The sequence below is a fragment of the Theobroma cacao genome, chromosome 2, assembly GCF_053813885.1.
Source record: "Theobroma cacao isolate CCN51 chromosome 2, ASM5381388v1, whole genome shotgun sequence".
Lineage (NCBI taxonomy): Eukaryota > Viridiplantae > Streptophyta > Magnoliopsida > Malvales > Malvaceae > Theobroma > Theobroma cacao.
The window spans coordinates 30,220,134-30,292,222 of record NC_142640.1 but is presented as its reverse complement, the minus strand read 5'-3'; the positions used below and the strand labels follow the sequence as shown (position 1 = coordinate 30,292,222).

Below are 72,089 nucleotides of genomic sequence, written 5' to 3'. Positions count from 1 at the left end.
CTCCCGCGAGTAGGTAAAGGGGGACCTGAAGCCCTGATTTATATATGATGGCGTGGGCAGTTCCAACGAGTAGGTGATGATGTCTAAGAGAGTAAGCCTAAAGGCTATACTAAACCTACCCGAGGATGATGCTCACTTGTGGATTTTTATTACATAATGCATGGCATTAACACTTGAAATTTACTATTAAATGGCAAGTGAAATTTACATATTTATTGGTGATTAGTTATTTCACATTTTTATGTTTGAGACTCTTCATTCTACACTTGCCATTGGATTTACTGTTGACTGAATATCAAAATTGAATGATTTTTTTTAGTACCTTAAATATAACCGTTTTCATATATGTTTACTTATGATTTATTATTTTTAAGACTTGCAAGGTATAAAAACAAAATCTCTCAGTTTAATGGAGTGTGTTTTCTACGCTTACTCTTGAATTTATAAACATTCCATCTATATGTTTGTTTCCCCTCCTCGCCTACTCACAGGGCCGATGATCACTAAGTTTGTGAGACTCACACCCCTCTTATTTCCCCTTTTTACAGATAAGGATCAGCCTAGCAGGTATTCATCGATGCATACGGTCCACCGCAGATTAAGTAAAGGCATCTCCTAACCCGCTCTGAGTCGCTCCGCTGCCTAGGGTTATGTCATAAAGAAATTGTTAGATGTTATAAAATGTTGTAAACTCATGGACATGAATGGTTTAAGACCTTATGATTGATATTTAATTGTTATTATTTTGAATGGAGTAAACAGTTGTACAATTAATAATATTCACTTACGCACGTGAATGTATATTTAAGGAATCTAATGAAAATCTCAAATGAGGCTTGTTCGTCACTTGACGAAATTCCTCAAAAGTCTCGGATGCCGGCAGCGATCTAGGAGGGGTCATTACAATATATATATTAGATACAGAGTGTCAAAGCCCAAATTTCGGGCTATGACCAGTGCATGGGTCTAATAGGCATAGCCCGCTAAGCCCAAGCAAGCCTATTTATGCAATCCCGATCATTAATTCCAACCATTATTTCTAAAACCACATATTACAATTCTCAATTATAAATATTTCCATAATGTTTTATAGCAATCCAATATTCACATTTGTATTATGCTAACATAGTATCACTCATTTGCCACCTTACAGTGGTATCAGTAATCAAATATACATATTTGATTTTTAACATGAATCTTAGTGGTCTTCATTACTTATACATATACACAAGCATAAGACTCTTGACCATTAGCGGAGTGACCTTAGGTGAAGGTACAGCTACTGAGATGCCATAGTACCTACCAAGAGGGCGAGCATATGTCTGCGACTCAATCTAGGTCCCAACTTGCCTTCGAATCTGAAAACATGAAGTTTAAAAACATGAGTATAAAACTCAGTGAGTGAACATAAAAAGGGAACAAGCAATCAATAGGAAGAATTTGGAAATCATGATGCACTTGTTTCAAAAACAATGCAATTGATTTAGTTTCTTACCAAAAACCCCTCATTTCAAACTTTAATTAATAACCTCATGGTGTTGTAAAAACCCAAGATCAATCCATGAAGTTAAATGGGTGAAAAACATGTCAAAATTAAGCAAGATAGCAAGCATGGCAGCAAGTTTCTCACTGCAGCAAAGTTCATTCTCGTTGCAGTGAGATCAGGCAGCCAAAACAAAAAGTTTCTCGTTGTAGAGAGAAACAGTGTTACTTTGCATGTATTTCAGCTTTTCTAGCATATCTCCTGCTACAGAAGTCCAATTGACCTGATTTTTTGACCATTAGAAAGATAAGGGATAGGGATACAACTTTTCTGTTTACACTTTTCCCAGTTCGAACGAGAAGGTGGTCAAAATCTTCACCGGAGTAAAAGCTATGCATTAGAACTTGAGAGTTTCTCACTACAGCGAGTTAGCAACCAAAACAGAATGTTTCTCGCTGCAACGAGAATGCTTTCTTGCTGCAGTGAGAAGCAGGGCAGCTAAGCGTAGAAAGGACCTCTTTTGCACTAAAAATCCATTTGGTGTTGCAATAAAAATCAATTTGCAAGAAAATGGGAAATTCTCAAGATTCATCATGCCAAATTTCACATGCATTACAACCATATACCATATTCATGAACTTTTATTCCACAAATATATGTATACTTATATACATAAATAAACGCCAATACCACCATCATCTCACCCAGCTCATGTGCATCCCCCCACATCATGCACATAGCCGGAGTCATCATGCGTATCCCCCCACATAGTGCACAGTCAGTGCCATCGTGTACTTCCCCCCACATCGTGCACACGGGCACTATCATCATCCATCTCCCTCACCACAGTCATCACTAGCATGTGCATCCCCCTACATCATGCACACGCACGGTTATAATTATCACACAATATCAAGTATCAATGCACAACATATATATATATATATATCAACATAATGTAGTAGTGCATGAATCCATAACAGCCACATGTCACAACATAGAGACAGTATCTCAAAAGGGCTTATTCCCAAGGCACACGTTTTAAAGAAAAATTGGTTAAAATCATTCAAATGTTTTGTGCAAATACATTCACATTCCCAAAACAATTTTGAAATGCAAGTTCACTCACTAGTCTTGTTGATTCTTTTGCTTGACTATAACCTCAACTAATGCTCCAAATGGACATGTGAGGCCTTGTTGGAACTTAGACACACACAATATCACAACCAACCCAAATTGGCATTAATATTGTCACGACCCAAATTTCGGGCCATGGACCCAATGGATGTAATCCACTAAGCCCAAGCAAGCCTATTAATCTAACGTACTCATCATTCCATGATAACTACTAAGTCCTATTTTATAACTTAGAATCATAATAAAATTAAACATTCGCCAACTCATATTGGCATATCAATTAAGTGTACATTGCCTAGAACATGTATCTTAATAATATACATCAACGTTGTCTATACATCTCAAAAAAAAAAAAACTTGACTTCCAGCGGAGGGACTCGGACGAATGTACAGCTACTGAATACCAAGACACCTACCAAAAGATGGATATAAGTCTACAAGGACACCTCGTCCTAGTTACCTGTTGCCTCATGATCTGAAAACATGAAGTTAAAAATGGTGAATATAAACCCAATGAGTGAACAAGGAAGGGAACAAGCATACCAAAAGGAATCTTTAATGAAATTATGATGCATTCTTTTTCAAAACAATGCAATTTGTTTCTATTCTTATTAAAAACCCCTCATCAAGCCTTTAAACGATTAATCCTTTGAAAATCATGAATCCATACATAAGGAACCATTTGAAGAATGAGAGCTTCAATATTACACAAGCAAGTCAAATACGACAACGAATCTTCACTGCAGCGAGAATGCCTTTCTGCTGCAACGACGTTAGGATTTAGTTATTAGCCGAACGAGGGTTTCTCAACTAGCCAAGAGTTTCTCACTAAACCTCCCCATTTTAAACTTAACTCATCTAATCCATAATGTTGGAAGTCCATGCTCCAATATGGTAGCAAAATAGTGAAAGATAGGGCAGCAATTGGAGAAGACAAGAGACAAAAACAGAAGGTTTTTCGCTGCAACGAAATTGTAACCTAGAAACAGAAGGTTTCTCGTTGCAGCGAAATTCTTTCTCGCTACAGCGAAATTCAGCTGATGAAACGAAGAGTTTTTCATTGCAACGAGATTCCTTTTCGCTACAGCGAGAAGCTACAGTGACTATCTTGCTAAAGCGAGAACCAGTTTTGGTAAAGGTTCTCAAACCCGAGAGTTTCTTGCTGCAGTGAAATACGGAGCACCAAACAAAAATTTTCCTTTCTCCCAAAGAAAAACCACGTTGCTTGAAATGTTCAAAACCAATAAGAAATACACAACAACTTCCCAAAGTTTAACATACCGAGTTTCACATACCTTACATCCATATACATAACTCATAAACGTATTATAACACACATGTTTACGTATGTATACATATACATATACCCATCACCATCATGCACACCATCCCATCATCATCATCACCAGCTCATGCGCACTCCCTACTCGCACATGGCTGGGTCATCACCGGGCTATGCGCATTCCCTACTAGCACATAATCGGGTCATCCTCGGCTTATGCGCACTCCCTACTCGCACATAACCGAGTCAATATAATTACACAACATTATATTCAAGCATATATGTATATCAACATAATGCAGCCACATAGAAATCCATAATAACCACATATCATAACCTAAACCATTTCACAAGAGCTTGTTCCCAAGGGATTCATTTTTTAGAAAAGTTGTATAAAATCATTCAAACACTTTGTTCAAAATAGTCATATTCCCAAAACAATTTTGATAGGCAGTCCACTCACCAATTGATTGTAAAGCCTTTAGATGACTCCAATTCCTCTAATTGTCCAAATGGGATGATGGGGCTTCCTTATAACCTAGGATCACATTAGCATAAGTAATAGGTCAATTTACACAGTATGAACCCTAAAAGCTATCTCTTAGCTAGTTTTCAATTACCACATTAAATGGCCATCTATGTTCACTATCTTAATCACTAAAAGTAACGAACATACTCAACAATAAACAGCTCATAAATCCCAATTACTACCCATTTTCTGCAGCTAAAAACTAAGCTTAATTCATCACTTACCCTAGGGCTCCTTTATAGTCAAATTCTCTCTCAATAGCTTTGAAATAAATGGTGTAATTCTCTCTTTCTCTCTCTAAAACGTCCAACTAGTGAGAGAAAGTATGAAAACTAGATTTTTGAAGGGTTTTAAAGTGAGAGGATGAAAGAGCATAAGGGTTTATGGAGGAGTACACCAAAAGCATGAAAATTGGAGCTAGAGAAAGAAAGTCATGGAAGCTTGAAGAAATCTCCCATGGAGAAATTGAAGAAACGTGAGAGAGGAGAAGGGAAGAAGAAGACCAACTGCTGAAAATTCAAGAAGGTATTGGAAATTTCAAGATATTTATAGCCAATCTTATCATTTCCCTTAAAATTACGAAAATACCCCTCCACCAATTTACTTATTCTCCTTCAATCTTTTATGCAATCTTTTTGCTCTTTTAACACTAGGACGAGGTCCATAATGGTCTAGACATGTTTGGGTTCATAAAAACTTGAAATTTTAACCAGAGGTGAAAAATGACCATTTTGCCCCTGTTATGAAAATTGTTGAAACTTCTAGTTTTCTTCTTGTTTTCACTAGCACACATCATTTATGCAGTCTTATACCCATTTTGACCTTAAAATATGACAAAACTTTCTTCTGGAAGCTTATTAGAGAAAATGATGAAATTACCCTTAGCTCGTATTATTACATCTATGCTTAGTTACAAGCCTATAGAGGTTGAGGGTCTCACAAATATAATTCCACAAGCTCTTTCTTAAATCAAGTTCCACTAATTACTCATAACTAGCTTCCAATTGCCATTAAATGGCTATCTATTCTTTATACTCTAGTAACTCTAGAAATAAATAAACAAACCTCAATAATTAAACAACTCACAACTCCAATTACTGGCCATTATCAACAACCTAAAATCAATCCTCATTCATCACTCACCTTGGTGGATTTGTAGTTGAATTCCTTCTCAAGAATACTCAAGCTATCATGGAAAGTCTCTCTATCTCTCTCTCTAAAATTTTCAACTAGTGAGAGAAAGTGTTGAGCAAAGACTTTTTAAGGGTTTTAAGGTGAGAGAATGAGAGAGAACAAAAGGTTCCATGAAGAAGTGCTCAAAAGCATGAAAATTGAAGCTAGAGAAAGAAAGTTATGGAAGTTGCAAAGCAAGCTTCCATGGAGGATAAAATGAACGTGAAAGGGGAGGAAGAAGAAGAAGGAGAAGTTGCTGGAAGCTGTTGGAGCTCAAATATTTATGCTTCAAGTTAATCCAAATTTCAACTGAAATTACCAAAATGCCCTTAACATGGTGGTTTTGTCTTCCTCCCATCCTTTGTGCAACCTTTTTGCTCTTTTGACACCGAAACAAAGTCTATAATAGTCTAAAAATACTTAGGTTCACGAAACTTAAAAATTTAGATTCAAGATGCAAAATGACCATTTTGCCCCTACCATGGAAATTATCATTATTTTTATCTTCTTCATTTATTTACCATCATAAACATCATTTATTCATTCCTTAGGCCTATTTAGATCTTAACAGCATAAAAAAAACCCACTTGTAGGAGCTCACTAAGAGAAATTATGAAATTACCCCTAGTCTGCATTATCGCGTCTACTTCTAGTTACGTGTCTATAGAGGTTAAGATTTCGTAGGTTCACTTCTGAATTACCCTTTTAACTAGGTACTTAACCTCAATTGGCATCTGTAAACTTTATTAGCCATCGTATCAAAATACGAGGTACTATAGTCTCCCCCACTTAAAATGAATTCGTCCTCAAATTCAAATCGGCGTAGGGTGAATAATCAAAGTTCTAAAGTTCTACCACATCACTTTCATCGGGCATTCTTAACATAGAGCCTTGGTTTATGCATCATATCGATTTTCAATCTCATAGAAAACTCGACAATGTCATAGTATATAGTTACGTGTACTACTCTTGTTGGATCAAAATAATATCATTCTTTATCTTACGAAGAGAATTCAAATATGCTATTAATTCTGGTCACACCTTAATCAAATCATCCTTAAATCATCAATCATGCATGTTTACCTAACCATCCACAATTCCTCTACCTTGATCTTTTATCAAACCTTCCAACATTCTAGCATTTATTCCACCATTAACTATGGGTCTAAATGGTCAACCAACCTCTATTCCGTTTTACATACCTCCATACAAATTCCATTCAAGCATTTCATAATATATAAGGATCAAACACTCTTTATTTATTCATATATATTTAACATCACGGATGATTCAAATCTGGTAACCATAAGTAACCATATTCCCAAAAACAAACTCCGATACTTTCATGATCGAGTGCTCACTAGATAAATCTCAACTTATACCACAAGGCATTTAAATAAATTATGACATTCCACATACCCCCTTATAATCTTAACCAATCTCTTTAATCAATAACTCAACCTGTGAGACTTCAACCCTTATAGGCTCATAAGGAGGCATAGGCGTAATAACTCGAGCTAGGGGTAGTTTCGTCATTTCCTCTAATAAGTTCCCAAAAGGAAGTTTTATGATATTTAAGGTCTAAATAAGCATAAAGACCAAATAAATGATGTATAATGATGAAAACACGAAGAAAACTAGATGTGGCAATAATTTTCGTAACAGGGGCAAAATGGTCATTTTGCACCCCGGGTCAAAATTTTTAAGTTTTCACAAACCCAAACATGTTTAGACTATTATGGACCTTGTCTTGGTATAAAAAGAATAAAATGATTGCACCAAGGATTGAAGGAGAACAAGTTAATGTGCTAAGGGCATTTTCATAATTTCAAGTGGAATGGATAAGCTTGAGCTATAAATATCTTTTTCTTCCAGCAGCTTCTTCATTCTCTAGCAGCTTTTTCTCCTTCTTCTTCTTCCATCTTACGTTGCTTCAATCCTCCATGGAAGCTTGCTTTGCAACTTCCATAACTTTCTATCTTGAGCTCTTAATTTCATGCTTTTGCCCACTCTTTCATACGGTTTTTCATGCTCTTCCATTTTTACACCTTAAAACCCTCAAAAAGTCTTTGTTCAGCACTTTCTCTCACTAGCTGAAAGTTTTAGACAAAGAAAGAGAGACTTGCCATAGTAGCTTGGAAGCTTTTGAAAAGGAATTCGACTACAAAAAACAAAACCACTAAGGTGAGAAATGAGTTAGAATTTGATTTTAAGGTGTTAGAGATGGCTAGAAATTTGATTTGTGGGTTGTTATATTTTTTATAGTTATATTGTGGGTGATGGGTTCCAACAAGGCCTCACATGTTCGTTTGAAGTAATAATCGAAGTTAGAGTCGATTAGAGGTTCTACAATCCCAGTGAGTGAACTTGCATTAAAAGGTTTTGGGATGTGTATACAAGTATGTTTGATTGAATCCCTAAAGTATTTTATTTGTTTTATCTTCAAAACTGGTGTCTTGGGAACAAGCCTTTGATAAATTGTTTCTATATGTGACATGTTGCTGTTATGGATTGTTGTACTACTACATTATGTTGATATATATAAATACGAATAATGTTGTGTAATGATATTGACCCGGCTATGTGCGAGTAGGAGTGCGCATAAGCCGTTGCTGACCTGGCTATTTGCAAGTAGGAGTACACATAAGCCGTTGCATATGAGTTGATGATGATGGGAGGGTGTGCATGATGATTGATATATATATATATATACATATATGGTATATGGTTGTAATGCATGTGAAATTTTGGCATGTTGAACTTTGGAAATTTTTGAGCATTTCATGTTGAAATTAGCATGATGAATCTTGAGAATGTCCCATTTTCTTGCAAATTAAGTTCATTGCAACACCAAATGGATTTTTAGTGCAAAGGAGGTCCTTTTTACACTTAGGTGCCCTACTTTTTGCAGCAGCAAGAAAGCATTCTCGCTGCAATGAGAAACATTCTGTTTTGGCAGCCAGAAACTCGCTGTAGCGAGAAACTCTCGGGTTCTAATACAGTGACTTTATTTTGATGAAGATTTTTACTACCTTCCCGTCCGAACTAGGAAAAGTGGTAAACATCAAAGTTGTAGCCCTACCTCTAAGATATCTAATGGTCTAAAAATCAGGTCAGTTGGACTTCTATAGCTGAATATATGCTAGAAAAGATGAAACACATGCAAACTGATACTGTTTCTCATTGCAGCGAGAATGAACTTCGCTACAACGAGAAACATTATATCCTGCATGATACCCTATTCAGTTTTTGACATATTTTTCACCCATTTAACTTCGTGGATTGATCATGGGTTGTTGCAACACTATGAGGTTATTAATCAAATTTTGAAATGAGAGGTTTTTAGTAAGAAATTAAATCAATTGCATTGTTTTTGAAACAAGTGCATCATGATTTCCAAATTCTTCCAATTGATTGCTTTTTCCCTTCTTATGTTCACTCACTGAGTTTTATACTCACATTTTTAAAATTCATGTTTTCAGATTTGGAGGCAGTTGGGTCCTAGATTAAGTTGCACACATATGCTTGCTTTCTTGGTTGGTACTATGGCATCTTAGTAGCTGCATTTTCATTTGGTCGCTCCACTGGAAGTCAAGAGTTATTTTGTTTTTATGAGTACGTTCATGTGATGTAAAATACTAAGATACATGTCTTAGACAAAATATGTATATTTTAAATGTTAATGCCACCATGAGTTGAAATGTTAACATCATTTTGGGTTTATATTAATGAAATTCTTGATTGCTATAGCCCATTATTAAAGTGATTATAAGTTGGAATTATGAAAAGTGACTTGAGAATAGTTTAACGGATGTTAAGCAAGATTACATAATTGGCTTGCTTGGGCTTAGTGGGCTATACCCATTAGGCCCATGCGCCAGTCATGGCCCGGGAATTTGGGTTGTGACACAACCTCTCAAGACTAAATTTGCTCAAAATTTTCCCTTTAAAGTTCCTTTCCAAGTCCCATTTTGATTACTAATCATTTCTAGATTTCCGATGTCATAGCTAATTTGCTCGTCATCAATCACCCATAACATATCTAACTTGATATTTCTCAAATTTACTCCAAACATCAGATCTCATGGCCTCATTATTTCATCAATCTGAAGATCAAATTAAACATTTATCTCTCCTTAAGTGCACTTTAAAATTTAAGAATTATCTATTAAGACCTTTCTGATATTAACTTTTTTTGTCCATTTTACCTTAGAAAATTAAATCCATAATCATTCATTTTGAATCATGAGCTTTATACCAACCAAGGCAGATTTTTACACTTATAATTATATGAATTCAAATGCACACCTTTACACATAAGTTATAGACTTTTCCCCACATCTTTATATATCAAAACTATATATATTGAAGCTATACCAAAACTGATTCATCATTTTCCATTGCCCCTTAGGATATTAAATTCATGTCATACTTCTCTATTTGTGTACTTCATAATAACCTAATAATTTCTCGCTCACAGTTAAGCTAGTTTATATGCCAAGCCTCTCAGGCTATATTAAAACACCAAATTTTATCACGATATAATAGAATTTGATGAACTCATACCAAAAGTATAAACACTTACTTTTAAGCTAACAACATTATAGTCCACTTGTTCACTGCCAAAATCAGTGATAAATTATCTTAATCATCTATAAAACCAAAATAACCAACAATCAAGCTTAGAATCATTTCTTTTCTTGGTTGGTTAGATCATGCTCATCATTTGTGGTGAATACACAAAGCTGATTTTAATATTTCATTCTCATACAAGAGTCAACCACTAATTGGCACCATCTCCAAACACCACGTGTTTTATAAGTCTATTTTTTTAGTCAAAATTCATATTGTAGTAGTCCAACTTTAGGTCATGTCTCATTACCAAATCTTTACTCGTATACGAGTACTTGAATTCTCAAATCATCATCTCTTTTCTAAGTAGATCTCTGCCATTCCCCGTAGTGTATTTCTTTCCCCTCACCAGTAGTAGTATCATTTAATCAACCCGTGTCACCTTCATTCTCTAAACATTTGAAACATAATTCAACCTTTTCCTACCGTTACCAAGCACTTTACCTTAATAATTACTCAAGATAAATTAAAACTTGTGGGGGAAGCACATTTCACAATTTATGCCTTGCGTCTACAATTATGTCAAGACCAGAACCTCATCAGGTCCACAAAACAATAGGATAATCATTGCCTCAAACCAGCATTTCCAAGCATACTTATGCTTGCATCATATCTTCATACTTATGAGACATATCAGTCACGAGCCCAACTTGACTATATAGCCATTTGCTTTTTGAGCTTTAATGTTGTCTCACTGTGAAAAATCTTTTGAATTTATCTCATCAAGGTATCCACAAGGTGGATACATGTCCATAACTTACAAATCAAGGCCTAAAGCATTGAACACTATCTCATCATTAAAGTTTTACACTATATCATATAATACAAAATATAATCTAATAACTATGACAATGAAATTCTAAAGTTCCACCTTTATCTACCAATCATAGCTCCCTTTATGAGCACATACTTTACATTGCTTGATTGTTTGCAAGCCACTCATGGCCATCCAAATTCAACCTCTTATAGCAAGTCAAACTAGTATATTATTCTTATGTTTTCTAATACACTTCCAAAATGCTTAAATACATCCTTTAATAGAATACTGTTGAGGACTCAGACAATCAAAAGCTTATCTTCAAAGCCACACATAGCTTTAACAATTTAATGTATATTTGATAACATTTAGCTCATTAACCCTATTAAACATTATTTTAAGATCTTTCAAGATGTCCTTACTCTTATTTCAAACTGAACCAAACTAACTTAATATAATTGCATTAATTACCCTTGAGCTTTTTATGCTCATCATAACAACATCTATGTTTCACCCATCATTCGTCTTAATGACTTTCAACCTTTCACAACACACTTTTCATAAATGTTAGAGCATTCTCAATTAGGCCAAATCCTTTTATGGAATATCTCCTTCCATATGATGAATGCGAATCACAAGATATACAACTCCGAGTGTATGCTTACATATTAGTAACCTCCATATATTTCATGGTCATGGAAACCACAATTTGCAAAACTAGCTTCCTATCACAAGTTTACGATCGGAACATTAGTCTCCACATATCTCACTTTGGACATACTTCACTATTAACATTCATATACCTTTACCACAACATTTAGTGCAAATTGATTAACAATGATCTCCAAATTTACTCTTAAGTACACATATATCAACTTGTACACCACTTAGTGTTAAGATCTTGACTTTACTCATCAATTCTTAACCAATTACATCAATAAAATAGACAATTCACTAAATTTTTGTATATTGCTTTTGCAGTTTAAGATCAAAATTTCTTAAACTTAAGATGCAAAAGCTTCCTCTTAGAGCATATCTAAAAATTCACATGTTTTAAGTCCCTTTCCTTTGGAGAAATCACATTCAGGACTCATCATTTACATCATAGGTTGCATATTGAACCAAACAAATTTTTTAAAATGACCTTTAAAGCAATTCATATATCAATCTCAATATAGAACTCCATATGGCACTTAGACTAAATTCATCATTTCTAAGTCATTTAACTTCAAACTGCTAAATCCACAACTAGTCTTTTAATCCTTTGGCTCCACACTAAGCATAGCAAAATTCAAGCTCATCCTTAAAGTAGATCATTTACTAGCTTTTTACTTCATGACCATAAGTCAATTATAATAATCAGCGATTTTCACCCTTGAGCTAATTCATGCAATTATAACCATAAACCACAATAATTCAATTCAAGCCTTGGAATCTCGCAGTTACTTAATTAGAATCAAAACCAACTCCATCTAGGCTACTACACACATATTCAGCACATATCCGCATATAAAATATTTTGGAAGTCCGACGCCATTTATATAGGGTTTGGGCAAGGTTAATCAACATAGTGCACGTGCATCTGTGCACACAAATATTGGTTTACTTTTACCCCAAATGCTTAAATTTATACACTCCAAGTGAATTACAACCATCACTATTCATTCCAATCAAAGTATGTCCCTTATTATCGTTATAACATGTGCTCTTTTATATTAACCTCAAATACCATCCATGGTCATCAAATGTCAAGCCCAGCCTTAAATTATCTCTCAGGTCATACATATAGTTGACATCATGCTTGTGTACTAGAATATCTCAATAAAATAGGTAAAAGTCGGTATTGTACTTAAAAGTACAACTAAGTTCATTTATACCTCGAACTAATTAAAATAGGAATTTTAAGATGAAATTTCAAATTTCACAATCCAGGGATTTCTCAAAACAGTGATTCGGAGTTCGAGGTCCAGTTTAGAGTCAATCGAGAGAATTGACCGATTAGGGATAAAACGGTCATTTTGTTATTTAAGGACAAAACGGGAATTTTTAAAAAAAATTTTGGTAACAATTGATCAAGATTAATTATTTAGATTATTTAGAACATAATTGGAGTTTGAGGAGTGAGAAATTTTCAATTCTCAATATTTCTAGAGTATAAGGGCAAAACAGTAATTTTGCCATATCGGGGGTAAAATGGTAATTTTTCACCAACAACACTTGTCAAATTTGTGGAATTTAATTATGGTGGGAATGGATAAAGATGGAATAAAGGTGTGGTGGAAAAGTAAAATGAAAAGTCAAAATTTAAAAAAAACGGGCTAATGACATGATGCCACGTGTCATGTCTTTATTAATTTATTATTTTTCCTTTTTAAAAGGCACAAAAACCAGCCCATCTTCCACCCCATGGTCAGCCAAACCAGCAAGAAGAGAGAGAAAATAAAAACCAAACCCTAGAGAGAGAAAATCAAAGAAAAAGTGTGAATTTTCAAGAAAATTAAGTGAAAAAGGTAAGATTTTTTCTATTAAGCTTGAGTTTTCTTATTCCCAAGTTTTTCTCCTTATTTTTGATGATTGAATCGCATGTTTTCATGGTGATTTCATGGCTGGTCATATGGGTCTAGAGAGAGAAAATTGTTGGATTGATTTGATTTTGATATACGTTAGTGTTTAGTGTTAGTTTAGCATGTTAGTAAAAACAATATGTAGAAAAACATTCATTTTTTCCATTACCTAGCCTTAGCTGAATTTTCAAGTCAATGGTGAGGAAGAATGTGATGTTATTTTAGGTTATTTGATTATGAAATCATGGTTTTTGATATGAAAATTAATGAATTATGGAAAGAAAATCAAGTAGGATAAATTGTGACAATGATGCACCATTTTGGCCGAATTTTTCCAAGGAATATGAATGTGGCTTTGCTGATTTTTGGGTTATTTGGTTGGACATTAGTGATTTGAAGCATTAGAAAAAGAAATGGGATCAATTGGAGCCAAATTGGATGTGTATTTCAATTTATCGGGTAAAAGACCGAAATAGGTCAATACGGTGTTTAGGCAAAATTTAGACCTTTTGCATTTCATACCATGCATTAGTGATCTAAATTAGTTATTTCAATTTAAAGGCAACGTAGTAAATTCCTTGATTTTATATTGTGTCAAGGTGGTGTGCCCTTCGACAAAGGCAAGGAAATTACGCTCGGGGATCACTAACCTGAGTACACCCGAAATCTGAACTTTTGAAACTTGTGAGTAACCCTATTGTCGTCTGAATTATCTAGAGTAGTTTTTATTCAATTTTGTGATTTGTGAAAATTATTTTAAATGATGAATTTCTTGTTTTATGAGAAAAATATGAATTTATAAAATAAATGAAATTATAAAATAAATTGAATTTTTTATAAATTGATTTGAAAATAGAATGTTGGATTTGAAAATTTGAGTAATTGGAGACCATGTGATTTATTGTAGTTTATGATTTGAATTAAATGGCTTGTGATAAATTGGCATAATTGGCTGAATTTATACTTATGTTGAAAAATATGAACTGTCTGTTTTGCTTTGATAAATTGGTTAGTAATGTAATTGCCATGCTATGCCATTGAGATTTGATCAATTGGTGGATTAAAGATTAGCTAATGCAGTGGCGGGGTTCCGTGGACCAACCTATTAAAGGGGCACGGTAAACTCCTTTATATTCTCACCTCGATCGTAGAAGCGCGTAGGGTATCTCCTGAGGTGGGCTTTTTGAGTGTATTTCACGATAACCACCACGTGAAGTGAGACTTAGTCAACGCCAAGGAACGACTGCTTTTTTTTTAAACTAAAAATAAGTTTTATGATTATATAAAATTTTTCACAACCTTGGCGGACTTGGTTGGATACCCCTGGTCTAGGTGTCCCCGAGTACAGGATTTGGCATGAGCCAACTTTTGAGAAATTAATGAGCCATATTGATTATTTGGTTGAAATGAATATTCGTGTTGTGAAAATTTTACTGAAATGAAATATTTTTAATTGTCTCCCTTTACTCGCCTTTAGATTATTTAGATGGTGTTTGTTTACTCACTGAGATTTTATAATCTCACCCTTTTTTTTATCCCATCATTTCAAGCCGGGTTAGCTTGTAGATAGCAGACATCGTCGAGAACTATAGTTGGCCATACTACTTCAAAAACTGTAGGTTTACTGTCTTTACTACTGTTGTTCATTTGTGGACCCACATAGTATTGTAAATTAAATTTCATACTCTGGTTTTCCATATTATAGTTTGTATAAATATATATAACTTTTACGCTACTAAAAATCATTTTCAAAATACTCTATAAATATTAATTTGTAAGAAAATAAAACATTTTGTCGAATATTTTTATTTTATTTAAATGGTTATAATTCCATTTTAAATTACGTTTTAGACATTCAAATTTAATTTCGATTTTGAAATATGCATTTCTCGCTTAAGTACTACATTTTGGTCGAATTTGAAATTTTTGACAAAAAATGACCAAAATGCCCTTGTGAAGTGAAATTTATTTTTTCACTGTTTTAAATCGAAAAAAGGCTTAAAAGCCTCTAAAAGTATGACATTTGACAACGATTAACCATAGGGGAGATAAGAAACTGATATGAAAGCCTTGTGAGGTCTCGATATGGTATTCGGGGGATAAGTGCCTATTGGGACATAGCGACGGTTGTCACGGACTCAAGGATGCTTCCGGGTCGTGACATCAAATTTCTTCCCATTGACAATCATGGCTCAACAGTTAACTCCACCAAATAAATGAGTTATTTCGAACCTATTAGTCCAACTCCAATTTCCTCCATCTTTAATCGGAGGGATTTGTTATTACATTAACCTTTCATTTAGGAGCATTTGCTTAAAATCTTTCCAACAACAGCTCGTGTCTTGGGTGGCATCTCAAGCCCAAACAACAACATCACTTATGACCTTTGCATAACATTAGGAAGAGGGTAGATTACTTGGAATACAAGTTCATATAGCCTCTTGTCTATGAATTGTGCTGTAGTCACAAACCATAAACAAGACTCTACATTAACTTCGATAACTCCGTTGACTGACACGAAAATTTCTAAGACTTGACTAAACCTAGAGCTCTGATACCACCGTTGTCACTAGGGGCAGGAGATCACGGGGCACCTTTTCCTCTTCGCTACGACAGCAACAAATGGTACCTATCAAAGCACTCATAGGGTGGGAGATCACAAAGTACCCTCCCCTATAAGCCCCTGGACGGAGAGTCATGCTTCGTCACTGTTCACATGCAAGAGTTCCTAAGGATTAGGTTACAACCTTTTGCTCTGATACCACCTTTGTCACTAGGGGTGGCAGATCACAGAGCACCCTTTCCCCTTCGCTACGATGGCAACAAATGGTACCTATCAAAACACTCATAGGGTGGGAGATCACGAACCACCCACCCCTATAAGCCCTTGGGTGGAGAGTCATGTTTCACCACTATTCACATGCGAAAGTTTTCAGGGATCGGATTACAACCCTTTGCTCTAATACCACCTTTGTTGCAGCCCAAATTTTGAGCTATGACTGGCGCATGGGCCTAATGGGCATAGCCCACTAAGCCCAAGCAAGCCTATTGATGCAATCTCGTTCATTAATCCCAACCATCATTTTTAAAACCACATATTGCAATTCTCAATTATAAATATTTTCGTAACGTTTTATAGCAATCCAATATACACATTTGTGTTATGCTAACATAGTATCACTCATTTGCCACCTTATAGTGGCATCAGTAATCAAATATACATATTTGATTTTTAACATTAATCTTAGTGGTCTTCATTACTTATACATGTACACAAGCATAAGACTCTAGACCGTCAGCGGAGTGACCGTGGGTGAAGGTATAGCTATTGAGATGTCATAGCACCTACCAAGAAGGCAAGCATATGTGTGCGACTCAATCTAGGTCCTAACTTGCCTTCGAATCTGAAAACATGAAGTTTATAAACGTGACTATAAAACTTAGTGAGTGAACATAAGAACAGAACAAGAAATCAATATGAAGCATTTGAAAATCATGATGCAGTTGTTTCAAAAACAATGCAATTGATTTAGTTTTTTACTAAAAACCCCTCATTTCAAACTTTGATTAATAACCTCATGGTGTTACAAAAACCCAAGATCAATCCATGAAGTTCAATGGGTGAAAATTATGTCAAAATCAAGCAAGCTAGCAAGCATGGCAGCAAGTTTCTTGCTATAGCAAAGCTCATTCTCATTGCAGCGATATTCAGGTGGCCAAAATAGAAAGTTTCTCGCTGCAGCGAGAAATAGTGTTAGTTTGCATGTGTTTTATTTTTTCTATTATATCTCCAAGTACAAAAGTCCAATTGACTTGATTTTTAAACCATTACAAAGATAGGAGATAGGGCTACAACTTTTATGTTTACTAGTTTTCCCAGTTCAAACAGGAAAGTGGTCAAAATCTTGATCGAAATAAAAGTAATGCATTAGAACCTGAGAGTTTCTTGCTGCAACGAGATTTATTCTCGTTGTAGTGGGTTGTTGGCTGCAAAAACAGAATGTTTCTCACTACAGCGAGAAGTAGGGCAGCTTAGTGTAAAAGGGACCTCTTTTGCTCTAAAAATCCATTTGGTGTTGCAATAAAAATTAATTTGCAAGAAAATGAAAAATTCTCAAGATTCATCATGCCAAATTTCACATGCATTACAACCATATACCATATTCATGAACTTTTACTTCACAAACATATATATACTTATAAACATAAATAAACACCAATACCACCATCATCTCACCCAGCTCATGTGCATCCCCCCACATCGTGCACATAGCCGGTGTCATCGTGTGCATCCCCCCACATCGTGCATAGTCAGTGCAATCGTGTACATCCCCCCCACATCATGCACACGGGCACTATCATCATCCATCTCCCTCACCACAGTCATCACAAGCATGTGCATCCCCCCACATCGTGCACACGCACGGTTATAATTATCACACAATATCAACTATCATTGCACAACATATATATAGATATATATCAACATAATGTAGTAGGGCATGAATCCATAACAGCCACATGTCACAATATAGAGACAATATCTCAAAAGGGCTTGTTCCCAAGGCACACGTTTTTAAGAAAAATTGATTAAAATCATTCAAATGTTTTGTGCAAATACATTCACATTCCCAAAATAATTTTGAAATGCAAGTTCACTCACCGGTCTTGTTGATTCTTTTGCATTCACATGTGAGGCCTTGTTGGAACCTACACACACACAACATCACAACCAACCCAAATTGGCATTAATATAATTCCAAAAGCTCTTTCTTAAATCAAGTTCCACTATTTATTCCTAACTAGCTTCCAATTGCCATTAAATGGCTATCTATTCTTTCTACTCTAGTAACTCTAGAAATAAATAAACAAACCTCAATAATAAAACAACTCACAACTCCAATTACTAGCCATTATCAACACCTAAAATCAATCCTCATTCATCACTCACCTTGGTGGATTTGTAGTTGAATTCCTTCTGAAAAATACTCAAGCTATCATGGAAAGTCTCTCTCTCTCCCTCTAAAATTTTTAGCTAGTGAGACAAAGTACTGAGCAAAGACTTTTTAAGGGTTTTAAGGTGAAAGAGAACAAAAGGTTCCATGAAGAATTGCTCAAAAGCATGAAAATTGAAGCTAGAGAGAGAAAGTTATGGAAGTTGCAAAGCAAACTTCTATGGAGGATAAGAGGAACGTGAAAAGGGAGGAAAAAGAAGAAGGAGAAGTTGTTGGAGCTCAGATATTTATGCTTCAAGTTAATCCAAATTTTCATCGAACTTACCAAAATGCCCTTAACATGGTGGTTTTGTCTTCCTCCCATCCTTTGTGCAGCCTTTTTGCTCTTTGGACACTGAAACATAGTCCATAATAGTCTAAAGGAACTCAGGTTCACAAAACTTAAAAATTTAGACTCGATATGCAAAATCACCATTTTGCCCCTATTGTGAAAATTATCATTATTTTTATCTTTTTCATTTATTTACCATCATAAACATCATTTATTCATTCCTTAGGCCTATTTAGATCTTAATATAAAAAAAAACACACTCGTAGGAGCTCACTAAGAGAAATTACAAAATTACCCCTAGTTTACATTATCGCGTCTACTTCTAGTTACGTGTCTATAAAGGTTGAGATTTCACAGGTTCACTTCTGAATTACCCTTTTAACTAGGTACTTATCCTCAATTGGCATTCGTAAACTTTATTAGCCACCGTATCAAAATACGGGGTACTACACAGAGACTCCTTAGAGATGATTGATGTGCCCTTAATATGGGAGATGTAGAATCAAAATATGGTTGAAACTTGATGAAATGCTTCAAGGTAAGGGAATCATATATTAAGTGTTGTGATTATGCTCAACTACTAGGGTGAGCCAAGAAAGCTTAACTGATGATGGCTTTGTAATGTGAGCCTAAATTGATACATGTGTCATGGAGATATGGATATGAGTAACCATGAATGTGGATAATGCCGTTGAGATGTTGTCACTGCCAAGCATAGCGTGATGAGATATGCATATAAGATATTAGGATGGTCCTTGCACTTTTGAATTGGAGATGTTTGATTATGATTGTCTTATAGGAAGAGATGCTAAATATATTTGTATATGAATTATTATGCTATGTTAGTCTTTCCCCTCACTGATTATTAGACAACTTACTCCTTTATTGTACCATGTGCAAAGAAGTGAAGCTACGAGACTGCATGGCCGACTTCGCCCTGGATAGATTCTTTTGGCATCGAGTAGGTTCCTTATTCTATGAGTCTACTCTGCTATGTCCAAACTATGTTAGCTTCTATTGGTGGTATGCTTTACCAACCATATGTATTTGGGATTTGTGTACACACATTGTTGTTGTTTATATTGTATAAGAGTTGTGTGATACGAACCTACTATGATGGCTAGTGTATGGCCTTGTAAGTAATGTATTAAATATTGTGTATTATTATGTGCCAAAAGGCCATGTTTATGTAATTAAATCCAATTATATATGAAAATATGAGTTTGGAAGTCCTTAGCAATTTGTTAACAATTTGAAATTTTGAGGCTTGCTCAGCTCTTACGGGCTTCACCAGTCAAGCTCCTGAGCTGATCACGAACCCCTAGGTTAGGGTCGTGACATTTAGTATCAAACAAAAACTCTGGGCTTGTAAATCATATTTCTAAAAACTAAAAATCAAGATTTAGAGGTTTTAAAGCTTAAAAACGTCATCGTTTTCATAAAAACCCAAAACCAAACAATTTAATCCTCAAAATGAAGATTGGCATAAAAAATGGGTTGAGAGAGCTTAGGGTTTGAGGAAAATACCTTAGGAAAAACAGCTAAAAATTGAAAACCCTCATTCCATAAGATATATTATAGTATGTGGTGTAAGAATATGCTTTTTCCCTTTTATTTTTCTGAAAACTACGTCATTGATCGATACATGGGATCCATTTATTGATAGATAGGCTCTAGAATGTTTGAAAAAGCTCTTGGGTTGCTATCTTTTAACAGAGGTGACAAATCTATCGATAGATAGACTCTAGTAAGCAAAAACATACTTAAAAACTTGCCTAGCTTGTTTAAATTAAATACCATTTAAGTAAATGTCCACATTTTTACTTCTCTCCTTTTTACTCTTCATTTACTTAATATATTTCATGTAAATAAGCAAACAACCCTCATTTCGATTCAATAAAAATATAAAAAAATCAAAATCCAAAAGAATAAAAATCTAAATTTTGATTTCATGAACTAAATCAAAAAAGTTTGATTCAAATTAAATTTGCAGCTCTCATTTTCCATAGCAAACATACTCCAAAAATTATGAAAAAATCATTTCTAGTTATTTAACTATCAAGGTAACCATTATCGCCATTTTCTATTTCTAAAAGATTGTTTTATAAAAATCACATTTTTTGACCCTTTCCAAACTTAGAAAATTTCTACATCAACAATGATAGCCAAACCTAGGTGACAGTGAATTCTTTTTCTTTTAAAGGTTCAAACTTAATTTGATGTTCAAAACATGAAATCTATGTGCTCATCTAATGATTTCTTAATCTATCCTTTTATTTAAGGTGGGATTTTGCATTCCTTCCTTTTATGAAAATTCATTCTCTAATTTAAATAACGTACTTACCTTTTTCAAATTAGTGCGGGTACTTCGCTTGCATGTCATCTTCATTTCCCAAATTATCTCTTCACTCGGGTGATTGTGTCATTGCACCTTAACCAATGCAACCTCCTTGGAGCGTAATTTTTTCACTTGTCTATCAAAAATAGCTATCGATATCTCTTCATAGCTCAATTCATCTCCCAGATATAAGCACTTGTGCTGAATCATGTGAGAAAGATCCAGTTGGTACTTTCGTAGTACTAAAACATGAAACATAGGATGAACGTTAGCAAGATCCAACGGAAGTGCCAATCGATAAGCCATTGCACCAACTCTCACAATAATCTTGAAAGGTCCAATATACCTTGAGCTTAGCTCGCTTTTCGTGCCAAAACTTATAATGCCTTTGGTTAACGAAACCTTCAATAACACATGATCACCAACCTCAAACTCTAACTCTCAACACCTATGGTCGGCATATAACTTTTGTCGACTCTACATTGTCAACATCCTCCATCTAATCAACTATATCTCATCAGTGGTTTCTTGAACTATTTCATATCTAAGTAATTTCCTCTCACCGACCTCAAGCCAACATATTGAGGATCTACATCTACACTCATATCAAGCCTCATAAGGTGCCATTTGAATGATAGCTTGAAAACTGTTATTGCAGGCAAACTCCATCATTGGCAAGTGTTTGTCACAACCCAATTTCTTCGCCATGACCGACGCATGGGCCTAATGGACACAACCCACTAAGCCTAAGCAAGCCTCTTATGTAACCCTATTCACCATTACGTCTATCATATTAAATGCCATATTTCGTAGTTCTCAACTATAATTATTTCAACAATATAACATGGCAACCAACTACGTATGTTTATATCATCCAAAATACTGTCACCCATTACCAACTCATAGTGGCAACAATAATCAAAATAAACATATATTGTTTATGACATGTATCTTGGTGATTTACATCACGTGTATCTATACACAAGCAAAAAGACTCTTGACTTCCAGCGGAGTGACTTTAGGTAAAGGTATAGCTATTGAATGCCACGATACCTACCAAAAGGCGAATAAAAGAGGACACCTCAATCTAGGTCCCAACTACTTCCGAATATGGAAACATGAAGTTCGAAAGAGTGAGTATAAACCCAATGAGTGAACATAAAAAGGGAACAAGCAAACGATAAGGAAAGCGTAGAAATCATGATGCATTTATGTTAAAGACAATGCAAGTTAGTTTTTTTTTTATTTTCTTGCTAAAACCCCCTGATTTCAAACTTTGATTATTTAATCCCTTAGTGTTGAAGAATCTACGATTAACCATGAAGTTGAAAAGAGTGAAAACTGCAGCAGAATCCAAGCAAGGCAAGTATGGCAGAGTGAATCTCATTGCAGGAAAAAGGCATTCTCGCTGTAGCGAAATTCAGGGAAAAAATTTTGAACCAACCACTTGAGAGTTTCTCGCTGCAGTGAGAATAAAATTTTGCTACAGCGAACTTCAGGGCAAAAATTTTGAACCAACCACCCAAGAGTTTCTCGTTACAGTGAGAATAAAATTTCACTGCAGCGAAATTCAGGGCAAAAATTTTGGACCAACCACCCAAGAGTTTCTCACTACAGTGAGAATTAAATTTTGCTATAGCGAAATTCAGGGCAAAAATTTTGAACCAACCACCTGAGAGTTTCTCGCTGTAGCGAAAATCTAGACTAGGTCAAGCCCCTAGCACCCGAGAGTTCTCGCTGTAAGGAGAATGCAATTTCACTGTAGTGTGAAACAGGGCAATTAAGTTAGAAGGATCTTTAGTACAACGAAAATCCATTTTTGCTGCAATGAAAATCAATTTGGAAGCAATTAACAATTTCAACATTCAACATTCAATGCAATCACATAACATTTTCCTTAACCTCTCTATGGCATGTGTAAACACATATACAACTGCCGTCTCACCAACTTATGTGAACTCCCACACCGCACATAGCTGGAATCAACATGTGCACTCCCACACCACACAAGGCAATATCATCATGTACACTCTATACCACACCATCATCGGCATGTGCACTCTTACACTGCACAGGCTCGATTGTAGTTATAACACAACATTATCATTCAAGGCATAGCATATATATCAATATAATATAGAAACATATGAATTCATCACATTACATATTTGACAACATAAAAACATTTCATCAAGGGCTTGTTCCCATGCATATTTTAAAGAAAGGCCAATAAAATATTTCAAGTGATTCAATTAAACATATATGTAATTATTCCAAAACATCTTAATGCAAGTTCACTAACTTGTCTTTGTGGATTCTTTAATCGACTCCAACTTCCACTAATGCTCCAAGTGGAGATGTGGGGTTTCATTGGAACCTATCACACACAATAGCATCCCACCAACTCAATTTACATGAATATTACTCCAAAAGTTGTTTCCTAAATCAAGTTTTGCTAGTTATTCCTAACTAGCTTCCAATTACCATTTGACTGGCTATTTATTCACACTACTCTAGTCACACTAGAAATAAATAAATAACCTTCAGCAATAAACAGTCTACGATTTAATTATTGACCATCATCCAACTTAAAAATCAACCCTAACTCATTACTCACCTTGGTGAATTTGTAGTTGAATTTCTTTTCAAGAGTTTTCAAGCTATTATGAAAAGTCTCTCTGTTTGTCTAAAACATCCAACTAGTGAGAGAAAGTATTAAGGAAAGACTTTAGAGGGTTCTTGAGGTGTAGAAGTGAAAGGGCATGAAAAATCCTATGACAAGGTATATAAAAACATAAGATTAGGGGTTACCACGAGAAAATCATGGAGGTTTCAAGGGAGGCTTCCATGGAAGATGTAAAACTCGAAATGGGGAGAAGAGATGGAAGGAAGAAGAAGAAGCTGCTAGAAGTGAGGAGAAAGTTGCTGGAGAATTAGATATTTATGCTTAAAATTGACTAAAGTTCCTTTTATTTATAAAAATGCCATTGCATAGTTGACTTTACCTTCTTTCTTTCTTTTGGTTCAACTTTCTTTTTACTCTTTTGACACTGAGAAAAGGTCCATAATAGACTGGAGGTACTTGAGTTCACGAAAACTTAAAAATTTAGACTCGAGATCCAAAATGACCATTTTGCACGTATTTTGGAAATTATCATTATTTCTATTTCCTTCGTTTATTTTATTATTATATGCATCATTCATTTATTCCTTAGGCCTACTTAGACCTTAATAATATTAAAAAAACCCACTTCTAGGAGCTCACTAAGAAAATGACAAAACTACCCTTAACCCACGTCATCTTGTTTGCCTCCGTTACATGTCTTTGAAGGTCGAGGTTTCACAGTGTCGGTCCCAAGCAACTTCAAAGTCTACGACACAAGTCTTTAACATATCCTTTAATGTCTGAATGGTCCTCTTAGACTATCCATCTATTTGTGAGTGCAGAGCAATACTAAAATTCAGCTTGGTTCCCAAAGCCTCCTGTACTTTCCCCTAAAATTGACTAGTAAACTGTCTGCCTCTATCTGACACTATAGTGACTAGAACTCCATGTAATTGCACTACTTCATCAATGTACATTCTAGCATACTTTGCTGCTCCGTAGGTGGTCCTCACTAATAAGAAATTAGCAAACTTAGTCAATTTATCCATAATCACCCAATTAGAATATGCCCCTTACTTGTACGAGGTAGTCTAGTCACAAAATCCATAGAAATGTGCTCCCACTTCCACTCTGGAACAGATAAAGTTTATACTAATTTGGTAGGTCTTTCATGCTCTACCTTAACTTGTTGGCACACTAAACACTTGGCTACAAACTTAGCCACATCCCTTTTAATTCTTTCCCACTAGTACATTTCCCTCAAGTCATGGTACATCATAGTGGTGCTTAGACGAACAATATATGTCATCATGTGGGCCTCCTTTAGAATCTCTAGCCACAAATCATTAATATCCAACACATACCCTCTAGGTCCATATCTAAGTAATCCGTTGATGCCTTTAGTAAATATTTGTCCTTTCCTTCTTTAAAGATTCTCTATAGCTCTAGCTACAAAGTCATCATTTCCTTGGGCTTCCCTTGATGTGATCTATCAACATCGATCCACCTCTAAAATGGGCTAATAATGCACCGATATCATCAACCCCAAATCATATACCTATATCACCTAACTAGTCCATACATTGCACCAATGATCTCCTCTTCATAAACATGTGGGCTAAAACTTCCCATAGATTCCAAACTGAATGCATCTGCCACCACATTGGCTTTACTGAGATGATACAATATCATACAGTCGTAATCCTTAAGCAATTCCATCTATCAACATTGCCTCCGATTAAGATCTCTTTACTGAAAAATATACTTGAGACTTTTATGATCCTTGTAAATCTCACAAGTCTTACCATACAAGTAAAGCCTTAAAATCTTTAAGGCAAGACTATCGAAGCCATCTCTAAATCATGTGTGGGATATTTTTTCTTATGTCTCTAGAGCTGTTTAGAAGCATAGGAAATCATCTTCCTGTGTTGCATCAATATACATCCCAATCTCACTTGTGATGCGTCACAATAAACTATATAAGCCCCTGTACCACAAGGCAAACTCAACACTAGAGCTCTAGTAAAACAAGTCTTAAGCTTCTTAAAGCTCTCCTCACATGCGTCTATCTATATAAGCTTCACACCCTTCTATGTCAACTTAGTCACGAGATCTACGATATGGGAGGAATCCTTAACAAATCTCCTCTAATATCTGGCCAACCTTAGGAAACTCCATATCTCAGTCACCAAGGTAGGCCTTAGCCATTTCTCTACGGCCGCAATCTTCTTTAAGTCCACCATCACACCATCCTTTGATACTATGTGGCTTAAGAAGCTGACACTTTCAAGCCAAACTCACATTTGGAGAAGTTGGCATACAACTCATGCTCTCTCAAAGTTTGGAGCACTATCCTCAAATGCTACTTATGCTCCTCTTTACTCCTCTAGTAAATCAATATATCATCAATAAATATTACCACAAACTTATCCAAGTGTGGCTTGAACACTTGGATCATCATGTCTATAAAAACAGCTGGAGCATTTGTAAGCCCAAATGACATCACCAAGAACTTATAATGCCCATACCTAGTACGAAAGGCGATCTTAGTCATATCCTCTTACATAATCCTTCACCAATGGTAGCCTAACCTCAACTCAATGTTAGAAAAACATTGAGCTCCCTAAAGTTGATCAAACAAATCATCAATGCATGCGTCACAACCCGGTACTCCCCTCAAGCTAGTGACAACCGTCGTAGTGTCTTGATAGACACTCCTCGCTCGGAATGCCAACTGAAATCCCGCAAGGCTTTAATATCAGTTTCTCATTCCCCCTGTGAGTAACCATTACTAAATATCATGTTCTAAAAGATTTTAAGTTATTTCCAACTTAAAACAAATAAAATAATAATTTTCATCTCACAGGGGTATTTTGGTAATTTTTTCCAAAAATTTTGAAACTAGCTAAAAATGCAGTATGCGAGTACAAAACACATAATTCATAATCAAAAATAAGTTTAAACATTTAAAACCTTCATTTAAATTAAAATTATGATTATTTAAATATAATAAAAAAATAAAATAAATATTCAATAAAATATTCTATTTTCTTATAAAACGCTATTTTTAGAGTTATACGTAAATAATTTTCACAGCGTAAAAGAAAAATAAATTCATACATACTGTAATACAGTAAGCCAGAGTATTTAATTTAATTTACAATAACCAATGGGCCCCCTAATAACGAAAAGTAAGGGCGACTGTGAACCTACAGTTCGGAGGATGCAAACCCAATGGTAGCCTCTGTGAAATCAGTAATCTACAGTCTATTCTGAGCTTGAAATGGGTAGAAAGGAGGGTGGTGAGATTATATAATCCCAGTGAGTAAACAAACATCATCCAAAATATCTAAAGTTGAGTAAATGGAGACGATTAAAATATTTCATCTCAATATGTATTTCATAACATAAATATTCATTTCATTTAAACAATCAACATGGCTTATGAGTATCTTAAAAGCTTGGCTCCTGCCAAAATCATTCTCGGAAATACCTTGGCCGAGGCATTTAACCGAGTCCGCCAAGGCTATTAAAAATTTATGCACGCATAATTCATGTTTTTATTTTGAAAACACAGTCGTTCCTTGGCATTAGCTGAGTTCATCATCACGAGGTGGTTCGGCATGACGTGAACTCTAACCATACCTCAGGAGATACCCTACGTGCCTCTCCGACTGAGGTACATATATAACCAGATTTTGTGCCCCTCTAATAGGCTGGTCCACAGAACTCACCCACTGCAGCAAGCTAAACCCACCATACAATAAAATTTAGACAGCATGACATGACTAATATTATACTACCCAGCTTGTAAATGTAAAACAGAACAATTCATACAGTTCACAAACCACAATTCCAACCAGTCATGCCAACACATTATCATAAGCCATCAATTAAAATCATAAATTACAACACATCAAGTGGTCTCCAGTTACTCTATTTTCAAAGCCATCATTCAATTTCAAGACAATTTATAAAATTTTTTCATTTAAACACCTTTTGTTTATAAAACCTAAAAATTAACCATTTAGACTCATTTTCCATAAAATTTACAAAATCAAATAAAAAGATCACTTTAGATAATTAAAATGATGATAAGGTTACTCACTATTTCGGGAGTCGAATTTATAGAGTACTTTGACTACCGATCCTCGAGTCCAATTTCTTTCCTTTAGTAGAGGATTCACCACCTAGACATGATGCAAAATCAAGCAATTTACCACATTGGTGCTAAACCGTTATCAAACTATATGGATGCATGAAATGGAATGTAAATTATTCGGATTATCGTGCAAACACGGTGTTCGCCTAATTCGAGCTATCACTTAATTAATTGGCCAATTCAACTCCAATTAACTCCATTTTTCTTCTTATTCTTCAAACCATCAATCACAACTTCAATAGCATTAAATTTAAGAACATCACCTTCACATTTTCCCTTGGGAATTTCGGCCATGATGGGTGCAGCAATACTATAATTTTTCCTACTTGATTTTCTCATCGAAATTCATCATTTCCTAACCAAATTACTTGAAATAACAATCAAAATCATCATCAATATTCCACATGGAGAATTCGGCCAATGATGGGTAATGGGAGAAAATGAATTTTTCTTGTTGGTTTTGTAAAACCCGACCCTATAAATACATGTCATGACATATATGCATTGAGTAGCATGTTATTACGCTAGAAAAGCACCTAAGAATAAACGAAACCTGATATTGTACCTAACGGTACACTTAAATTTATTTAACCTCGAACTAGTTCAAATAGGAATTGTAGGATGAAATTTAATATTTTATAGTCCATGAATGACTAAAAATGATTGTTCGGAGTTCGAGGGTTCATTTGGGGTAAAATTAGAAATTTTGATATTTAAGGGCAAAATCGTCATTTTGCCACCTAAGATAATAATTTGATCATGGAGTGAAATTTTTGACCAAGATTAACTATTTGGAGTATAATTTAATGATAGGAAGTGAAAAAGTTTAATTCTGGTGATTTTTGGAGTGTAGGGGCAAAATCGTAATTTTGCCACCCATGGACAAAATTTGAGATTTTGAGAGAATTTAGATCAAATTTGACAAATTGGAGAATGGTATGAGTATAAGGGGTGAAAAATATGTCTATGGACAATTTTTCAATTTTTGGGGTAAAAATGTAATTTTTGACTTTTACGGGGGTAAAAGTGTAAATTGCAAAAATTACTCCACCGAGACTTTGGATGAGTCTGAGAATTTTATCTAAGCTATGAATATATGAGACAACTGTATGGTGAAAATTTGGAAACAAATGGATGAAATTTTAAAAATGGGCCAATGGGAAAGTGACACATGGCATTTTTTAATGAAATAATATTATTTTAATGAAAAGTCAGCCATTTAAACCCAAATTTTGAGTGCTGGCCGGCCATAAGGAAGAAAAACAGAGGAAATAGAGAGGAAAGGAAGAAGAAAAGAAAAACCAAAGAGAAACAAGAAAATTCAAAGAGAAATTCGCGGTTTTTGACCGTTTACGCGTCTAACGGTAAGATTTTTCGATTTTAGCTTGATTCCTACCTTTCCTATGCCTTTATTTCCATTTAGCATGCTTGAGGAGAGAGATCAAAAAGTGATATCAAGGGCTGGACGAAATTCTAGGAGAGAGAAATTGAAATTTTTAGGTTTTGATTTTTAGTTAAATTGATAGTTTTAGTTAGTTAAATGTGTTTAGAAATTAAATTGGGCAAGAAATCATTAAATTTTCACAATACCCACTCTTGGCTGGATGCTCAATGCTGTACAATGATGATGAATTGATTTTATTCTAAGGGAAATGAAGAGAAAATGATGAAAAACGATTAAACGTGATAGAAAAACAAAGTAGAAAATTTACCGAGTTAATGTCCCATTTTTGGCCGAATTTTCCAAGGAAGGGAGTGAGCTGATTTTTGTTGTTTTTAGAAGGTTATTGGCTGATATTTGATGGTTAGAAATGTTGGAGAGAGAATGGGATGATTTAGAGCTAAAATGGAGCGCGTTAGCAATTTATCGGGCAAAGTGCCAAAAATAGGTTAATACCGCATTTAAGCCGTTTTAGGCTATTGCATTTCATACCATGCATTAGTATAGGATTTAAGTTAATTATATAGTGATTTAGCATCAATGTGATGAATTGTGTAAATTTTTGTAATGTGTCTAGGAGGAGAGCCTTCCGGAAAAGGCAAAGAAGTCGTACCCGACGAGTAGTGATCGGGGCGCTTAGAAAGCTTTTAGTTTGTACAAACGGTGAGTAAACTTATTATTATTGTAAATTATCTAGAGTTTATTTTAAATGCCCTTTATGTATTTTATGAAATGAGAACGAGATTAAAACGGGATTTTTGATGTTTTAGGAATAAATGTGACAAATAAAAATATATTGTATTGATTATGAAATTGAGTAATTGGAGGCTACAAATTGACTTGAAAAATATATATTTTCCTAGGAATGGCTTATGAGAAATGAGTATATGTGGCTATATTTTGTGAATGCATTGGGAAATTTATGTAAGTTGTTTTACTATGCAGGCTGGATAAATAAATAAAAGCCACGTTATACTGTCGAAATTTTATTAAAATTGGTGGGTTAGTCATTGCAGTGACGGGTTTCCGTGGACTGCCTATTAGAGGGGCACGGTAAACCCAGTTATATAGTTACTCCGGTTGTAGAGGCGAGGAGGGTAACTCCTGGGGTAGTATTAGAGCTCACTTCACGTCGAACCCCCACGTGAATGTGTAACTCGGCCAACGCCAAGGGACGGCTTGTTTTAAAAATAAAAATGTGTTTCACGTGTGAATATTTTAACACCCTTGGCGGACTCGGTTAGATACCTCGGCCAAGGTATCCCCGAGGATTAGTTTTCGCTTGAGCCTTGTTTTAATAAAAGCCATAAGCCTTAACAATTGTTTTGGTAAATTACAAATACTTTGTGGTTTAAGAAATAAATTGAAAACATTATGAAATGAGTTGAAATTTGTTGTTTAAACTTGCCTCCATTTTACTCGCCTTTAGATATTTATGATAATGTCTGTTTACTCATTGGGATTGCAAAATCTCACCCAACTCCTTTCCACCCATTTCAGGTTCAGTATAGACTGTAGATAGCTGATCTCATCGAGGACTACCATTGGATCTGCATTTTCCAAATCGTAGGTTCACAGTCCTCTTTACTTTTGTTTATTCGGGGGCCCTCTTGTTATTGTAAATTAAATTAAATATTTTGGCTTACTGTATTTCAGTATGTATAAATTTATTTAGCTTTTACGCTATAAAAATTTTTCACGTATAACTCTATAAATATTGTTTTATAAGAAAATAGAATATTTCCCTTAATATTTCTTTTATTTTCTTATTATATTCAAATAACCGTAATTTCGTTTTAGATGAAGATTTTTGACTCTTAAACTCATTTTGAATATGAATTATGTATTTTGTACTTGTATATTACGTTTTAGCCAGTTTTGAAATTTTTGAGAAAAAAATGACCAAAATACCCTTGTGTGGCGAAAATTTTATTTTGATTGTTTTTGATCTAAAATAGTAAATATTCTCTAAAAACTCGATATTTAACAATGATTGCTCACAGGAAAGGAAAGAAACTGATATGTAAGCCTTGCGGGGTTCCGGTTGGCATTCCGGATAATGAGTGTCAATTGGGACGTCGCGGCGATTGTCATGGGCCTGAGGGAGGTTCCGGGTTGTGACAGGTTTTTCATGCTACACATCATTAACTAACTAAAAACACTAACATATCTTAAAATCTAACCAAATCAAGCATCAAAACTCCTCCCCCCATGTCCGACCAGCAAGGGATTCATCATGTTTTCATAAGATTCAACCATGGAAAATCAAAAAGAATGCATGGGAAAGGTAGATCTCAAGCTTTATTGAAAAAATCTTACCTTTTTCACTTGTTTCCTTGAATTTTTCACACTTTACCTTTGAATTTTTCCACCTAGGGTTCTTGTTCTTTCTTTTCTTCCTTTGTTCTTCTTTGGCCGGCCATAAGAATGAGAAATAGGCTGATTTTGTGCTGATTTTAAAGCTAAATAATAAATGGATATAAACTTGACAAATGTCACCATTCCATTGGTCCATGTGTTATACTTACCCATTAAGCAATCTCTCTCCACCACTTAAATTTTCTCAATTATCCATGATAATATTGGGTAAAATCCATTTGCTGGACAAGTGTTGGGTGGTGTAAAATTACAATTTTGCCCCTGGGGTGGCAAAATGACTATTTTACCCCTATGCTCAAAAAAATGTCGGAATTAAAATTTTTCACTTCTCAAACTCAAATTATGTTCTAAATAGTCAATCTTGATCAAAAACTTCTTCCAACATTCACATCATAACCTCGGGTAGCAAAATGACCATTTTGCTCCTAGATCATGAAAATTCCAATTTCACTCCAAATCAGTCCTCGAACTTCGAATCACTATTTTAAGTCATTCTAGGGTTTTAAAATTCTCAATTTCATCTGAAAATCTCTATTTGGTCTAGTTCGAGGCTTAATTCAACTTAGTTGCACCACTAGGTACACTACCGACTTTTGATAATTTTTCGGGGCTTTCCAAGTATGCAAGCATATTGTCAATCACATGAATGACATGGCAAGTATTTTATAATGTCGGGCTTGACAGCGTGGTAAACGATACTTGTTCTTTATCGTTGCCTTCTTTAACTATCTATAATCTATACACAACCTTATAGGACCATCCTTTTTATTCATGAAAAGCACCCCATGGGGACACATTAGGATGAATGAAGCCCTTGTCCAATAAGTTCTCCAACTAATCCTTAAGCTCTCTAAGCTTTACTAGTGTCGTTCGGTATGGCGGTATAGATATCAAAGTCGTACCTTGTACCAAGTTGATGCAAAACTCTATGTCTCTATCTGAGGATAATCTTTGTAACTCCTTGAGGTACACATGTATGAAATCCCTTACAATTGGCATGTTGGCCACCTCACTCACCACTATCTAGGTGTCCTTAACTAATGCCAAGAATCCCTAACATCCATGATCAATCAATCTCCTAGCCTTTAAGGCTGAAATCACACTACCCATCACTGCACTACGATCTCCCTAAATACTAAACGGTATCTCTCCTGGATAGTTAAAGTACACCACCTTCTAGTGGCAATCAAGACTACCATAGTTGGGTGATAACCAATCCATACCCAATATCACATCAAACTCTAACATGGCATGCAAAACCAAATTTGCTAAGATGTCCTTACTCCCAATTCGAACAATACAATCTCTATACTAATATACTGCCATGAACACCTCTCTCAAAGGTCTAGTGACTACTAAATCTTGCTCCCCCTTGGAGTGCTCAATACCTAATTTAGATGCACAGTATGGAGACATAAAAGAATGCATAGCACTAAAGTCAAACAATACACATGCACCAATAGAACAAATGGGTAGTATACCCATAACAACTGCATTGGATACTTGTGCATCTTGTGGAGTCAAACCATAAACTCTGGCCTATCCTCAACTAACTATGCCTTGAGTACAAGATCCTTTACCTTGAGATAAACTACCAACATTTCACCCTTAGCTCATTTGCCCTCTCTAACTGGCTATTTAGCAATAAGCGAAGCAAGTAAAGCTGGTTGTGTCTATCCCTGAGTCACTCTTTATGACCTCTAACCATTAGGACAATATCTAGTGTAACACACCCAATTTTCAATGTAAATTAATGAAACTAAGAATGATGTATGAAACATGTGGAGTCTTGTAGACTCTAATGATATGATATGTATGCCAAGTGTTTGAGAGTGTATGTATTGACACTTAGGCAAAATTTTGGAAAAATATGTGATAAATCCCATAATTTAAGGTTTTGATCTAAGTTTGATATTATGCTTGGAGATATATATGTATAGGGTTAAGTTAAGTGAATTATTTGAGGCGTGATATTAACAAGGAATGATTTTAGGGTGCTCAACTTGGATTTTTTTGGAGTTTTTGAGAAACCTAGAATTGCCTGCAAGGGTAAAAGTATTGATACATACCCCAATGTATCAATACATGCTTGACAGGAAGAACAACAAAGGCCCTAAGAAGAATATTCTATAGATACATTTGAGAATGTATAGATAGATTTGGCCAAAGATGAACATGTATCGATACATTGTCCAAATGTATCAATACATTTGACCCAAAAAGTACCCAAGGCCATTCTGCTCGAAGTGTATCGATACATTCATTCAAAATAAAGGCAAATGTATCGATACATTAGAGAGGAAAGGAAAATATAAAAAAGGATTTCGGGCCATTCTGCCCAACTCTTTCTCTTAACTTTTTCTCTCCCTTTCTCTCTCTACGTACTCGAAACCCTAAGGCCTTAAATTGACTTTTGGAGTGATTTAAAGCTAATTGGAGCTTGGGAAACCATTCTAGAGGTAAGATTTAATGTTTTTATCGATTATTTTTCAATTTAATCGATTAATAACTTTGAATATGACTCTTCTCCAGATTTGGTATTTTCCTCTATTTGGCTTGGATTGAAGAATTTGGAGTTAAGACTAGTGCAATCCAGCTTCTAAGGTATGGGTTTTGCCTGCTAATGAAGGATTTCAGCTTGAGTAGTTGGATTGCTAAATTTTAGTTAATTTTGTGAAAAGTTAGCATTTATTGAAAAGCTAGGAATAATTAACATTTTTATGTTCTGATATGTTTGAAGGGAGAAACAGAGTTAAATCATTTGATTGGCAAGCTAAATGATGATTAGAGGCTAATGATCGAAGCTTGGCAGAGAGCACCTCTTATTATCACTATGAATGGGATTTGAGCTAAACGCACATGATGCATAACGCACTATAAATGCACTACACTGGTACTAGATTTTGTACATAAGCCTAGATGAATGAACCTAGGCTAGAGAACAATAAACGTGTATATGTATATATGTGATTATGTGTTCGAATGTGAGCCACAAGGGTGACCTATGCTGTGTAAGCCTAGACTAGGAGTCCTGTAGGCTATGTTGAACACCTAAGAGTGGATTACCCTAGGTGATTGATATGTCGAGACGATTTGATTGAATAAGGCCTTAGTGACTTAGAGGCACTTAGAATCTAATCGAGCTTAAGACGATTAAAGCTCGATAAATGTGAATCAAGGTTTGGTACAAAAAATGTGGATGATAAAGGCATGATAGCCTTAATTATGGATTTGTGTTTCCATTCGATGGGTGAATTTCGAATGTTGATCCAATTTGTTGATGAGTGAAGTCTGATGCCTTGTGACTATGTTTGTGCCTCAGGGATGATGGTAAGCAAGGGCAGTGGTTGATATCCCACCTATGATTCTTGCCCGCAATGTACGATGCCATCAGTTGGGAGATTATTTCAGATGATGTTTGTGATGCCATCCATTAAGAATGCTTCGGGTGATGCCGACTTTAGGAGTTCACTCTAATCGATGATTTGTTTATCGCCCATTGCTTTGGCACGTGTGTGATTTGCTCTTCACCAGCTTTGCCCTGTGCGTGATTTGATGCTCCACCAGTTGTCCATTAAATGTGATCTGACTATGTTCTGGAGAGGACCACTCATTGATTTGATTTGTATATGACGTGAGATAATAACGGAAGGCTCAGATAACTAAGACGTGATTATGATGTGATACTCCGGCGACTAGAGTGTGCCATGGAGAATGATTCGAATGATTGAAACGGCTTCAAGGGTAAGCCTATTGATATATGTGATGATCTTTGGAGAGATTGAGGACATTGATATGCCTTCATACGAGAGATTATAGGGATAATGATATGCCTTACATTTGGAGATGTTTGCTAGAATATCTAGATGCACGAATGGTGCATATATTTTATATATGAGTTTAATATATATATATATATATAATTTTGTTATCTGCACCACTCACTAAGTATTATAGTACTCAGCCATTTGTGTATCATGTGTAGATAAATAGACAACGAAGGAATGTGGCAAAGGTCACCTATAGACAGATTGATTTTGGCATCTGGTAGTTCCTCCATTTTGGTTACTTCGCTGAGTCCGTCGTGAGCTTTTACTTATGGTTGGCTTCAATGTATGTAAGCACAACATGCCATTTGAGCTTATAGGTAAGGGTTGTTATGTACAAACCTAATTTGAATGGCCAATGTGTGGCCTTTTGAATATTTATATGGGTTGTACGCTAGGGATAATGTATTTATGTTTGAATTTGTTATAAATATTTGATTATAAATCCTTTGGCATATGTGTAACATGATTTTGAACTCTAAGGCTTGCTTGGGTCTAGGGGGCTTGCTTGTTGGGCTTATGCACTAGTCATGGCCCTCGGGTTTGAGTCATGACATCTAGCATAATGTCCATTCAACTTGCAAGAATAACATGAAGTAGATACTTGGACACACTGCCCTTAAGGCGTTTTACCACATGAAAAACATAATGGTCAATCTCCTTGTGATTGTCTAGCAGTCTGCTATCTAGGTTGTTTGGCAACCTTTTTTCTTTTCTAAGAACTGCCTTTAAAACCATTCCACTGATGGGATGACTATGAACCTCTCTGTTGGCCTTACAAACCCTTGATCCTAGCCCTCTTAGGCTTATCCTAACCTCCGTAGGTCTCCATATCCTTCATCTTTAGTCTTTGAGCATAGTTCACTACCTTGGAATATTTAGTGAACTCCTAGGGCACTACAGCTCTATATAGAGTTCACACTAATCCATTAACGAACCTTATAACCCTCATTTCCTTGGTAGCCACCAAGTATGGTGCATACTATGATAACTTACTGAACTATATACTGTACTCTAATAATATCATACCCTGAGTTTGTACTAGCATCTTAAACTCACTAGCTCTAGCCTTCCTAACATTGACATGTAGGAAAAGCTAAAGAAAGTTGTATTGAACTCTTGCCAAGTAATTGATGCAGCACCAGGTGCTCTGCCTCTACATAGCTAACTACACCACTAGCGGGTTATGTTACCCAATCTGAATACAGCTAACTTTACCATTGCAGTACTAGTGCAACTTAAAGCATTGCATATGAGCTCAATATCATCCGAAAAATCCTAACCATCCTGTGTTGCATTTGATATAGAAAAAGTAGGAGGTTTCAGTTTCATGAACTTTAACAGTTGAACCTCTGTCAAAAAACTTGGGGAATGCTTGAACAGTAGGACGATCCTTGCCTTGTTGTCTTTGATCTAAGATTTTTTGAGCAAGAAGCTCCATAGTCTAACAAACACTTATAAGTTGACTATTAGATCCTCTAAAGTCATTGCTCTGCTATGGGCATTACAACCTAAAGGGTCTATTGTGAGACCCTGTCAAGCTCGATTAAAAGACGGTATTGTATCGAGTGGTACAACTAAGTTAAATCGAGCCTTGAACTAGTTCAAATAGAAATTCTAAGAGGAATTTGAAAATTTTGAAACCCACAGAATGGCTTAGAATAGTGATTTAGAATTCAAGGTCCAGTTTGGAGTCCATCAGGAAAATTGACCGATTAGGGACAAAAAGGTCATTTTACCATATGATGATAAAATGGAGATTTTTAGCCAAGATTTGATCACATTTGACCAAGAATAATTATATGAAATATAATTATGATTATTGGAGTATAAAATGATGTTTAACAGTGAAAAATTGTGATTCCTGGTATTTTTGGAGCACAAGGGTAAAATGATAATTTTGCCACTAGAGGATTAAACGAGAATTTTTATAAAATTATTTTTGCCCCATTTGGTTAATATTGATCAATATTAGTGTTATTTGAGGTTGAAAAGTAGAAATAATGTGATTTCGATACATTTCGAAGTATAGGGGCAAAATCGTAATTTTTTTGTCCTGGGGCAAATCGGTAAATTTTTCTGCCCAGCACTTGTCAAGACCAAGGGATTTTAATTGTGGTAGGATTGGATAAATAACAGAATATTTGTGGTGGAAAATTAAGAATAAAAAGTCAAAAAGTTAAAAAAAAATTGGGCCAATAAGCATGTGACACGTGGCATGCTTGATTATTTTATTATTTTCTATAAAAATCAGCCCATTAAATCCCCAATTCTCTCACCATATTCGGCCTAGGCAACCAGCAACAAGAACAAAGGAAGAACAAAGGGAAAAACAAGAAAACCTAGGTGAAAATTCAAAGAAAAAGTGAAGAAATCAAGGAAACAAGCTAGGTAAGTTAGAATTTCTTTAATTCTCCTTGATACCTAGCTTACCCATGCTTTTGTTCTTGATTTCCATGGTTGAATATTGAGTTATCATGATGAATTCAATTCTGAAAAATGGGTATGGAAGAGGAATTGTTGTTAGAATAATTTGATTTCAGACTATGTTAGTGTTTAGGGATAGTTAAGCATGGTTATGAACAAAAACACAAAAGAAATATTCAATTTCTCTAGAATTCCTTGTTGGTCGAACCATGAGGGCTGAATATCAATGGGGGATTGTTTTTATTTCAAGGAAAATAGCTTGGAAAATGATGAATTAAGGTGAAACGGTTATGTAGAAAAAATTTCGGTGCTAGTGCACCAAATGACCGAATTTTCTATAAGGAACTGTGAGGAATGCTGAATTTGGCTTTATTTAAATGGTATGTGGTAAATTAAGGTATTAGAGGAGAAATGGATTAATTTGGAGGTGATTTGGACACAATCGCCAATTAATCGGGTGATCGGTCGAATTTAATCGATATCTCGATTAAGCGGTAATCGGACGTATTTTTGCATTTACATATCAAGCATTAGTAATTTAAATTAGTTTATATCAATTTAGGGGCAATATAGTAAATTCCTTGACTTTGTTATTTGTCAAGGTAGTGAGACGTCCGGAAAAGGCAAAGGAATTACGCTTGAAGGCTATTAGTTCGAGTGCACCCGAAATTCGGATTTTCAATATCGGTGAGTGGACTTGCATTTCAAATTTGTTTTGGGGAAATATGAAAGATTCTATCCAACTTGTCTTAGAAAATGTACCTTGGGAACAAGCTTTTGTTAAATGGTTTGATGTTGTGATATGTGATTACTATGGATTCATGCATTATTGCAATATGATGATATATATATATGTGTGTGTTGTGCATGATGAATGATATTGTGTATAATGACTGTAACCATGATTGTGCACAATGTGGGGGGATGCACACGATGGTGCCGGCTATGTGCACGATGTGGGGGGATGTACATGAGCTAGGTGTGATTATGATGATATTGATGATTGCCTATCAAATTATGCATATCTAGACTTATGAAATGAAAGCTCATGAATGTGATATATGGTTGACATATATGTGAAATTTGATACATTGAACTTTGAGAATTTTCATGAGTTTTATGTTGATTTCGTTGGTTTAGTAGGATGGCTCTTTTGTTGAGTGAAGGGAAACTTTTCTTTTGTTGCTCTGTTTCGCGGCAACGAAATTCATTCTCGCTGCAGCGAGAAACTCTCGGGTTTGAAGGCCTTCACCAGAACTGGTTCTCGCTACAGCGAGAAACTTTTTGTCCATTTTGCTAACTTGTGGGTTTTTGCCATATTTCCCATTTCTTTGGTACCATAGTTGAGCATGGATTTTTGTAAAGTGATTTACTCATGTGGGGTTTACATGAGGGGTTTAAAGGAGCTAAAACAATTGTGTGGTTTTAAGAAAATGAATGCATCATGATTTCGATAAACATTCCTTATGGTATGCTTGTTCCCTTCTTGTTCACTCACTGAGTATTGTACTCACGTTTTATAAAAATTCATGTTTTCAGATCAGGTGACTGTTGGACCCTAGATCGAGGAGTCCCCGTAATGCATCTCCTAGGTATGTGTCTGGCATTCGATAGTAATCCCTTTTATTGTAAATGTCTCCGCTGGAAGTCATGGGTCCTTTTGTATTGTGAATACAATCTAACAATGTGAATATGTGTATGCAATGTAAATTGCTAAATACATGACTGGTATAGTGCATGTATATTATTATCGATAATGTCATTGTGTTTTGGCTATGTTCACACCTGAAAAAAGGTGTGTGTGTGTGTGTATGCATGATATGATAAATTTGTTAAGCAAAGGTAAATGGATAGGCTTGCTTGGGCTTAGTGAGCTATGCTTATTGAGCTCATGCGCCGGTCATGGCCCGAAAAATTGGGTCGTGACATCTATCCCTTAACTATAACCTCGGGACCTTGTCCTTCTATTTATGCACTAGTGGTATCAGTCCTCCTTGAACTGGTGGTCTAACCACATTTGCCATTACCTCTAACAGTAGGTATATGTGGTTTGTCCATGGTCTCCACGAAAGCCTCGTGCTCTACTGCATCTCTAACACTAGCCTATTTCCCTAGACAACATATCTCAGTTAGACAAAAGCAATCATGTACTACAAGACTCAACTCTATAGACTTACAATAATTCTAGACATAACTCTTTAGCATAGAGTGGGTAAACAGAAAAGGAATTATATGTGAGTCTTGATGGGTTTGGCTATGGATGGCATGCTCAAATACGTAGCGGAAAGAAAATTAAAAACTTTATAACTAAACAACAAAACATGCCTCCACCCATGGATCACCTTGGTGATATTTAACACATAAAAGCACAAAATAAATTATTGTTTAGAAAGTTACCTTGCCATGTAATTTCGTAATCACAATGGCACTTTCTGAAGAAATCCCGCGAAGACCACAAGGAGCAAAAACCCTAGCCAATCAAGTGCTTGGCCTTCAATGGTAGTACACACGATTACACTTGAACCTTCAACAAATGAAGGAGTTTTTAACTATACTTTTATGCTAGCAAAGAAGGCAACAATTGTCCTTTTCTTCTTTTTCACAATCTTAGCCGAACCTTTCTCAAAAAATTGCTTCATAATCAATTTTCTCTTTCACACAAAGGGAGTGGTGGCAGAGAAAGAAAACGTTTTTCTTTTTCTGACAAAAACTACGTTTTCTTCAATTGTGAACAACTCTCATATGGAAAATAGTTAAAAGGTGACTTATATAGTTAGGTTAAAATAACTTCAATTTTGCAATTAAGCCCTCAATATTATAACACATTATAATATTGGGCCCATCACTTAATTAAACTCTTTTAATTAAGTCCTTGGAAATTAAAATCAAAATTAATGTCCTTTATATTTTGCAATCAAGGCCTTATAATTATAACTATTTATAAGTATGCCAAAAACTTAATTAAACTCTTTTAATTAAGTTTATAGAAGTTAATTACCTAGCATGTGATTTAAGTCTAACTTAAAACGTCACTCTCCCAATTTAATTCAAATGCAATCATTGTGTGTGATCCATTAGGTTCCCAGCATGTTGGCAATGAAATTGATTAATGACTTAATTGATTAATATAAATTTTAATCAATTAACTTATAATCAATTCCATAGAACAAGATTGGCATCTAGCAATGCATCATGGCCACCCAATTGTTGGGAGAGTCAAAGGGTTCTTTGACAACCTTTCAGTGTACAGTCTATCAATGTAATTCATTCTCTCATCATATATCCTAGAGATGATAAGAGCTTGGTACAGTGTCTACTCTTATTGACCTCCATATTCGTTTATGCAATTATAGCATTAGCTTTATAGAGAGTTATGAAACCTTTTTCATAATCTCCATGTCGCCTTAGCCAAGGACTTCAATAAGCTAATGTTAACCAAGAACTGATAGGATATGTCCTTTAAAACACTTAAGGTGATGATTCCTATCTTGACCACTCATTTGCCTTCACATGCTTCACACTATACCTAAAAGCATCCTGTTTTGGCATCCTTGGTTAGGCACCCGTAGAGATGAAATCAAATCATAGCACTCCACACATAAGACAACCTGGTGTCTCAAGTCTAGGGAGTATTTACACAACTGACACATGAGAAGTGTTGCATAGACACTAGAACGTATTACCAAATGCACTTATCATGGCGGGTCATGTTCAGTGAACTTGCTCTCCTAGGCAAGCACCTATATTCGATTCCCAAGTATCTCTATACTTCAATCTATGAAATCGATTGCTTACGTCCAAAGTAAGGAACATAAAATATACTAGTCTCTAAGCATAGTTGATGTCCAATCTCAATGGTACATTGACCAGGAACATTTTGAGATTATGCTTTGATGTATAGGAATCTCATAACTACAACCCATTACAATTTCCTTGCAAGGCATATTAATCTCATGGACTTCATCCAATTAGACTTATAACTCATTATAATTAATGTCTTATTGATGAAGGAAAACCTCTAATCATTCAACATGAATGATACTGTTGCATGATTGGAATCAAGCCTCAACCAATCCCTATTGGCTACAGGGCTCATCCCAACAAGTCTCTCATTCTCGATTTGTGCCTGGATACATAAAAAAAAATAAGATTCATACATATGACTCCAATTCCATAGAGATCCAAAGAAAACCTAGGACTTTTTGAACCGACTTTGATACTGACTTTTGTCACATCCCATTTTGTAGTGGGATTTAACCAACTCATAAATCAAGATGGGTATAGCCCGTTAGGCCCAAGCAAGCCTCTTTAACATACATCATTGAACATTCCTCAATGTAGAAGCATCCATAAACATCTATAAGCATACAATATCAACTCATGCAGACCATCATATGCAATATTACACATATATGGAACTTCTCAACATATTAGTGTAAGTGCAAACATTTCATATATCTTTAGAGCGCTACATTAACATAACATGTTCATAATCCATAAACGTAAACATAATTATAAACATAAATATAAGACTGACTTGTTAGAAGAACATGACCCGATTCGCTAAGCATAAAGAGGCTACTAGACACCTGCTAATGAGGAATGAATAGATCACATCTTTGTGACACTAGTTGCTAGCTAGAGAGTACTATCACTGATTTGTATCAAAACTAGTGAGGGAAAATAATGTGTCAGTCATAAAGACTCCATGAGTGGATACAGGAAAAGGGATAAGCCAAGTGGGAAAGTGTTTTGGAAACATGCATTTGTAATCTCATGCCATTCATGAACCATTTAATCATAAAGTTCATGAAACATGTTATTTAAATACATTTTAAATAACATTTGCATGGAAAACAAGTTTACATAACCTTTGGAAACAATGTCGCCTCTAAAAAACCTTTAATCAGGCATAACAATCCAATTCCATCTTGTATCTATTGATAGATGAGGGTATCTACTGATAAATGGGACACAGAATGCCTCTTGAAGCATTTTGTCTTCTTTCTATCAATAAATATTCTTTAAGCATTGATAGATAGCTTTTAAAACCCTATTTTCTAGGTAAAATCTTTCACTTTACCATACCTTATGTCACGACCCGGAACCTCCCTCGGGCCCATGACAACCGCCGCGACGCCTCGATTGACACTCATTATCCGAAATGCCAACCGGAACCCCGCAAGGCTTACATATAAGTTTCTTTCGTTTCCTGTGAGCAATCGTTGTTAAACATTCCATTTAAAACAATTAGCGGTCGTTTCAGACTCAAATAAATCCAAAGAAATAATTTTTTTTTAAAAGGATTTATAGACAAATATCACTATTCAAAATATTGATTAAAATATAGCTTTTTTATATAAAACAATATTTATAGAAACACATGTAAGAAATCTTTTGTAATGTGTAAGTAAAATAAATTCATACATACAAAAATTTACTAAGTTATAATGTACAATAATGGATACAATGACAAGTGGCCCAAAATACACCCAGTGTTGGTGCTAGAAACCTACTGTCTGTGTGGTAGAGATGTCAACTGGAATCCTCGACAAAATAGGGTATCTACAAGCTACCACAGACCTGAAATGTTTGGAAAGGAGGTGGGTGAGATTTTGCAATCCGTATGAGTAAACAGAGATTATCATAAATATCTAAAGGCGAGTAAAATGGAGGCAAGTTTAAACAACAAATTACGAACCATTTCATAATGTTTTCAATTTATTTCTGAAACTATAAAATTTTTGTAATTTACCAAAACAATTGTTAAGGCTTATGTCTTTTATTAAAAACAAGGCTCAAGCCAAAACTAATCCTCGGGGATACCTTGGCCGAGGCATCTAACCGAGTCCACCAAGGTTGTTATAACATTTACATGTGAAACACATTTTTATTTTTAAAACAAGCCATTCCTTGGTGTTGGCCGAGTTACACATTCACGTGGGGGTTCGACGTGAAGTGAGCTCTAATACTACCCCAAGAGTTACCCTCCTCGCCTCCACAACCGAAGTAACTATATAACCGGGTTTGTTGTGCCCCTCTAATAGGCAATCCACGAAAACCCGTCACTGCAGTGACTAACCCACCAATTTTAATAAAATTTTGACAGTATAACGTGGCTTTTATTTATTTATCCAGCTTGCATAGTAAAAACAGCTTACATAAATTTTCCAATACACTTACAAAATATATCTCATAAGCCATTCATAGGAAAATATATAATTTTCAAGACAGTTAATAGCCTCCAATTACTCAATTTCATAATCAACCCAATATATCTTTGTTTGTCACATGTATTTGTAAAACATCAAAAATCTCGTTTTAATCTCGTTTTCATTTCATAAAATACATAAAGAGCATTTAAAAATAAACTCTAGATAATTTACAATAATAATAAGTTTACTCACCGTTTGTACAAACTAAAAGCTTTCTAGGTGCCCTAATAACTACTCGTCGGGTACAATTTCCTTGCCTTTACCAGAAGGCTCTACTCCTAGACACATTGCAAAAATTTACTCAATTCATCACATTAATGCTAAATCACTATATATTTTACTTAAATCCTATACTAATGCATGGTATGAAATGCAATAGCCAAAAACGGCTTAAATGCAGTATTAACCTATTTTTTGCACTTTACCCGATAAATTGCTAACGCGCTCCATTTTAGCTCTAAATTGTCCCATTTTCTCTCCAACATTTCTAACCATTAAATATCAGCCAATAACCTTCTAAAATCACCAAAATCAGCTCACTTTCCTCCTTGGAAAATTCAGCCAAAAAATGGGACATTAACTCGGTTAATTTTCCACTTTGTTTTTTTATCACATTTAACCATTTTTCTTCATTTTCTCTTCATTTCCCATAGAATAAAAATCAATTCATCATCATTGTACATCATTGAACATTCAGCCAAGAGTGGGTATTGTGGAAATTTCATGTTTTCTTGCCCAATTTAATTTCTATACACATTTAACTAACTAAAACCATCAATTTAACTAAAAATCAAAACCTAAAAATTTCAAATTCTCTCCCCTAGAATTTCGCCCAGCCCTTGGTTTCACTTTTTAATCTCTCTCCTCAAGCATTCTTAATGGAAATAAAGGCATAGGAAAGGTAGAAATCAAGCTAAAGTCAAAAAATCTTACCGTTAGACACGTAAACGGGCGACAAATGCGAATTCCCCTTTGAATTTTTCTAGTTTCCCTTTGTTTTCTTTTTTTCTTCCTCTCCTCTCTATTTCCTCTCTTGTTCTTCCTTATGGCCGGCCATCACTTAAAATGGGGTTTAAATGGGCTGACTTTTATTAAAATAATATTAAATCATTACAAAAATGCCATGTGTCACTTTCCCATTGGCCCATTTTTAAAATTTCATCCATTTGTTTCCAAATTTTCACCATACACTTGTCCCAAATATCCATAGCTTAGATAAAATTCTCAGACTTATCTAAAGTCTCGGTGGAGTCATTTTTGAAATTTACACTTTTGCCCCCGTAAAAGTCAAAAATTACATTTTTGCCCAAAAAACTGAAAAATTGCCCATAGACATATTTTTCATCCCTTATACTCATACCATTCTCCAATTTGTCAAATGTGATCTAAATTTTCTCAAAATCTCAAATTTTATCTACAGGTGGAAAAATTACGATTTTGCCCCTAAACATCAAAATTTTTAATTTTTTCCCAAATGAACCCTTGAACTCCGAACAATCATTTTTAGTCATTCCTTGACTATAAAATGTTAAATTTCATCCTACGATTCCTATTTGAACTAGTTCGAGGTTAAATCAATTCAAGTGTACCGTTAGATATAATATCGGGTTTCGTCTATTCTTAGGGACTTTCCTAGCATAATAACATGCTACTCAGTGCATGTATGTTATGACATGTATTTATAGGGTCGGGTTTTACACGTTAAGTCCTTTTAATTTTATGGCTCATTCCCTAGGTTAAGTGTGAGACCTTGATCTTTATAGATACGTAACTAGAAGTAGACACGATATCACTAACTAGGGGTAATTTCATCATTTCCTTAGTGAGCCCCTAGAAGTATGCTTTCAAACAATATTAAGGCCTAAGTAGGGCGAAGGCATAAATGAATGGTGAAAATAAGGATAAAATGACAAAGGAAATAGAAATAATGATGATTTCCAAGGTAGGGGCAAAATGGTCATTTTTCATCTCGGGTCAAAATTTTAAGTTTTCGTGGACTTGAGTATTTCTAGACTATTATGGACCTTGTCCTAGTGTTAAAATAGTAAAAAAATTGCACCAAGGATTGGAGGAGGACAAGCCAACTTGTTAAGGGCATTTTCGTAATTTAAAAAAAAATTGGAGAAGCTTTAGCTATAAATATCATTTGTTCCAGCGGCTTCGTCATCTCTCCAATAGCTTTTTCTTTCTCCCATCTCACGTTGCTTTCATCCTCCATGGAAGCTTGTTTTGAAACCTCCATAACTTCTCTCAAGTTAGCTCTAATTTTCATGCTTTTGTGCACCCTTTCATAGAACCTTTTGTGATCTTTCACTCTCTCACTTTAAAATCCTTGAAAAGTCTTACTTTCATACTTCCTCTCACTAGCTAGGTTTTTTAGAGAGAGAAAGAGGGAGCTTCTATAATAGTTTGAACTTTTTTTTAAAGAATTTCAATTACAAAGCTATCAAGGTAAGTAGTGAATTAGAGTTGATTTTTAGTTGTTGATAATGTCTAGTAATTTGATTTGTGAGTGTTTTATTGTTGAGATTGTTTAATCATTTTTAGTGTGACTAAAGTAGTGCAAATAATAGCCATTTAATGGTAGTTGGAAGCTAGTTAGGAATGACTAGAAGAACTCAATTTAGAAAATAGCTTTGGAATAGTATTAATGCCAAGTTGGCTTGATGGTAATGTTGTTGTGTGTGATAGGTTCCAACAAAACCCCACACCTCCATTCGGAACCTTAGTTGAAGTTAAAGCCCACCAAAACATCAATAAAGACTGGTGAGTGAACTTGCATTTCAAAATTTCTTTTGGAAATGGAAATGTATTTGGACGAAACATTTGAATGATTTTATCCAACCTTTCTTTAAAAATGTGTGCCGGGGAATAAGCCCTTGATAAAATGTTTTGATGTTGTGGAAATGTGAAATGTGTAAAAGAATGAATCCATATGCTCCTATATTATGTTGGTATGTATATATATATGAATATATGTTGTGCATTGATGAATAATGTTGTGTGATGATGTTGAAGTGTTCGAGTATGGAGTGCACACATGATGATGTTGAAGTGTACGAGTAAGGAGTGCACACATAATGATGATATTGGATTGAGTTGAGTGTGGCGGGATGGTATGCATGATGATGTATTTATATGTATATATATGTGTGTTATAGAAAGTTATGGAAATATTTGTGATTGTGTTGCATGTTGGCATTGTTAATTGCTCCTAAATTGCTCCCAAATTGCTTTTCATTCAATAAGAAAATGGCTTTTGATGTAACAAGACCCCTTTTAACCAAATTGTTCTGTTTCTTGCTACAGTGAGATTCATTTTGGCTGCAGTGATAAACTCTCGGGTTGGGGGGGTCACACTAGTCTGGTTCTCGCTGCAACTAGAAACTCTCAAGTTCTGGTGCAGTGCCTTCACTTCGACAAAGATTTTGAACACCTTCCAATCAGAACAGGGTAAAATAGTAAGCATTAAAATTTAGCCCAGTCTCTTAGCTTTCTAATGGTCTAAAAATCATGTTAATTGAACTTCTGTTGTCACGACCCGGAACCTCCCTTGAGCCCATGACAACTGTCGCGACATCCCGATTGACACTCATTACCCGGAATGCCAACAAGAACCCCGGAAGGCTTACATATCTATTTCTTTCCTTTCTTGTGAGCAATCGTTGTTAAACATTCCATTTAAAAAAATTACCGATCGTTTCCGGCTCAAATAAATCCAAAGAAATTTTTTTTAAAAGGATTTATAAACAAATATCACTATTCAAAATATTGATTAAAATATAGCATTTTTATATAAAATAATATTTATAGAAACACGTGTAAGAAATCTTTTGTAATGTGTAAGTAAAATAAATTCATACATACAAAAATTTACTAAGTTATAATGTACAATAATGGTTACAATGACAAGTGGCCCAAAATACACCCAGTGTTGGTGCTAGAAACCTACTGTTTGTGTGGTAGAGATGTCAACTGGAATCCTCGACAAAATAGGGTATCTACAAGCTACCACAAACCTAAAATGTTTGGAAATGAGGTGGGTGAGATTTTGCAAAGCGAATGAGTAAACAGACATTATCATAAATATCTAAAGGCGAGTAAAATGGAGGCAAGTTTAAACAACAAATTACGAACCATTTCATAATGTTTTCAATTTATTTCTTAAACTATAAAATATTTGTAATTTACCAAAACAGTTGTTAAGGCTTATGTCTTTTATTAAAAACAAGGCTCAAGCCAAAACTAATCCTCGGGGATACTTTGGCCAAGCATCTAACCGAGTCCACCAAGGTTGTTATAACATTACATGTGAAACACATTTTTATTTTTAAAACAAGCCGTTCCTTGGCGTTGGCCGAGTTACACATTCACGTGGGGGTTCGACGTGAAGTGAGCTCTCATACTACCCTGGGAGTTACCCTCCTCGCCTCTACTACCGGAGTAACTATATAACCAGGTTTACCGTGCCCTTCTAATAGGCAGTCCACGAAAACCCATTACTGTAGTGACTAAACCCACCAATTTAATAAAATTTTGACAATATAACGTGGCTTTTATTTATTTACCCAGCCTGCATAGTAAAAGACAACTTACATAAATTCCCAATGCAATTATAAAATATAGCCACATATACTCATATATCATAAGCCATTCATAGGAAAATATATTTTTTCAAGGCAATTGGCAGCCTCCAAATTACTCAATTTTATGGTTAAAAGTTTCTTATTTCAGATAATCAACACAATGAATTTATTTGGTACATTTATTTCTAAAACATCAAAAGTCCCATTTTAATCTCATTTTCATTTCATAAAATCCATGAAGAGCATTTAAAAATAAACTCTAGATAATTTACAATAATAATAGGTTTACTCACTGTTTGTACAAACTAAAAGCTTTCTAAGTGCCCCAATAACTACTCGTCGAGTACGATTTCCTTGCCTTTACTGGAAGGCTCTCCTCCTAGAAACATTCCAAAAATTTATTCAATTCATCACATTAATGCTAAATCACTATATATTTGACTTAAATCCTATACTAATGCATGATATGAAATGCAATAGCCAAAAACGGCTTAAACACGATATTAACCTATTTTTGACACTTTACCCGATAAATTGCTAACGCGCTCCATTTTAGCTCTAAATTGTCCCATTCTCTCTCCAACATTTCTAACCATTAATTATCAGCCAATATTCCTCTAAAATAACCAAAATCAGCTCACTCTCTTCCTTGGAAAATTCGGCCAAAAATGGGACATTAACTCGGTTAATTTTCCACTTTGTTTTTCTATCACATTTAACCATTTTTCACCATTTTCTCTTCATTTCTCTTAGAATAAAAATCAGTTCATCATCATTGTACATCAATGCATATTCAGCCAAGGGTGGGTATTGTGAAAATTTCATGCTTTCTTGCCCAATTTAATTTCTATACACATTTAACTAACTAAAACTACCAATTTAACTAAAAATCAAAACCTAAAAATTCCAAAATCTCTCCCCTAGAATTTCGTCCAGCCCTTGATATCACTTTTTGATCTCTCCCCTCAAGCATGCTTAATGGAAATAAAGGCATAGGAAAGGTAGAAATCAAGCTAAAATCGAAAAATCTTACCGTTAGACGCGTAAACAGGCGAAAAACGCAAATTCCCCTTTGAATTTTCTTGTTTCTCTTTGGTTTTTCATTTTTTCTTCCTTTCCTCTCTATTTCCTCTCTTGTTCTTCCTTATGGCCGGCCATCACTTAAAATGGGGTTTAAATGGGCTGACTTTTCATTAAAATAATATTAAACCATTAAAAAAATGCCATGTGTCACTTTCTCATTGGTCCGTTTTTAAAATTTCATCCATTTGTTTCCAAATTTTCACCATACACTTGTCCCACATATCCATAGCTTAGATAAAATTCTCAGACGTATCCAAAGTCTTGGTGGAGTAATTTTTAAAATTTACACTTTTGCCCCCGTAAAAGTCAAAAATTACATTTTTGCCCCAAAAACTGAAAAATTACCCATAGACATATTTTTCATCCCTTATACTCATACCATTCTCCAATTTGTCAAATTTGATCTAAATTCTCTCAAAATCTCAAATTTTGTCCATGGGTGGAAAAATTACGATTTCACCCCTAAACATCAAAATTTTCAATTTTTCCCCAAATGAACCCTCAAACTCCGAACAATCATTTTTAGTCATTCCTTGACTACAAAATGTTAAATTTCATCCTACGATTCCTATTTGAACTAGTTCGAGGTTAAATCAATTCAAGTGTACCGTTAGGTACAATACCGGGTTTTGTCTATTCTTAGGGACTTTCCTAGCATAATAACATGCTACTCAGTGCATGTATGTTATGACATGTATTTATAGGGTCGGGTTTTACATCTGTAGTGGGAGATATTCTTGAAAAATCGAAACAAATGCAATCTAAGACAGTTTTTCACTATAGCAACAAACTTGCTGTCATGCTTGCTAACTTGCTTGATTTTGACATATTTTTCACCCATTTAACTTCATGGATTAATCATGGGTTTTTGCAACACTATGAAGTTATTAATCAAAGTTTGAAATGAGGGGTTTTTAGTAAGAAATTAAATCAATTACATTGTTTTTGAAACAAATGCATCATGATTTCCAAGTTCTCCTTATCGATTGCTTGTTCCCTTCTTATGTTTACTCACTGAGTTTATACTCACCTTTTTCAAATTCATGTTTTCAGATCAGGAGGTAGTTGGGACCTAGATTGAGGTGTCCACGTTCGTCCATCTTTTGGTAGGTATCAATTGCATTCAGTAGCTGCACCTTCACTATGGTTTCTCCGCTGGAAGTCTATAGTCCTTTTCGTGGAACATAAGTACCCTGATGTAAATTGTTAAGACATATATATCTTAAGTAATAAATGTTTATGTTGATTAATGTTGCCACTACAAGATGGCAGGGATGACATTGTTTTGAATCATATAAATGTGAATATATGGTTTCGATAGAAAAGTATTGAAATACTCGTTGATAAGAAATACAAAATATGGTTGTAAGTACGAATGATGAAATCAATGAATGGAGTCACATAGATAGGCTTGCTTGGGATTAGCGAGCTATGTCCATTGAGTCCATACGCCAGTCATGGCTCGGGATTTGGGTCATGATATTAAGGTTCCATCTAACCAAGCCAAAAATCACCATAACCTAGTGTGAATAACATCATCATTAAACATTACACCATAACATAAACATTAAACATAAAACACATCATTTTCATACTCATTCAATCATAGCTTAGACTCATTAACGTCATTCATCTTGACATCCTTAACTATTAGTGGGTTTGCCCCATTCCAAGGAATAGCCCAAAATATCTTGGGTTCCTAGCACATTCTCATGGATGGCACATCGGTATCACCCTCGAACTAATGAGTGGTCCCTCCCTACTCGAGCAGGTAAGGGACAAGGTCCTCATTACCATCTAATCCACCTCACCTAAACATCCATCATAGTTACGTGAGTGGCACATCGGACCCACTCACAACCATCATAAGATCTCTTAAGCTTACGACCGTTCTCATCCTTAGCTCACATCATAAACATGTGCATTGGCATAAATCAATCTCATACATGTAAACCTTTTCATACTTAGCCTATAGTGTACATGAATTCTTCCTTAACACATATAACTCATGGCTTATTGTCACAGCCTAATTTTCGGGCCATAATTGGTGCATGGGCCCAATGGGCATAGTCCACTAAGCCCAAGCAAGCCTCTTTATGTAATATCGATCGTCATTTCAACAATCATTCCTAAAGTCACATTTCGTAATTCTCAACTATAAAAATATTTAGTGATATAGTATGGCAATCAAATATTTACATTTAGATCATCCAAAATAATATCATCCATTGTCAACTCATAGTGGCATCATCAATCAAAATATAAATATATTATTTATACTATGAATCTTAGTGATTTACATCATGCGTACGCATACACAAGCAAAAAACTCTTGACTACCAACGGAGTGACTTTGGGTGAAGGTACAACTACTGAATGCCATGGTACCTACCAAAAAGATGAATATACGTGGACACATCAATCTAGGTCCCAACTGCCTCTAACTTTGAAAACATGAAGTTTAAAAGAGTGAGTATAAACCCAGTGAGTGAACATAGAAAGGGAACAAGCAAATGATACAAAAAGTTGTAGAAAACATGATGCACTTATGTTAAAAACAATGCAATTTAGCTTAATTTCTTGTAAGGGCCCTTAATTCAAACTTTGGTTATTTAATCCCTTAGAGTGAAGGATCTATGATCAACAACGAAGTTGAAAAGAGTGAAAACTACAGCAAATATCCAAGCAAGAAAAGCAAGACAGAGAGTTTCTCATTGCATTGAAAGTCAATTTGGAAGCAATTAACAATTTCAACATTCAACATTCATTGCAATCACATAATATTTTCTCTAACATTTCTATGGTATGTGTAAACATGTAAACAACCACCAGCTCATCAGCTCATGTGCACTCCCACACCGCACATAGCTAAAATCACTCGTCATCACTGGCATGTGCACTCCCACACCGCACACGCGCGGTTACAATTATCACACAATATTATCATTCAAAGCATAACATATATATCCTTAGAATATAGGAACACATTGGTTCATCACATTACACATTTTACAACATAAAACGTTTCATCAAGGACTTGTTCTCAGGCATGAGAAAAAAATATCAAATAAAATCATTTAAGTGCTTTATCCCAACACATGTGTATTTCCCAAAAAAAATTTAATGCAAGTTCATTCACTTGTCCTTGTTGATTCTTTTGATCGACTCTAACTTCAACTAAACTCCAAATGGACATGTGGGGCCTCGTTGGAACCTATCACACACAGTATAACCATAAACAATATAACAGCCCACAAATCTAATTATTAGCCATCTTTAATAACTTAAAATCAACCCTAACTCATTTCTCACCTTAGTGGACTTGTAGTTGAATTTTCTTAGTGAGGATTAAAAGGGGAAAACTCCTTCAAGAGTGTTCAAGCTAATTTGCAAAGTTTCTCTCTCTAAAAATGTTCAGCTAGTGAGAGAAAGTGCAGAGGAAAAACTTTTTTTTGAAAATTTTTTAGGTGAAAAATTGAAAGAGAACGAAAATCCCTATGAAAAAGTGTGCAAAAACATGAATTTTGTAGTTAGTATGAGAAGGTTATGGAGGTTTTAAGGTTTCTTTCCATGGAGGATGAATTGTTCTGCAAAAAAGAAAGAAGAAATGAGAAGAAGATGAAGAAGGTGCTGGAACTTTACACATCTAACTCTAAAGTCAATCAAAGTTTCACGTAATTTACAAAAATGCCACTTTTTGTTCTTTTAGTGCAGTACTTTCATTTTGATAAAGATTTTGACAACTTTTTGATTAGAATTGGGAAAACTAGTAAACATAAAAGTTGTAGCCCTCCCTCTTAGCTTTCTAATGGTCTAAAAACTATGTCATTTGGACTTATTTAGTGGGAGATATGATTGAGAAACCGAAATATATGCAAATAAAGCAACAGTCCATTATGCACCTTTCTTCACCAATTGAAATTATTTTTGATCCTACTCCTATAAAAACATAATATAATTATAAATAACATAAAACTAACATCATTAACTTAAAATAAACATTTAAACATAAATTAAACTAAAATAATAAAATAAATAAAAATACCTAAATTCGATCCTATATCTAGTCCAACTTAAACTAATTAGGTATTTAATCTACCATTAAATATGTGAATTTGATGCACTCATCAATCTACCTCTAGTTACACATCTATGGAGGTCGAGGTTTCACACTTGTATATCATTTCTTAACTTAAGAGGGAAATCATACATCCTTCAACATATAGACATCATATGCATATATGTCATATCTCTCATTATCACTTAAGCGGAAACTCATAAATCCACAATCATAGCATCATCATGTTCATAAATAGCATCACGAATGATGTAACACCTTGTACCCTGGTATAAAAGTCAATAAGACCTTGTCGACAAGATGAAGGGTCAATTAACGCTAATTTAAGTGACAAAGAGCGATGACGGGTGAAAGGAATATTTTGAAATAAAATATTTCATACAGGAGAATAATATTAAAATAATAAAGTAATAATAATATTTTATCACAAAAGTAATAGCAAGTTAAAAGGCACTTTTGGAAGTGAACTAGGACAAAGTGAAACACTTTAGGATCCGAGGAGACAAGTGGAGAATGTTGAAATAAAATAATATTAAAATATTAATATTTTATCTTTTGTTGAAATTAGTCATGAAGGAGGACTATATGGCTAATCTAAGTGGGGGAGAAGAAGTCAGAAAGAATTTTGAAGAAAAACAACATTAGTGGGGCCTTTATGCCTTCATTAAATAAAGCAAGAGAGGATAAGTGTATATTTAAATATTATGATGACACCTTGGTGAGGCATGAATTTGATATTTTAGTGTAAAGGAAGAAAACTAGAAGGAATTTGCAATTAAAGGAACGATGGGATGACCTAATTGACAAGAATAAGAAGTTAAGGGTGGAATTGCAAATAATGAAAAGTAAAGAGCTGAAGTTGTAACTATGAACAAGTTGAAGGATTAAATTACAATTTATGAGATGTTTGAAGGACCAAATTATAAAAATTGAAAAGTGTCAAGGGTCAAATGGTAAATAAGGAAAAATTAGAGGACTTATGTGCAATTTCACCATTTTAAGTTAAATGAAAATTAACCAACCAAGGAAAATTAGATTATATGGGAGGATGGAATATGCAAGTAACAAATACTATTACATGCAAAGATATGCATGCAAGGATGTACTTGGAGTAAGGAACATGTGGGACCCCCACCATGTGACAAACAAAAAGGCATAAGACAAAATGAATAAGATAACACATGCATGTGGATTTTAAAGTTAAAAGAATGCATGGAAGATTTATGCATGATGGACACTAGGTGACAATTGGACTAAAGGGAAGAAAATGTAATGCATGTGATTTTATTGGCTAAACGGGAGGCCAAATGAGAAATAATATGGAAGGATGCATGTAAGGCCATTAGACAAAAGTATGTGGTGTAAGTAGAAACCTATTAAACTAATGGAAGAATGGGAAAATGGGAGAATAGAAGTGTAAATTGAATGGTCGGCCATGCATGAAGGTGAATGGGATGGATAACGTAAAAAAATTTCCAACCAATGGCCAAAGGGATAGAATTGTTGCATGAAGATTCATAGGTTTGCAAGGTGGCCAAATAGCATGAAAAGATAAAATAATGCATGAATTGTAATTGGCTAAGTGGGTGGCCAAATAGAATAAAAAGATGAAAATGTGCATGCAATTTGATTAGTTGAATGGGTGGCCATATAAATACAAAATTCCAAAGAGTAAAAGAGAACAAACAATTGGCCTTGAGAAGCTTGAAAGAATTGGCCATTAATAGAGGAAAAGAAAGAAGCAATTGTTCTTGAGCTCTCCACCTAAGAGGAAGAAAAGAAAAAAAAGAGAAAGAAAGAGAGAAAATGGAGGAAAGCTAGTGTTTGTGAGGATTCAAGAGAAACCATGGGTTCCTTACTTTTTCTTTGTTGAGTCTTGATGCTCACTTACCATTCAAAGTGTAGATTTGAAGCTTGAAGGAGATTAGTGTTTTGATTTGACTATTCAAGAGAAAGGAAGGTAAGGGTTGTGATTTTGCTTGCATGCATGTTTTGAAAACTGTTTGTAACCATAAGGAACATTTTGTGGCAACAAGATCTTCAAAGAATCAAAGGATCGGATCCATGCATGTTGATTGTACACAAGTATATGGTGATTTGAGACAAAAGAAATGATGGGTAAGTGTTCTTGACCTTGAGTTTCATGAATGGAAAGAAAGATAGAACATTTGTTTATGATTTGTGTTTGTGGCAGCAATGTTGAACAATGTTATGAGGAGATATTGAATTGCATGTAAAGTTCAAGGTGATTTGGAAGGTAAGCATGCTATGTGGGTATGTTATGGAACATTATGTTCGGCTAGTTGAAAATTAGTGGTTGCATGTTAGATTATTTATAAGAATAAAGATGAACAATGTGGATATTGATTAAGGATTCTTGGTTAAGATGCTACCCATGTATAATTGTGTATGTGCTGAAATTGGAAATAATGTATGAGGTCGGTTATGTAAGAAACAAATTATTTGAAATGTGAAGAGTTCTTGAAAATGAAAGGAACTAAGAATGTCGTACATAGGGCAGAAAATGTAAGCTGAATTGGAATGATAAATACTAACTATATTAAGCTTGATCTATTGCTAGGAAGTGAGCAAGTGGAAAAAAATTACTGTGGTAATTACTGGAGGAGGAAATAGGTGACTGGAAGCTAAGTTAATTAGAAGCTTAACCAAATAAGTGGCAAAGTAACATCCCCCTATCATAAGGTGAGTAGGGCGTGCCAATTTTAAAAGATTCTATACTATATCAAAGTATATGTATAGTATTATTCAATGCCTTGGTGGAAAGCATGAGTTGCTAGAAAATGATACGTGATTTGAATACATGGTTTAGAATGATTTATACACTACTTTTGTGAAAAGCATGAGCTGGTAGAAACAATAGGCAATTGTGGATGCAAATTGATTTGGAAGTTGTTTGTGTATACTATATATATACTATATGTAAAGTGTATTAGAAACTGAGAAATAAGCCCTTTCGCAAAGTTTTGCATCAAAACCATGCCTTGAATCTTTATGTAGTGTGCATAGTTGATTATACTGATGAATGGCTTAAATTTGAATTCTTGTGAACCAGTTTAGTCCGAACTTTATGCAAATGTTTACACCATGCATTTTAATGTGAAAAATAATTTTGAAAGGTTGTCGAAACTTGTTTTCAAATGATTTGAAGAAAAATTCTTGAAACCTCGATTTGGTTTGAAAATGGTTTTAACAAACCGAGAGCATTGAGAGTAAGCCGAATGTCACATCAAGATAATGTGACCCTTTTGCACAAGTGAGCTTTAGATAAAGAAACTTTTGGGTCATCGACGAGCTGTTAGATGTGTCTAGGCCATAGTCTGTGATTATGCGTAGGAAGGCCACGGGTTGTTATACGTGGCTAGGTCATGAGTTGATATACATGGTTACAACCTCATGATTTCTTCAATGTCAGCCAACATTGTCGAGATTGCCATGGCTTAGGGAATCTGGTGGAAAGGGGCCTCCCGGATGTTATTACATGGAAGAGGGTCCATGGGTTGATTATTTATGATTACCTACTTTAGAGTATTGAGAGTTTTTAGACTTGTACTCTTTCACATGGTCGAGAGATATTGTTTATCTACAGCTCCCCTTTTTAATTGAATTGATGATGAATTGATGTATATGGATGTACTCGATTATTTTTACATGCCAAATGGTTTGGGAACGTGCATGTTTTTATACGGCCATTTGTATTTATGAAGGAAATAAATGATTTCGAATATTGAAATCTATTTTACTATGCTTTGATTTCGACATTGCTTGCCAAGGAAAGTATTGCACTATGATTTTCACGGCATTATTTTTACAAGGCACGAATACCTTATTTGTTTTTATAAAGTTATCATTTTATACTCTAGTTTTGTCCATCAAATAATCTACTCTAAAGTTTGTTTCCCATCTACGCCCTACTCACACAACCGATGATCACTGAGTTTGTGAGACTCACCTCTCCTTATCTCCCTTTTTGCAGATAAGTGATCGGCCTAGCATGTAGTCATTGGCACATATTGTCCACCGTGGATAGGTACAGACATCTCTTAGCACGTACTCCAAGTCGTTTCGCTACTAGATATCGAGTCGTTCATAGTGTATTTTGTTTTGTAAATAGACACTAGTGTTAATGCAAATGTACGTTTAGAGATTATAAAATTAAATGTATTTATACAATAATGTGGAATAAAAATTTTGTCATGACCCGAAACTCCCATCGAGCTCGTAACAATAGCCGCGAAGTCTCAATAGACATTCATTACTTGGAATGTCAATCGAAACCTCACAAGGCTTAACATTAGTTTTTCTCACTTCCCCTGTGAGTATTAGTTACTAAAATCATGTTTTGAGAGATTATAAACTATTTCCAAATCAAAACAATAGAAACATAATTTTTTTTCTCACAGGGGCATTTTGGTCATTTTTCCTCAAAAATTTCGAAACTAGCTAAAAATGTAGTATGCGAGTATAAAACACATAATTCATAATCAAAAATAAGTTTAAACGTCTATAACCTTCATTTAAAATGAAATTATGATTATTTGGCTATAATAAAAAAATAAAAAAAAATTCAATAAAATATTCTATTTTCTTATAAAACAATATTTTTAGAGTTATATGAAAATAATTTTTTTGCAGCGTAAAACCAAAATAAATTCATACATACTATAATACAGTAAGTCAGAGTATTTAATTTAATTTACAATAACCAGTGGGCCTCCGAATAACCAAAAGTAAGGAAGACTATGAACCTACAGTTTGGAGGATGCAAATCCAATGGTAGCCTCGATGAAATCAGCTATCTACAGCCTATTCTAAGCCTGAAATGGGTGGAAATGAGGGTGGTGAGATTATATAATCCCAGTGAGTAAACAAATACCATCTAAAATATCTAAAGCCGAGTAAATGAGACAGATAAAATAGTTTAACCTACTGTAATTCATCACCTTTCAACTTGTTTCAATCAAACAAAATCAATTCATATAAATCGAGTTATCAACATGGCTTATAAATTTTCTAAAACTTTGGCTCGTGCCAAAATCATTCTCATACTCAGTTATCAGGGATACTTTGATCGAGGCCTATCCCAACCGAGTCCGTCAAGGCTGTTAAAAAGTTATGTATGCATAAATCATGTTTTTATTTTGAAAACATAGTCATTCCTTGGCATTGGCTGAGTTCACCTTCACGTGGTGGTTTAGTGTGAAGTGAACTCTAAAGTGTTAACCTCAGGAGTTATCCATCCACACCTCTCATACTGAGGTATGAATATAATAGGGTTACCTTGCCCCTCTAATAGGCTAGTCCACGAAACCCGTCCACTGCAGCGACTAATTTATAACCCACCATATAATAAAATTTGCAATAGCATGACATGGCAACTATTTTATTTTACAGCCTCTCAAGGAAAATTAACAATTCATACATTTTCAACACAAATACCAATTCAGCCATTCATGCAAATATTATCATAAGCCATTCAATTCACACCATGATTTATAACACAACAATTAGTCTCCAATTACTCCATTTTCAAAACCATCATTCAATTTCAAGACAATTTTATAAAATCATTTCATTTAAACACATTTTGTTTATAAAACCTAAAGATTTACCATTTAAACTCATTTTGTATAAATCACAAAATTGGATAAAAACCACTTTAGATAATTAAGATGATAGTAAGGTTACTCACTATTTCGGGAGTCGAATTTCGAGTACTCCGATTCTTGATCCTCGGGTACTATCTCTTTACTTTTGTCAGAATGCTCACTAACTAGACATAATGCACAATAAGCCATTTACTACATTTGTGCTAAATTGTTATAAAACCAATTTAGGCTCAATACTAATGCATGAAATGGGATGTGAAATACTCGGATAACTATCTAAATACGGTGTTCAATATAAATTCAATTATGTACCTAAATAAAACGGTATTGGCCTAATTCGATCTATCACCTGATTAATTGGCCAATATGTCCAATTCAACTCTAATTAACTCCATTTTTCTTCCAATTCTCCAAACCATCAAACACAAGTTAAATAACTTGAAATATGGCAAAATCATCCTCACATTTTCTCTTGAAAAATTCGGCCATGGTGGGTGCATCAACACTATAATTTTTCCTACTTGATTCTCACACCATAAATCACTAATTCTTACCTAAATCACTAAAAAAAATAAATCAAAATCATCCTCAATATTCCACATGGAGAATTCGGCCAATGATGGGTGATGGAAGAACAAGAATTTTTCTTGCTTGATTTTCATGCTACACATCACCAATCAACTAAAAACACTAAAATACATTGAAATCTAACCAAATCAAGCATCAAAACCTCTCCATAAGTGTTCAGCCAGCAAGATACCTATCATGAAATCATGTGATTCAATCATGGGAAATGCAAAAGAATGTATGGGAAAGGTAGATCATAAGCTAGAATTGAAAAATCTTACCTTTTGTCACTTGTTTCCTTGAATTTTCAAACTTTTCCCTTGAATTTTTTCACCTAGGGTTTTTGTTCTTCTTTTCTTCCTTTGTTCTTCCTTTGGCCGGCCATATGAAGAGAAATACGCTGATTTTGTGCTAATTTATAAGGAAAATAATAAATGGTTAAGAATTTGACACATGTCACCATTCCATTGGTCCATGTGTCATACTAACCCATTAAGCAATCTCTCTCCACCACTTAAATTTCCTCAATTATCCACGATAATATTGGGTAAAATCCATGTGCTAGACAAGTGTTGGGTGGTGTAAAATTACAATTTTGCCTTTAGGGTGGCAAAATGACTATTTTACCCCTATGCTCGAAAAAATGTTGAAATTAAAATTTTTCACTTCTCAAACTCAAATTATGTTCTAAATAGTCAATCTTGATCAAAAACTTCTTTCAACATTCCAATTTTAACCTTGGGTGACAAAATGACCATTTTGCCCCTAGGTCATGAAAATTCCAATTTGACTCCAAATCGGTCCTCGAACTCTGAATCACCATTTTAAGTCATTTTGGGGTTTTCAAATTCTCAATTTCATCTTAAAATCTCTATTTGGTCTAGTTCGAGGCTTAATTCAGCTTAATTGTACCATTTGGTACATTGCCCGATTTTCGAGGTACCCAAGTAAGCAAACATGCATTCTTATGTAAGAATGGCATAATAAACATATTGTAGAGCTGGGCTTGATAGCACTACCCCCCTTAAAATAAAATTTTGACCTCAAAATTTCATTTACTAAACTTAAAGAAAAGGTGAAAGTATTATTTTTTCATCTAATCCTCGATTTCTTATGTCTTCCCTATGAGACCTTAACCTTTATAGACTCATAGTTAGTAGAATACGCGATATCCCTGATCAGGGGTAATTTCGTTATTTCCTAAGTAAGCCCATAAAAGAAAGATTTTTAAACAATATTGTGGCCTAAGTAGGCCTAAGGCATAAATGGATGATGAAATTATGGGTAAAATGAAAAGGGAATAAAAATTTTGATGATTTTCACGATAGGGGCAAAATGGTCATTTTTCACCTTGAGTTAAAATTTTAAGTTTTCATGAACCCGAGTATGTCTAGACCATTATGGACCTTGTCCTAGTGTCAAAGGAGTAAAAAGATTTCATAAAGGGTTGGAGGAGAGTAAGTTAATTGGTGGATGGGCATTTTGGTAATTTAAGTGGAATGGATAAGATTGGCTATAAATATTTTTCTTCCAGCAGCTTCTTCTCCCATTTTCCAGTAGCTTCTTCTTCTTCCTCCTTCTTCTCTTTCATGTTGCTTTCAACCTCCATGGAAGCTTGATATGGAGCTTGCATGATTTTCTCTCTCTAGCCCTAGTTTTCATACCTTTGTGCACTTATAACTAGAACCCCTGTATTCTTCCACTCTCTCCTTAAAACCCTTGACAATTATTATTTTCATACTTTTTCTCACTAGCTGGGCATTCTAGAGAGAGAAAGAAAGAATTACCCCATTTGTGTGGAAGCTATTGGAAGAGAATTTCACTACAAAGGAACCCTAGGGTGAGTGATGAACTAAGCTTGATTTTTAGCTGTGAATAATGGCTAGTAATTAGGATTATGAGTTGTTTTATTGTTGAGTATGTTCATTCATTTTATAGTGATTAAGATAGTGAACATAGATAGCCATTTAAAGTGACAATTGAAAGCTAGTTGAGAGATAGCTTTTAGGGTTTATAGTATGTGAATTAACATAATGGTGATGTTCATGTGATGGTAGGTTTCAAGAAAGCCCCATCATCCCATTTGGACAATAAAGGGAATTGGAGTCATCTAAAGGCTCAACAATATACCGGTGAGTTGACTGCCTATCAAAATCGTTTTGGGAATATGATCGTTTTGTTCAAAGTATTTAAATGATTCTATAAAACTTTTGTTAAAACAAGTGCCTTGGGAACAAGCCTTTGATAAATCAATTTAATGTTATGACATGTGGTTATCATGGATCTCTATGCTACAGCATTATGTTAATATACATATACGTTTGAATATAGTGTTGTGTAATTATATTGACTCGGCTATGTGCGAGTAGGGAATGCGCATAAGCCGAGAATGACCCGGTTATGTACGAGTAGGGAGTACGCATAACTCAATGATGACCCAGCCATGTGCAAGTAGGGAGTGCGCATGAGTTGGTGATGATGATGATGTGATGGTGTGTATGATGATGATGGGATGATGTGCATGATAATGATGGGTATATATATACATATATACATATGTAAATATGTGTGTTATAGGAAATTTATGAGTAATGGTATATGGTTGTAATGCATGTGAAACTTGACATGTTAAACTTTGGAAAATTGTCATGCATTTCATGTTGACTTGGACATTTCAACAGGGTGGTTTTTCTTTGGGAAAAAGGGAAAATTTTTCATTGGTGCCCTATTTCTCGCTGTAGCAAGAATCATTTTCTCTGTAGCGAGAAAATCTCGAGTTTGGAGGGGTAGACTGGCCGAAAACTCGCTACAACGAGAATGGCACTGTAGCTTAAGATGGTGATTAAGATAGTGAACATAGATAGCCATTTAATGTGACAATTGAAAGCTAGCTGAGAGATAGCTTTTAGGGTTTATAGTATGTGAATTAACATAATGGTGATGTTCATGTGATGGTAGGTTTTAAGAAAGCCCCATCATCCCATTTGGACAATTAAGGGAATTAGAGTCATCTAAAGGCTCAACAATATACCGATGAGTGGACTGCCTATCAAAATCGTTTTGGGAATATGACCGTTTTGTACAAAGTATTTAAATGATTCTATACAACTTTTGTTAAAACAAGTGCCTTGGGAACAAGCCTTTGATAAATCAATTTTATGTTATGACATGTGTTATCATGGATCTCTATGCAGCAGCATTATGTTAATATACATATATGTTTGAATATAGTGTTGTGTAATTATATTGACTTGGCTATGTGAGAGTAGGGAGTGCGCATAAGCCGAGAATGACCCGGTTAAATACGAATAGGGAGTGCGCATAACTCAGTGATGACCCAGCCATGTGCGAGTAAGAAGTGCGCATAAGTTGGTGATGATGATGATGTGATGGTGTGTATGATGATGATGGGATGATGTGCATGATGATGATGGGTATACGTATACATATAAACATATGTAAATATGTGAGTTATAGGAAATTTATGAGTAATGGTATATGGTTGTAATGCATGTGAAACTTGACATGTTAAACTTTGGAAAATTGTCATGCGTTTCATGTTGACTTGGACATTTCAGCAGGGTGGTTTTTCTTTGGGAAGAAGGGAAAAGTTTTCATTGGTGCCCTGTTTCTCGCTGCAGCGAGAATCATTTTCTCTGTAGCGAGAAACTCTCGGGTTTGGAGGGGTAGACTGGTCAAAAACTCGCTGCAACGAGAATGACACTGTAGCTTAAGATAGTGATTAAGATAGTGAACATAGATAGCCATTTAAAGTGACAATTTAAAGCTAGTTGAGAGATAGCTTTTAGGGTTTATAGTATGTGAATTAACATAATGGTGATGTTCATGCGATGGTAGGTTTCAAGAAAGCCCCATCATCCCATTTGGACAATTAAGGGAATTTGAGTCATCTAAAGGCTCAACAATATACCGGTGAGTGGGCTGCCTATCAAAATCGTTTTGGGAATATGATCATTTTGTACAAAGTATTTAAATGATTCTATACAACTTTTGTTAAAACAAGTGCCTTGGGAACAAGCCTTTGATAAATCATTTTTATGTTATGACATGTGCTATCATGGATCTCTATGCTGCAGCATTATGTTAATATACATATACGTTTGAATATAGTGTTGTGTAATTATATTGACTCGGCTATGTGCGAGTAGGGAGTGCTCATAAGCCGAGAATGACCCGGTTATGTACGAGTAGGGAGTGCGCATAACTCAGTGATGACCCAGCCATGTACGAGTAGGGAGTGCGCATGAGTTAGTGATGATGATGATGTGATGGTGTGTATGATGATGATGGGATGATGTGCATGATGATGATGGGTATACGTATACATATATACATATGAAAATATGTGTGTTATAGGAAATTTATGATTAATGGTATATGGTTGTAATGCATGTGAAACTTGACATGTTAAACTTTGGAAAATTGTCATGCGTTTCATGTTGACTTGGACATTTCAACAGGGTGGTTTTTCTTTGGGAAAAAGGGAAAATTTTTCATTGGTGCCCTGTTTCTCGCTGTAGCAAGAATCATTTTCTCTGTAGCGAGAAACTCTCGGGTTTGGAGGGGTAGACTGGCCGAAAACTTGCTACAACGAAAATGACACTGTAGCTTAGGATAGTGATTAAGATAGTGAACATAGATAGCCATTTAAAGTGACAATTGTAAGCTAGTTGAGAGATAGCTTTTAGGGTTTATAGTATGTGAATTAACATAATGGTGATGTTCATGTGATGGTAGGTTTTAAGAAAGCCCCCTCATCCCATTTGGACAATTAAGGGAATTTGAGTCATCTAAAGGCTCAACAATATACCGATGAGTGGACTGCCTATCAAAATCGTTTTGGGAATATGACCGTTTTGTACAAAGTATTTAAATGATTCTATACAACTTTTGTTAAAACAAGTGCCTTGGGAACAAGTCTTTGATAAATCAATTTTATGTTATGACATGTGTTATCATGGATCTCTATGCTGCAGCATTATGTTAATATACATATACGTTTGAATATAGTGTTGTGTAATTATATTGACTTGGCTATGTGAGAGTAGGGAGTGCGCATAAGCCGAGAATGACCCGGTTAAATACGAATAGGGAGTGCGCATAACTCAGTGATGACCCAACCATGTGCGAGTAGGAAGTGCGCATAAGTTGGTGATGATGATGATGTGATGGTGTGTATGATGATGATGGGATGATGTCCATGATGATGATGGGTATACGTATACATATATACATATGAAAATATGTGTGTTATAGGAAATTTATGAGTAATGGTATATGGTTGTAATGCATGTGAAACTTGACATGTTAAACTTTGGAAAATTGTCATGCATTTCATGTTGGCTTGGACATTTCAGCAGGGTGGTTTTTCTTTGGGAAGAAGGGAAAAGTTTTCATTGGTGCCTGTTTCTCGCTGCAGCAAGAATCATTTTCTCTGTAGCGAGAAACTCTCGGGTTTGAAGGGGTAGACTGGTCAAAAACTCTCTGCAACAAGAATGACACTGTAGCTTAAGATAGTGATTAAGATAGTGAACATAGATAGCCATTTAAAGTGACAATTGAAAGCTAGTTGGGAGATAGCTTTTAGGGTTTATAGTATGTGAATTAACATATAGGTGATGTTCATGTGATGGTGGGTTTCAAGAAAGCCCTATCATCCCATTTGGACAATTAAGAGAATTGGAGTCATCTAAAGGCTCAACAATATACCGGTGAGTGGGCTGCCTACCAAAATCATTTTGGGAATATGATCGTTTTGTACAAAGTATTTAAATGATTCTATACAACTTTTGTTAAAACAAGTGCCTTGGGAACAAGCGTTTGATAAATCAATTTTATGTTATGACATGTGGTTATCATGGATCTCTATGCTGCAGCATTATGTTAATATACGTATACGTTTGAATATAGTGTTGTGTAATTATATTGACTCGGCTATGTGATAGTAGGGAGTGCTCATAAGCCGAGAATGACCCGGTTATGTACGAGTAGGGAGTGCGCATAACTCAGTGATGACCTAGCCATGTGCGAGTAGGGAGTGCGCATGAGTTGCTGATGATGATGATGTGATGGTGTGTATGATTATGATGGGATGATGTGCATGATGATGATGGGTACACATATACATATATACATATGTAAATATGTGTGTTATAGGAAATTTATGAGCAATGGTATATGGTTGTAATGCATGTAAAACTTGACATGTTAAACTTTGGAAAATTGTCATGCATTTCATATTGACTTGGACATTTCAGTAAGGTGGTTTTTCTTTAGGAAGAAGGGAAAATTTTTCATTGGTGCCCTGTCTCGCTGCAGCGAGAATCATTTTCTCCGTAGCGAGAAACTCTCGGGTTTGGCGGGGTAGATTGGTCGAAAACTCGCTGCAACGAGAATGACACTGTAGCTTAAGATAGTGATTAAGATAGTGAACATAGATAGCCATTTAAAGTGACAATTGAAAGCTAGCTGAGAGATAGCTTTTAGGGTTTATAGTATGTGAATTAACATAATGGTGATGTTCATGTGATGGTAGGTTTTAAGAAAGCCCCATCATCCCATTTGGACAATTAAGGGAATTTGATTCATCTAAAGGCTCAACAATATACCGATGAGTGGACTGCCTATCAAAATCGTTTTGGGAATATGACCGTTTTGTACAAAGTATTTAAATGATTCTATACAACTTTTGTTAAAACAAGTGCCTTGGGAACAAGCCTTTGATAAATCAATTTTATGTTATGACATGTGTTATCATGGATCTCTACGCTGCAGCATTATGTTAATATACATATACGTTTGAATGTAGTGTTGTGTAATTATATTGACTTGGCTATGTGCGAGTAGGGAGTGCGCATAAGCCGAGAATGACCCGGTTAAATACGAATAGGGAGTGCGCATAACTCAGTGACGACCCAACCATGTGCGAGTAGGAAGTGCGCATAAGTTGGTGATGATGATGATGTGATGGTGTGTATGATGATGATGGGATGATGTCCATGATGATGATGGGTATACGTATACATATATACATATGTAAATATGTGAGTTATAGGAAATTTATGAGTAATGGTATATGGTTGTAATGCATGTGAAACTTGACATGTTAAACTTTGGAAAATTGTCATGCGTTTCATGTTGACTTGGACATTTCAGCAGGGTGGTTTTTCTTTGGGAAGAAGGGAAAATTTTTCATTGGTGCCCTGTTTCTCGCTGCAGCGAGAATCATTTTCTCTGTAGCGAGAAACTCTCGAGTTTGGAGAGGTAGACTGGTCGAAAACTCGCTGCAACGAGAATGACACTGTAGCTTAAGATAGTGATTAAGATAGTGAACATAGATAGCCATTTAAAGTGACAATTTAAAGCTAGTTGAGAGATAGCTTTTAGGGTTTATAGTATGTGAATTAACATAATGGTGGTGTTCATGCGATGGTAGGTTTCAAGAAAGCCCCATCATCCCATTTGGTCAACTAAGGGAATTTGAGTCATCTAAAGGCTCAACAATATACCGGTGAGTGGGCTGCTTATCAAAATCGTTTTGGGAATATGATCATTTTGTACAAAGTATTTAAATGATTCTATACAACTTTTGTTAAAACAAGTGCCTTGGGAACAAGCCTTTGATAAATCAATTTTATGTTCTGACATGTGGTTATCATGGATCTCTATGCTGCAGCATTATGTTAATATACATATACGTTTGAATATAGTGTTGTGTAATTATATTGACTCGGCTATGTGCGAGTAGGGAGTGCTCATAAGCCGAGAATGACCCGGTTATGTACGAGTAGGGAGTGCGCATAACTCAGTGATGACCCAGCCATGTACGAGTAGGGAGTGCGCATGAGTTAGTGATGATGATGATGTGATGGTGTGTATGATGATGATGGGATGATGTGCATGATGATGATGGGTATACGTATACATATATACATAAGAAAATATGTGTGTTATACGAAATTTATGATTAATAGTATATGGTTGTAATGCATGTGAAACTTCACATGTTAAACTTTGGAAAATTGTCATGCGTTTCATGTTGACTTGGACATTTCAACAGGGTGGTTTTTCTTTGGGAAGAAGGGAAAATTTTTCATTGGTGCCCTGTTTCTCGCTGTAGCAAGAATCATTTTCTCTGTAGCAAGAAACTCTCAGGTTTGGAGGGGTAGACTGGCCGAAAACTTGCTACAATGAGAATGACACTGTAGCTTAGGATAGTGATTAAGATAGTGAACATAGATAGCCATTTAAAGTGACAATTGAAAGCTAGTTGAGAGATAGCTTTTAGGGTTTATAGTATGTGAATTAACATAATGGTGGTGTTCATGCGATGGTAGGTTTCAAGAAAGCCCCATCATCCCATTTGGTCAATTAAGGGAATTAGAGTCATCTAAAGGCTCAACAATATACCGGTGAGTGGGCTGCCTATCAAAATCGTTTTGGGAATATGATCATTTTGTACAAAGTATTTAAATGATTCTATACAACTTTTGTTAAAACAAGTGCCTTGGGAACAAGCCTTTGATAAATCAATTTTATGTTCTGACATGTGGTTATCATGGATCTCTATGCTGCAGCATTATGTGAATATACATATACGTTTGAATATAGTGTTGTGTAATTATATTGACTCGGCTATGTGCGAGTAGGGAGTGCTCATAAGCCGAGAATGACCCGGTTATGTACGAGTAAGGAGTGCGCATAACTCAGTGATGACCCAGCCATGTACGAGTAGGGAGTGCGCATGAGTTAGTGATGATGATGATGTGATGGTGTGCATGATGATGATGGGATGATGTGCATGATGATGATGGGTATACGTATACATATATACATATGAAAATATGTGTGTTATACGAAATTTATGATTAATAGTATATGGTTGTAATGCATGTGAAACTTCACATGTTAAACTTTGGAAAATTGTCATGCGTTTCATGTTGACTTGGACATTTCAACAGGGTGGTTTTTCTTTGGGAAGAAGGGAAAATTTTTCATTGGTGCCCTGTTTCTCGCTGTAGCAAGAATCATTTTCTCTGTAGCAAGAAACTCTCGGGTTTGGAGGGGTAGACTTGCCGAAAACTTGCTACAACGAAAATGACACTGTAGCTTAGGATAGTGATTAAGATAGTGAACATAGATAGCCATTTAAAGTGACAATTGAAAGCTAGTTGAGAGATAGCTTTTAGGGTTTATAGTATGTGAATTAACATAATGGTGGTGTTCATGCGATGGTAGGTTTCAAGAAAGCCCCATCATCCCATTTGGTCAATTAAGGGAATTAGAGTCATCTAAAGGCTCAACAATATACCGGTGAGTGGGCTGCCTATCAAAATCGTTTTGGGAATATGATCATTTTGTACAAAGTATTTAAATGATTCTATACAACTTTTGTTAAAACAAGTGCCTTGGGAACAAGCCTTTGATAAATCAATTTTATGTTCTGACATGTGGTTATCATGGATCTCTATGCTGCAGCATTATGTGAATATACATATACGTTTGAATATAGTGTTGTGTAATTATATTGACTCGGCTATGTGCGAGTAGGGAGTGCTCATAAGCCGAGAATGACCCGGTTATGTACGAGTAGGGAGTGCGCATAACTCAGTGATGACCCAGCCATGTACGAGTAGGGAGTGCGCATGAGTTAGTGATGATGATGATGTGATGGTGTGTATGATGATGATGGGATGATGTGCATGATGATGATGGGTATACGTATACATATATACATAAGAAAATATGTGTGTTATACGAAATTTATGATTAATAGTATATGGTTGTAATGCATGTGAAACTTCACATGTTAAACTTTGGAAAATTGTCATGCGTTTCATGTTGACTTGGACATTTCAACAGGGTGGTTTTTCTTTGGGAAGAAGGGAAAATTTTTCATTGGTGCCCTGTTTCTCGCTGTAGCAAGAATCATTTTCTCTGTAGCAAGAAACTCTCAGGTTTGGAGGGGTAGACTGGCCGAAAACTTGCTACAATGAGAATGACACTGTAGCTTAGGATAGTGATTAAGATAGTGAACATAGATAGCCATTTAAAGTGACAATTGAAAGCTAGTTGAGAGATAGCTTTTAGGGTTTATAGTATGTGAATTAACATAATGGTGGTGTTCATGCGATGGTAGGTTTCAAGAAAGCCCCATCATCCCATTTGGTCAATTAAGGGAATTAGAGTCATCTAAAGGCTCAACAATATACCGGTGAGTGGGCTGCCTATCAAAATCGTTTTGGGAATATGATCATTTTGTACAAAGTATTTAAATGATTCTATACAACTTTTGTTAAAACAAGTGCCTTGGGAACAAGCCTTTGATAAATCAATTTTATGTTCTGACATGTGGTTATCATGGATCTCTATGCTGCAGCATTATGTGAATATACATATACGTTTGAATATAGTGTTGTGTAATTATATTGACTCGGCTATGTGCGAGTAGGGAGTGCTCATAAGCCGAGAATGACCCGGTTATGTACGAGTAAGGAGTGCGCATAACTCAGTGATGACCCAGCCATGTACGAGTAGGGAGTGCGCATGAGTTAGTGATGATGATGATGTGATGGTGTGCATGATGATGATGGGATGATGTGCATGATGATGATGGGTATACGTATACATATATACATATGAAAATATGTGTGTTATACGAAATTTATGATTAATAGTATATGGTTGTAATGCATGTGAAACTTCACATGTTAAACTTTGGAAAATTGTCATGCGTTTCATGTTGACTTGGACATTTCAACAGGGTGGTTTTTCTTTGGGAAGAAGGGAAAATTTTTCATTGGTGCCCTGTTTCTCGCTGTAGCAAGAATCATTTTCTCTGTAGCAAGAAACTCTCGGGTTTGGAGGGGTAGACTTGCCGAAAACTTGCTACAACGAAAATGACACTGTAGCTTAGGATAGTGATTAAGATAGTGAACGTAAATAGCCATTTAAAGTGACAATTGAAAGCTAGCTGAGAGATAGCTTTCAGGGTTTATAGTATGTGAATTAACATAATGGTGATGTTCATGTGATGGTAGGTTTTAAGAAAGCCCCATCATCCCATTTGGACAATTAAGGGAATTAGAGTCATCTAAAGGCTCAACAATATACCGATGAGTGGACTACCTATCAAAATCGTTTTGGGAATATGACCGTTTTGTACAAAGTATTTAAATGATTCAATACAACTTTTGTTAAAACAAGTGCCTTGGGAACAAGCCTTTGATAAATCAATTTTATGTTATGACATGTGTTATCATGGATCTCTATGCTGCAGCATTATGTTAATATACATATACGTTTGAATATAGTGTTGTGTAATTATATTGACTTGGCTATGTGAGAGTAGGGAGTGCGCATAAGCCGAGAATGACCCGGTTAAATACGAATAGGGAGTGCGCATAACTCAGTGATGACCCAACCATGTGCGAGTAGGAAGTGCGCATAAGTTGGTGATGATGATGATGTGATGGTGTGTATGATGATGATGGGATGATGTCCATGATGATGATGGGTATACGTATACATATATACATATGAAAATATGTGTGTTATAGGAAATTTATGAGTAATGGTATATGGTTGTAATGCATGTGAAACTTGACATGTTAAACTTTGGAAAATTGTCATGCCTTTCATGTTGACTTGGACATTTCAGCAGGGTGGTTTTTCTTTGGGAAGAAGGGAAAAGTTTTCATTGGTGCCTGTTTCTCGCTGCAGCAAGAATCATTTTCTCTGTAGCGAGAAACTCTCGGGTTTGAAGGGGTAGACTAGTCGAAAACTCTCTGCAACAAGAATGACACTGTAGCTTAAGATAGTGATTAAGATAGTGAACATAGATAGCCATTTAAAGTGACAATTGAAAGCTAGTTGAGAGATAGCTTTTAGG

At 35.2% G+C, this 72,089-nt stretch overlaps 1 long non-coding RNA gene across 1 annotated transcript; it reads left to right on the top strand.

Moving 5' to 3' along the window:
• Nucleotides 1-29,215: 29,215 nt before the first annotated feature.
• Nucleotides 29,216-30,997, top strand: LOC148764154 (uncharacterized). The gene is made up of 3 exons (XR_016024509.1): nucleotides 29,216-29,312; nucleotides 29,967-30,052; nucleotides 30,890-30,997. It is a non-coding gene; the product is annotated as an uncharacterized LOC148764154 (long non-coding RNA).
• The last annotated feature ends 41,092 nt before the right edge of the window (nucleotides 30,998-72,089 follow it).